This window comes from Felis catus, chromosome C1, assembly GCF_018350175.1.
Source record: "Felis catus isolate Fca126 chromosome C1, F.catus_Fca126_mat1.0, whole genome shotgun sequence".
In the NCBI taxonomy this organism is placed as follows: domain Eukaryota; kingdom Metazoa; phylum Chordata; class Mammalia; order Carnivora; family Felidae; genus Felis; species Felis catus.
Window position 1 is genome coordinate 88764070 of NC_058375.1, and position 72089 is coordinate 88836158.

The window sequence follows — 72089 nt, forward strand, 5'->3', positions numbered from 1 at the left end:
AGGAAAATTTTTTTCTCCTAATATTTGTTTTCTGGAAAAATATAGACTATAATTAAAAGAATTGGTATAGGGCACCTGGGTAGCTCAGTTGGTTGAGTGTCTGACTTTGGTTCAGGGTGTGATCTCACAGTTCATGAGTTCTGGCCCCATGTAAGACTCTGCGTTGACCCCTTGGAACCTGGAGCCTGCTTCAGATTCTGTGTATCCCTTTCTCCCCAGGCCCCTCCCTGCTGACATTCTGTATCTCTCTCTCTCTCTCTCTTAAAAATAAATAAACATTAAAAAAAAAGAATTTGGACACTTATAGACCTGGAAACAACAAACTCTATCTTATTCTACATATCTGAGACAGAATAGAGACAGAATATTACTTGGATATAGTATATCTTTGTTTCTCAAGGAGTGATCTTAGTGCTACCTGTATTAATGAAGTTGCTTAATAAAGAAATAAATGAATGAATGAATGAATGAATGAATGAATAAATAAATAACATTCCTGACCTCTTCTCTAGACTTACTGAATCAGAAATTCTGAAGTTGGGACCCAGAAAAGTATCTTCTTAAGAAGCAAACCAGGTGATTCTATGATACACCAAAGTTTGAAATATATTGGTATAAGAACTCTACACTATCTAAACATTTAAATTGCTGTCTTATAAACTGAATTTTCATATTTCATTATATGTGTAAAAGTTAAGCATGTAGTAATCTCAATCTGAGGAGGAAAAAATGAATAAAATCAATACTTGATTTTAAAAAAGGTTAAATATGTTGAAAATTGCAAATTTGTTGGCTTTGAGAAAATTCTGGGCCAAAGTCTGGGAGAAAACAAAGTCAGAGCCTGCTAGTCTCCATTAATATGGAGCTTATAAAAAATTAAATCTACTCACAGACTGTTGTTAGAACACATCACATTTTTAAGCAGTAAGTTTATTAATAAAAATTCTTGTGTGGATAGTTTTTGTATATGGAATCTCATTTCCTCTTCCAGTGACTTATAAACCATCTTCAAGGAAAATTCGAAAATAACAAAAAAAAATCTTTAAAAGTAGAAAGATCTTCAGAGATAACATAGCTTAAATGTAAAGAGGAAAAGGAAACATGTAAGACCAAACTCCAACTAGATCCACCTCTTGCTTTTTCTATGTTGGCTATTTATCCTTTATTCTTTCCCCTCCTATTCTACCTGCTTAGAACCAATCTCCAAATTCACTTGAATCTAATTTCTAAATAGCTTATTTCAGGGCATTCTGATCAAAGTCACAGTTTCTCATCTGGATGATTTAAGGTCTTCAATTTGCCATGGAAACTCCCTCCAATTCATTCTGTCCATGCTAGACCAATTATGTTTTCTAAAATATAAATACCATTGGGGCACTTGGGTTGGGTCCCTTGGTTGAGTGTCTGACTTCCGCTCAGGTCATGATCTAACAGTTGGTAAGTTCGAGCCCGGAGTCCGGCTCTATGCTGGCAGCTCGGAGCCTGGAGCCTGCTTTGGATTTTGTGTCTCCCTCTCTCTGCCCCCAACCTACTCACATTCTGTCTCTGTCTCTCTCAAAAATAAATACACATTAACAAAAATTTGTTTTAAATATAAATATCATTACATTACTCTTTGGCTTGAATTTTTTCAGTGGTTTCCCATCATCCTAAAGCTAAACCTCAAGTCTTTTTCTTTTTTTTTTCTTTTTTATTTATTTATTTTTTTTATTTTTTTTTTTAAATTTTTTTTTCAACGTTTATTTATTTTTGGGACAGAGAGAGACAGAGCGTGAACGGGGGAGGGGCAGAGAGAGAGGGAGACACAGAATCGGAAACAGGCTCCAGGCTCCGGGCCATCAGCCCAGAGCCCGACGCGGGGCTCGAACTCACGGACCGCGAGATCGTGACCTGGCTGAAGTCGGACACTTAACCGACTGCGCCACCCAGGCGCCCCTCAAGTCTTTTTCATATATTACAAGCTCTCCATGTTCTGGTTCTTGACTTCGTTTTCAGTCTTACACATTTGGAGACTTATAGAGAAATATATGAAATTTCCATGGGGTATTATCCTTCATTATAAAATCTGTGGAGGAAAGGCAGTATTACCATTTATTGGATAGGAGCAGGGGTGTTTGATATCTTTTACTGCGTAGGAAGTATCACTTAAAAAAAATTCCTTGCGAGTCTCACATTCCTGACTAGATATCATGTAGATGAAAAACTGGTTTTAATTATTTGAGCCAAAAATCTAAATCACTTTTATATATGAAAAAAAATTATTTTGGGTATGGTATTAAGATTTGCCAATTTTTTCAGGTAGGTAACTGCTATAGAAATCAAGAGAAAAGTGCACTTTTTTGGAACTTTACTAACAATTGTTTACCATTTTGAAAAATAATGCCACTTATGCAAAGCAATAGAGACTCAACAAAATAAATTATAGTTGGGGTTAGGGCTCTAGTTGCACCTGGAATCTGATGTTCTGGGTAAGAAAACTGACTTTTTTTGATTAGCTCCAACAGATGGACACAGTTTGGGGAAAAAGTTCAGGCTGAAATTCAGCAAGCATGCATGTACCAATGACTTAGTCCAAGCATAATAGGTACTAGATTATGACAATATCCAGGTACCAGCAGTATTGAATGATAGTTTACTTATTACCTGGGACAGAAAAATCCTTATGGGAAAAACGCAACTCTGAAATTCACAAGGATCAGATAAGATTAACATCGTATAGAATCATCAGGGACAGCTTCATGGAGGAATTGAGGCTTGAGTTGGCATTAGAAAATTGTATAGCATTTGGTCAGGCAGAGTAGTTGGCAAGAAGGAAATGACAAAGAAGAAGGAGGTGGGTATTAAAAATGGACAAAAATATATAACAGCTTAGGCCAATTTTTGTAATTTGGAATCATGAAAATATATTTCCACTCAGTAAAATGTCAAAACCTAAAAAAAATATATTTTAAATGTGAACTTTGTGCTCTACTAGAAGAATCTTTTCAGCAAAGTCATGAGCTGCCATGTTGTACAATTCCAGTGGCCAATATTTTTATTTTATTTTATGCTGCTTTCTGGAGTTGTACAGAATAGATGCCCTTTGTAGATTAATACCCTCTATATCAGGGCATGTCTTTTAAAGGGATAATTCTGTTTCAACTTTCAATGGAAAAATATGTGCCTGTCATCTCTTCATTCTCCATACATTTTGACACAGGCATATTTAATCATTTATTTTAAGCCTTAATCATTTAAAGCTTTTAAATTGATTGCAAATAGAGGTCAGGGTAGAGAGAAGATATTTCTTTATCTGTAGAATGCTAGTGTCTTTGACTGAATGTAGGAAGAACTGCAGACTTTGAGTTGCATTTGAAGAAGGGGACAATGCAGTGTTCCTTTGCTTAAATATGCTGCACATCCAGTACACTCACTTTAGAATGTTTTATGTCAATTCACTAAGAAAGAACATGTGCATCTTGTTTGGGTGTATTAGGGGAAGGGACAGGGGAAGGAGTTAAAAATTGCCAAGAAAAAATTCAGCAAAGACAGGAGTGGACCTGGGATTTGGATTTCTGAGCTACTCTTGAATGTTCAGAGTAAGGAAACTCCATACAAATGTATGTCTGTCTCTTCCATAGCCACATGCTTACTTCTTGCAGGCATTTGAGGCTCAGTATAACAAGCAAACTATCTTTTATATCCCCGCCTACCACCCGCCCAAGAATAGCTTCTACAGTATGGGTTTTCTCAGTGATCCCCTAAAATATGAAGTTGGATGAAAATATTTATTGATAAGTTGTACTTCCCTTGACTTCCATGCATGGAGTTGAGAGTGAGGTCTGAATCAAGTTTTCAGCATAAATTGTACTAAGATTCTGATTACATAAAAGCTCAGTAGACATGTTTTTACTTCCATTGTTGAGTTGTCTGTAAACTGTTGAAGGTAATCTTCTAAACAATTTCTATCAAGCTGACAAACCCAGGTAACATTATGAATTCAGCTTATAATAGTGTGTTCCTACATCTCTTGTTGTTAATCCTGATGAGACAAATTCTATCTGAAGTTTAAACTTTTGTTTGAGACTGGTATTCTTTCTTGAATTATAAATTTAAGAAGTTGATCTTTCCTTCCCAACTCATAATATCCACCACCCTTACACCTTGTATGCCTCCTCTCCTCCCTCCCACCTTCCACTACTTCCTATTTCTATTGTTTAATAAAACATGGCAAATAAAAAAAATGGATCCTAGAGACAGACTTTCCGAGTTCAAATACCAAATGTGTTGATTACTGGGTATATGGACTTTGTAAAATCCTTGTGCCTCAGTTTCCTCGTCTAAAAATGAAAGTGAAAACATGATTGATTTTATCTATTCTTTACGATAATTTAAGGAGGCAATGCATGAATGAAGTTTAGCATGGTGTCTCACACTAAAAGGGACTCAACAGATATTACTATTGTTGTTGTTTTTGATGATGCTATAAATTTTACACAATTTCAGTGAACTTATTCAGTCCTAAATTTTTCTATTTGAATTTTTTACAAATCACAATTACATAGATTTTAGTATTCAAATAAACAAAACTTTTAACCTAAGTCTTCTTTCTTTAGTATTTTTTCTAGCATCATGACTAAATGTCTTTTACTGAAAACATGTTTTGCCATGTTTATTTTTATGTGAAGTGCACAAGTGGCAAACCATACTTTCCAAAAGCTTAAAGGATTATACCAATGTAGATATCTACACATAAATACAGTCTAAAGATTTATGGCTATAAAATTGTTCCATATTAAAATACCAGGCTATGGGGGGGGGGGATGGTGCCTGGGTGGCTCGGTTGGTTGACTGTTCTACTCTTGGTTTTGGCTCAGATATTGATCTCAAGGTTCATGAGTTCGGGCTCTGTGACAGGCTCCCGGACAGCACACACCCTGCTTGGGATTCTCTCTCCCTCTCTCTATGCCCCTCCCTGCTGCTCCTTTCTCTCTCTCTCTCTCTCTCAAAATAAATAAATAAACAAAAATATATATATCAGGTTGTGGTAGGAGAACAAGAATATATGATTTATTCCAATAATTCTTACCTTTTTGATTTTAAGAAGTAATTTCAAAGGAACAATAAAAATCATGAATCCCTACCTGACAGTAACTTCACTTTCAGTGTTTGTTTTTTGATCAAGAAAATATGATTTTTGAAAGCTACTATAAATTAATTCTTTTAACAGAATTTATAAGTTGTTTCAAAAAAGCAGTATTTAAACACTTATAATAAGGATATGTGTGTGTCATACATGTATTCAGGCTAAAATAATGTTTGGTGGACCAAGCCTTGTAACTGTGATAGTTTCAGACTACTGATTTTACTGGACAAGAATACCATGTCCTAAGAAACAGATGACCCTCTTTACATACAATACCTTCTTAGTCCTTTTATCCAGATTTAACTATTCTATAACCATGGGTAACTCAAGCAGAAACAACAACAAAGAAGCCAAACAAGTAAAAAATCAAGTAATAAGTAACATAAAATTTGGTCTCACATTCAAATAGCTGCTTTAGGGGGAAGAATGCATTGTATTTCATTTCGTATTTTTTTGAAAATTTGAGCATTCCAATAGAATGCTCAAATTTTCATTCCTTAAATCACACAAAACAGGCAACCACTTTAAAGAATTAATGATTGACAGCATGATCACCAATAAATTTAAGTATAAATATGTAATATATTTTTGCAAAAGAGGGAGAGAGTCCTTTAGCATTCAGTAAAATAATATTTAGTACATATAATTAGACCTAATATTTGGCCCTCTCAAGTAAATAAAAAATATTTTAAAATATTTGTCATAACTATTTTACATAACACAGTTAGTTATTTATAGAAAGACTCCTCTTGACTGATGCTGTTCAGACAGAAGTTACACAGGTAATAGTTAAGTTACTATCTCCTTAGCAGGTATTTGGTAAGGCAATATTAACGTCAAAGGAGACTTTAAAAGCAAGGAGTATATTGAGAGATAGAGAAAAGTTCCATAAGGATAAAAAATATCAACTCAAGAAGAAGATAAAACAATATTTCTTATACCCTAAATAACAAAGCTTCAAAAAATATAATGCAAAAATAAGCAAATGTCATAATTGCTAATTATAACTCAGCTTGGTATAAGTAATATACAATTAACTACATAATAATTAACATATGGACAATATTGCACTGAACAATTTCAGAATACATGAACTTTTAACTATCCATAGGCTATATTTTATCAAGCTTTAGTTATAAATAGATCATATGCTGGGCAATAAAGCAAACTTCAAAATTTTCAAAATATAATCCTACAGATAATGTCTCTGAGCACAGAAATGATAAAAAAACACATAAGTTTAACAGAATATAATTTTAAAATTCCCAAATGTTCAGAATTTAAGCCTTCAAAATAACTCTGGTGTCAAAAAAGAATCCACAACAGACACAAAGATAGACTTCATGTAAGAAGTCTATCTGTCCCGTGGGGAAAACAAACAAACAAACAAACAAACAAACAAACAAACAAATATATGGAGATGGGCTCTGAGTCTACATGGAGAAGGAATCTTTTTCTCAGCTGAGGCCAGCTTTCCAGGTGTACTTGCCAAAGTACTGAGCATTTGAATGAAGCTTTGAATTCTCCACATCAGCACAGCCATAAGGTGAAAATAATGAGTGACTCTAGTCAGTCACTGGCATACTAAGTAGAAAAATTGCCAACCAACTTCTGTTTGAATCCCTGCCTCACAAAATCATAATAAATAATGAAATGTTGTTTTAAGCCAGAGACAGCCTACTGGGTCTGCTGAAGCTGCTAGAATTTTCATCCAGAAGAATATAATTTTATTTTGACACTGAAACCCAAGTTCAACCATTATATTTGCAAGGTGCTTCACCCAGGAGAAATTTGGAGAAGAGCTGTTCTACTTCTTGCTAGCACTAAAGCAATTTTATGGAGATTTTGGAAACTGTGGAGGGTCACAATGTACATACAGTTTCAGATGTCTAAGAATTGGAGAACAAAGAGAAGTAAGAACAGGAGTAGTCAGTCTCTGGGGCTAATGACCAGTTAGGCCTACAGTTTCCTGAAGGTCTCAGCCTACTGACAGTGATGCTATCTGCTAGGAATGCCTGCGTCACTTACCTGGGTCCCCACTATTTATGGTCGAGCCATTGTTTGTCACTGAAGAATCCTTGTGGTTCTCATCATGATTGAAAGACATACCTAAGCAACAACTATCAAGGAACTGGGAAAAATCAAAGTTACTACTCACATGTCCTAGACAGTACAGGCATGCCAGGGGACATACCATAAAGCTGCAGGTAGAAAGAGAGAGAAAGCATGCACCTTGGGTACCGCTTTTATTGGAATTGACGGTGGGGGCTTAGGGCTTCATGCGCTCACTCTTTAATGGCAAATTTAAAACATAAAAGTGTGTATTAGGATGCAGGGTCACTCATTTGGTCAGTTGTCTAGGTTACCCAGGACTTTCTAAAATGAAAACTTCATGCGTGGGGGGCAGCCTGGTTTTTCATCTAGTTGTTTAGCTAATAGCTGTGTCATGCACCTGGCCACTTGTTTATTTAAGATCTATGTCTTTGAAATGGATGCCTCAGCAATCAAAAGTTTAATGTCAGTTGCATTACAACCCAAAACGCTTTTTTTACACTACACCTGGGGTTTTAGCTGAGTAAATAAGAAGTCACTGGGCATGAGGAATTTTCTAGGAGACTTGACATTCTCATGAGACACCTGAAAAACTCCTATTCATTTGTCAATTGCTGAAGCTAAATGCTCTGGGAAGGAGGAAGGTATATGAATTTTTCTTGTCCAACCTGCAGGGCTTAAGATATGCCTGAAGAAAAGTTGACCTATCTGAACAGTGTCATGGTGAAAAAGTCATACATACAAAGACTTGATCAACCCAAGATGCTGAACATGAGTGTCTTAGTGGTCTGCAAGAAGGTAGTTGCTGACATCTGGAGCCAGTGAGGATGGCATGTATTTAAATGATAATCAGTGATAATGATTAAGGATTATGAACCACACAACCACCAACCCTACCATCACCATCAGAGTTCCAGAGATACTATTTAACCTCCAGAGTTCAGAACAAACTCAAAAAGAATCCTGAAACTCAATGGGGGAAAAAAAAAGAAGGGAAAAAAAGTCCTGTATATAGCTAAAAAAAAAAAAAAAATTAGATTGGTGACTTACCCTTGACCTGAATTGTGTTACAGTTTGACCTCTAGGTTAAATAAGGACCAGTATTAGAATTTAAGTTCAGTTATAGAGAAATAAATGTGTACTGAAATTTTTTGGAACCTTTTTTAAAATTTTTTTTTATTATTGTACTTTTAGTAGATTTACCACTCATGGGTATGCTTTAAAGTGAGATTTAGTAAATATGCTATTTTTTCAAGTTAAGTAAGACTGCAGTTGACTGTTACCTATTTTCAGAGTCTAATACTAAAGGTCAAATTCAAAATTTACCAAGTATTGAAGGATTTAGTGGATTTAGTTAATTTTCATAATTTTAAGTGTGATAATCTAAACATATTTTTGTTAACTGTTTCCTGAATATAAATTGTTCTTGTATATTCATTTATGAATATTCATTCATTATTTTCATACGTAAAGACTGTTCTTAATCATCTTTCCCCAGTCCTGCTGTCACAGAGATAGAAAACAGCATAGAACATTTTCAGTCTCCACAGGTCACTTAAAATTATCAAATGACCTAGAGGTAAAACAGACTATGTCCTATTACTAAACCCCAGGAGTTGCTAATGTTTCTTTTAGCATAATGAAATAATAGAATTTACTTTTCTTGCCTAGAGTATGATAAAATTCATTTATCTGACTTAAGAGCTTTGTCTCATTTATATTTTTGTTTTCTTTGTTCCATGAGTATAAAGTGAATTCCAAAGAACAATGACTTGCGTGGAAGTAAGCTCTTTCAAACTATATGTCATATTCCTTTACTAAAAAGCCAGAGCAATGTAGTAGGCAAGGACTGGGCCCAGACTAAATAGTGCAGCAGGACAATGTCTTTATATTTCCCTAACTTTCTCTGTCCTCCTCTCCCTAATCTTATGGATCATAAAAGTGCCTTCAGACTTCCCAGTAGAGTAGCTTCTGACTCAGGAATGAAGAACCACATGGTTCTGATCTTTCCCTTTTCTCAATTTATTTTAGGGAACACGTCTTTAAGATCTGTTGAGAAACAGATCATTGTTCCTAAGATATCAATGGATTAATAAAATGCCTTTCTTTGCTGAAATAATGTTTGCAGTTCAGGCTTTATTTTAAAAAGGTAGCCCATGGAAAGTTTTACAAAATGGACTTGTGCTGAAATACTTCAAGACACTCTATAAATACATGCTTGCTCTTTGATTTTGGTTTGATTTTCAATTAAAGTATTATATAAAAAAAGGTACTAATGTGGAATACTAGTTAATAGCAGTCATCATTGTAAGTTATACTTTTACTATGAAGCTGTGTGTTACAGCTTTTTTATTTCCCAATGAGTTAGTATATCAAATGTGCTCAAACTGAGATTTACTGTTTCTTTTAAGTTTATTTATTTATTTTGAGAGAGAGAGGAAGCATGCAAGTGGGGCCGGGGCAGAGAGAGGGAGAGAGAGAGAGATTGAGAGAGAGAGAGAGAATATCTCAAGCAGACTCTGCAATGTCAGCACAGAGCCTGATGTTGGGCTTGAACTCATGAGCCATAAGATCATGACCTGAGCCAAAACCAAGAATCAGAAACTTAACCAACTGAGCCACCCAGGAATCCTGAGATTTATTGCTTTTTTACACATTCAGAGCACAATCTTGGATTTTTATCATGTCAAACTGCATACTTTTAAGAAGAGACCCCACAAGTTGTACACACATCCAAAGTGTTAGAATTAAGCAAAATTTTAAAGTTTGAAAAGTTATAGTTTAACATTAAACATCTGTGTTTCAAATCAGTATTTGTCAGTATTTACCAGTTGTCTGAGAAAGGTAGACCTCTAAAATTTAATTTACTCATGCCTTGCTTTTTTCACAGGCTTTATTTTTCAAGCTACTCAGGCTTAGATAGATAATGCTGCATTTAAAGAAAATAAAATCACTAACTGTGATAAACACCTATTAAAACTCCTATATTTTCTGTGGCACAGCTAGAAGATAAATAAATAAATTGGGGATAAGCAGGAAACCTGATGTATCAAGAAAAATATACGAAACTAGTAACTAAAAGATAAGTGAAAGGAAAAAAATCTGATTTGCCTTTTAGATAAAATGGTACTTGTTTAATATTTAGAGGTCAGGTCAAACTTAACGTGAAAAGACATTTGATCTCCTTCTTACACTCCTACCCCACACCTGTTCCTTCTGCAGTTTCTCCATCTTAGAAAATGACACTAATTTTCACATTGTCATTCAAGACCACCTCCTTTAACTTGTTCTTGAGTACTTTCAATCACAGTAAATATTCAGTCTTGCAGCAAGCCCTGTTAGTTCCTTCTTCAAAATATCTCCTGAGTCTGCTTATTTCTCATCACCTCCAGTGATTCTGTCCTTAGCCAAACCACCGTCATTTCCCCAAGGCTATGCAATGCAGTGTCTTCCTTATAATTCTCACTGTTCAATTCTTTTCACTTTATGGACACTTTTTTACAGAGCAGCCAGACAATTTATAAATGTAAATAAGATCCATTGAGAGTCTTACCCATTGAGAGTAATGACCAAATTTCGCCTCACTTCAATGGCTCTGTGTGACTGGACTCTTGCCTACTTCTCCAACCTCGGTTCCTGTAACATTCCTATTTACTCACTTCATTTGGTCACACTCATTTCCTTGCCAATCTTTCAATAGGCTAACCTGATTCTGACTTCAAATTTTGCACTTTATTTCTTCTCTTCTTGGAATATTCTTCTCTTCTCCCAGGTCTCCATGAAGCTTGCTCTCCTATTTTATTCAGGATTCTCTTTATTGTATCCCCCACGAGGAGAGATTTCCTTGATCATTCCATGTAAAGTTCTCTAGTCCTTGTCCTGCTTTGCTTCCTACGTATCAACGTAGAATTATATTTTTCTGCATTTGTCCATTTGCTTATTATGTGCTGTCTCAACTAGGACATAAACTCCATGAAGAATTTTGGCTAGTGGATACTTTTTTGTTTCCTTAGAAATAATATGTTACACAGAGTAGATGCTCATTAAATATTTATTGTCTAACTGCCCCAGTGAATAAACTGCAGGAATCATTCCCTCTCCAATGCATCACCAGGTCTCCAAGTCTACAGCCTTTCATTTCAGTGCCACAGAGCAAAATTTATTTCAATGACAGGACATAATTTTATTAGATATTAATTTGCATGTCTCATCTTTAATATCAGGTATAAGACCAACATATTAATATTCACTTTAAGAAAATACATTTTGTATCTTATCGTTTCAATGAAAAATGTTGATCAGTAAGAGAACGATTCATTTTAAGTTAGCTGAGAGGATGGATAATGCAGTTCTAAAGATGACAATGCTGGGTATAATATTAATATACCAGTTTCATTATTTGATAAACACAAAGTCTTAGGCTATAAATATGACAAGGTCTGCAGCACACATCCAGCAACATTGGTATCAGCAGGCAAAGAAAACTCAACTTCTCACCAGTGGTACTTGAGAGATAAATTTAAGTGTTCTTTAATAGCTGGTGTATTAGATGTAGTCGCAAAGAATTTAAATTTTAGAAATGCCAACCAACGTATTAGACCAGCGGTTATAAATGGGGAAGGGATGACATCTGCAATGTCTGCACACACTTCTGGTTGTCACGACTTGGGGGATGGTGCCACTGGCATCTAGTGGGTAGGAGCCAGCAGGGCAGCTAAACATCCCACAGCATATGGGGTAGCCCTCCACAGCAAATTTTCCAACCCCAAATGTTAATAATGCCAAAGTTGAGAAACTGTGTCAGATAGGCAGAACTATAATTTTGAGTTTTTCTTTAGGTTAGAACACAGAATTTTGAAATTTCTTTCAAACTTTGGGTTTACTACTCCATGTTTCTGATTTCTAAGCTGCAAACCAATACCCTCTGATACCAACTCAGAGTAACTTGTCCACCTTACTTTCTGCTATGCTCCCAGAAATTCTGATAACGGATAGATCAATTATTCGTTCTGGAGACTCTGGGAGCAAAAGCTGACCATTTTTCTTTCTAGGGTGTTATTTTATTTCACTACCGACAGAGACATCTTTTCACAGAAGTGCTCATTGTCATTTTTCCAAAACAGAATATGCTCTAAAATGACTATTGTAAACTGATTTAGTAAATACTGACACAAATTTTTCCAATATATTGAGTAAACTAAGCTACGGTTATTGTGGAATTATCTGATTTCAACTTTTCATGAAATGAAGAAATATTTTCTGTTCCAATATGTTTAATACCTCTGTGTAATTGGGGGAAAAAAGCTCCTCTATTGAAAACTTCTGTCATGGCTCAGATTCAGCATTATCAGAAAACTTGTTGACTTAATCTGGCATTAATACGAAACTCCATCTTTACAGGTAGAATTAAATCTAGCTAATTCCTTAACTTTTATTTTATCTTAGATGTACATTTGAATTAAGAATAAGTGTCTTGATACACAGTGTTACATTAGTTTCAGGTGTACAACATAGTGATTCAACAACTGTATACATTATGCTAAGGTCACCACAAGTGTGTAGTGGCTGCATCTGATTACCATGTAATGCTATTAGACTACTACTAACTAGGGGCGCCTGGGTGGCTCGGTCGGTTAAGCGGCCAACTTCGGCTCAGGTCATGATCTTGCGGTCTGTGAGTTCGAGTCCCGCGTCGGGCTCTGTGCTGACAGCTCAGAGCCTGGAGCCTGTTTCAGATTCTGTGTCTCCCTCTCTCTGACCCTCCCCCGTTCATGCTCTGTCTCTCTCTGTCTCAAAAATAAATAAACGTTAAAAAGAAAATTAAAAAAAAAAGAATACTACTGACTATATTTTCTGTGCTGTATCTTAATCATTCCACAACTATGCTTCAATAGAAAAATTAAAATTTGTTTCAGAATAACAGAAAGAAAAGGTCTTAAAGTGCAAAAAGAGGAACTAAAATTAATTTTAAAAAGAATTAGATGCCTTGTGATTTCATATCAGTATGTTACATAGTATATTTAAGTACATTATACATATTAGGTTTCACTTAGTAAACACAAACTAGATTTGTTTCAGACAGACCTAGATTAAATCATGCTCAAATATCTACTTCTGTGATTGTAAGCAAGTTATTTAGCTACCAGAAGCCCTAATTTCTCAATTTGATACTATTTTATGGAATATTATATAGAAAAATAAGATGTTCAATGTAAAGTATCTCACATGGTCCCTGACACTCAGGTGGTACATAATAAATAGGAGTGGATGCTATCATTCTAATATGAGATTTTGATTTTCTGATGAAATTGAAAGGATAAAAATTCTTTAGAGAATTTGATCAAGACCTTTGTACCCTATTGTGGACCATGTTACCTCTTCATACAAAGGCAAACTATTCTAAGGCATTCATTCATTCATTCAATAAATATTGTTGAGCAACTTATACATGGTACATTTACAAAAGAACAAAAATAGACAAAATCTTATTTCCCTATAGCTTCTATTCTAGATGGAGGAAGCAGGCAACAAAACAAAACAAAACAAAAATACAATTCAATACAAAGTAAAATATTTAGTGTGTTAGATGGGAAAAATTTAAGGAAGGTTGGGATTACTCTAGGGTTTATGTTTATACTAATCTCAATTTATTTTCTATGTATAATGTGAGGTAGGAGTCAAGGTTTGTTTGTTGTTTTTTTCCTCATAGGGATATTGGGATACTCAGGTCCTGCATATATACATACATAGATACATGTCTACATCAATTATTTCATTTAATAAATTTAATATGTGAGCTATTTCTGACTTCTCTATTCTGTTTTATTTGTCTTTCTTGATGTATCACAAAAGATACATCAATATGAAAGAACTTAAATTTCAAGTATGTGTGTGAGTTGTGTTACATTCATCACATGGCATATCTAATTTTATTTAATTAAAAAATCTGATATCTAATATATCAAAAAAGCAGTCATTATTTTGATAACTGAGTATATTACAGAGGATATGAATAAAAGGAATGTCTTAGGCCTCTTTAAGATAAACACAGATTACACAAAGTTATTCTTGAATAAACATTAAGCAAATGAAAGGCTGATTGATGATACCTGAGGCAGACAATGTTTTATTTGTCATCATTTGTCACGGGCCATTTGTAGCCATCAACTAAAAATGTACAAAAAAAGAAAAGATATTCTAGAATATTAGCTCTAAGAAAAGATTTTAAGAGAGGAGAAATTTCTGTCATATCTATTTGTACAAAATAGGAACACAGTAAATAACATGCAGGATGAATTGATACATGCATAAATAAATGAATGTTCTTGAAATATATATTGCTCTGACCATAACCTCCAATATCATGATTGACATAACAGGCTATTTTTATACAGTGACAAAAGTTGAGTATCCTGAGATTATAGGGCAATTTTAAGACATTTCGAAGTTTGAAATGAGGTCTGGATACGTATGATTTCTCTGTGTTTATCTTTATCTTACCTGCCACAGCTATATAAGGCAGTTGTACACTCAAATTCTTTTATTTTCAAATTTTTTCCCTCTCTTTCAAGGTGCCTTAAAAAAATCTGTCTCATATGGACTTATTTTTTCCCACTCACACTTTCCCAATTCGCAAAAGCAACATGTGCTTTTATGTGTTCACAGTATGAAAAAATGATAATGTATTTCTCTTTTTTGAAATATGGATTCAGTTTAGACCTTGGAATGTGGAATTACAACAAAACAAATCTCATCACTGGAGGTTTGCAAGTCATAATATTTTTTACCTTTATTGTCACTGCATCTGTTTACAAATTCATAAGTACGTGAGAGTAAACATATACTACTCCCTGCAGAGTATGTCAGTACAATAGACATTTATGACAAGTAAATTGCCAAGAAAACACTTGCAATGAACATGATTTTGATGATAAGTTGTACCTTTAAAATAGAAGTAAAAATTTTCAGGGCATCTAATGTTTATATTACAGACTTCAAGACTTTTTTCATTTGAAGAATTAAGTGTGTTGATGATTGCAGATCAACAAAAGCCTACCAGCAACAATTGACTGCACTGTTGTAGAGATCAACCCTTTGGAAAATCTAGCTTTTCTTCTCTGGTTGCTAAAAGGCTTTCTAGTAGTTTAAAAAGCTCACTTACAGTGCAGATGACATCTCATAAAGACAAGTCTATATAACATCCTTAGGCAATCATCTTCAGGTACTGCAGACTTGCAGGCTAATGAGAAAGTTAAATGTAAGATCTGTGAAGGTTGAAACCGGTGAAATTTTGAAACATAAATATCAACAATTATTTTAAGGATCTGTAAACCAGAGATAAAACTTACCATTTGAAATTTTCTAATTGGCTCAAAGTCATTTTCCTCACAACATTTTTTTGCTTAAAAACTGAGGGGAGATGAAGTTGGCATGGTGGAGTCTATTTTGGGGAGAACAATCCTTCTGAATATTAGCTAAAGTCCTGGTGAAAGAGTTTAAATCCTATGGAAGACAACATAGTTCCTTATTCCCTTATTTCCCCCGGTAGTAATCAGGAGTCATGAGGAGTTTTTCAATTGGCCATTAATTAAATTTTGTTCAAATGTGTATTCTGAAAAGATGCTAAAGGAAATTTAGGGCTTTCCAAGTCAAGACAACAAAACAGAAGGACATAATATGGCACATATGTACTCCCATAGTATTAAGACTTTGCATTTCTGAACACTGACCATACCTACACTCTGGAAATAAAGAAGTAGAGAGCATGTTAAATATTTATGTGATAATTTCTGACAAAATCTATTCATATATTTATTCACTTAAAAAAATGGTTGAGCACTGTTAAATAAGATCTTGACACTGTATAAGTTGCTGGTAAAACAGAATAAGAAAGGACACCCACCTTCAAGGAGATCACCAACTTATATAGACTCCAAATTAGTAAATGATATTTACAACATGATGTTGTAGGTACTGTAACAAAGATGATGTAAGAAGAATAAATACAATGAAGAAAATCGGATCAATCCTACTTCAATGTGAGTTGGTGGGAGCACGGCAAGTTTCACAAAGCAGAAGTTTGAATGGAATTACGAAGAAACAAAAAGATACTGCAAGATGTAATATAAAGAGAAGGAAATTTGAGAATGAGGAAATGTACACAGGTACCTTCTTGACCAACAATAAAAATTTAGGTTAGAAAGCTAGCATGTCTTTTTGATGTAATGTTTCTATACAGAGTGTTGATATGCAGTCTAACTTGAAATATAGTATCCTCTAAATTTAGGTGTGAGGATTATTGAAACATTTTCACATCCTTTACATGGAGCCTATTAAATATTAAGCAAACAAAAATGTAATTACATAATGTGGAACACTTTACTGATGATTTCTGTATGATTCCTTAGAGAAGAATTTTCTTTACCCACAGGCATTAATAGTCCAATCACGTACCACAAGAAAAAAGAATCACATTTCTAACTTGTCATTGAAAGCAATTGTGGGGTAGTTTCAGACTATAATCTTCTGAAATATTGTAGGATTTCTTTGCATTAACCTGTGCACATTTGAGCTAATACATTTTGGTACTGGAATTTCACAGATCAAATTCACATAGTCATTTATTCTCTCTTCCTCCGATTTACTAATCTAACAAATGACTGGTTTGTTTTCAATCATGACACATATACATATCTGAGTTGTTTCCAATTGGGAAGAAAAATAATGTAGTTTTTCAAAATATAATATTAAGGCCCTCAACTTCTAGGATTAACAGGTAAATCTTTCTTCTTCTCCAACTCCCAGACTCTGCCCTTATAGGGACATGTTTCTGAGGGTGGGGGTGGGGGTCAGTATTCAAGTATCACCTTGAGGGTGGTGGACAACCAATCTGGAAGTGTGGTCCTCCACACCAGGTTCTCTGTTGCTGTTGCATGTTCAAAGTTTGGGGGTCTGGCATCACGGTTGGGGCATAAATCTCTAAAAAGATTCCCCTGTAGGGGCACCTGGGGTAGCTGATTTGAACATCTGACTCTTGATTTCAGCTCAGGTCATGATCCCAGGGTTGTGGGGTTGAAGCCCCTGGTGGGCTCTGTGCTGAGCATGGAACCTGTTCAAGATTCTCTCTCCCTCCCCCCCACTCATGTTCTCTGTATCTGTCTCTGTCTCTGTCTCTCTAAGATTAAAAAAAATAATACTAAAATTAAAAACAAAATTCCCTTTAAATTGCTCACTTTAAACAACTGTCTTCTGAGAGTCTGAAAATATTGAGCAATGTGCTCTCTTCCACTGCTTGTGCTACTTCCACTATTGATGTGATGGACCTTTGCTCCTTCAGATGCTATTCCTATTGTGCTCTTGGTTTTTCTGAAAATATGAATGAATTTACACTTATGCATGAAGGTTTTAGTTAGTGTTGATAATTCGGCAAGGGAGTCTTCTGTTATTTATTTATTTATTTATTTATTTATTTATTTATTTATTTATTTTAAGTAGGTTCCATGCCCAGCATGGAGCCCAACATGGGGCTTGAACTCAAGACTCTGAGATCAAGACTTGAGTTTAGATCAAGAATCAGAAGCTTAACCGACTAAGTCACTAAGATGCCCTCATTTTTAAAAAAAAATTTATGTCCTCAAAAAGCCTACTCAAGAATAAAAGTATTGACTGAGAATTCTTTTTAAATTTTTTCAATGTTTGTTTATTTATTTATTTATTTATTTATTTATTTATTTATTTATTTATTTTAAGTAGGTTCCATGCCCAGCATGGAGCCCAACATGGGGCTTGAACTCAAGACTCTGAGATCAAGACTTGAGTTTAGATCAAGAGTCAGAAGCTTAACCGACTAAGTCACTAAGATGCCCCCATTTTTAAAAAATTTTTATGTCCTCAAAAAGCCTACTCAAGAATAAAAGTATTGACTGAGAATTCTTTTTAAATTTTTTCAATGTTTATTTATTTATTTATTTATTTATTTATTTATTTATTTATTTAATTTATATATTTACAGACAGAGCGAGAGCAGGGAAAGGAGAGAGGAGAGGGAGACATGGAATCTGAAGCAGGCTCCAGGCTCTGAGCTGTCAGCACAGAGCCCGACGTCGGGTCTTGACCCACCTACCATGAGATCATGACGTGAGCCAAAGTCAAATGCTTAACCGACTGAGCCACCCTGCTGCCTCGAGAGAATTCTTTATATGTGACCAGAGAATAACACATGAGAGCCTTCATGTTTGGTGGTATAAGCTGGAAGGAGAAATGTTGCCCTCTGCCATGCTTCTGACAATCAAATAGAGAATTTTGGGAGTGTCAACATCCACATTTGAAGCTGTAGATTATCCCAGGCAGGTAGCTTAATTTCTTAAGTATAAAAGTAAATTAGACATAATCTATTGCACTACAGGAACTTAATAATTTAGTTAAATGTGTGGAAAAACAGCATAAAATGTGGTAAAAATACATATGTTGGGGGAGAGTAATGTGATAAGTAGAGCAAAATAAGTAACAAGTGAAAAAAAAACTGATACATGGGTATTATGTTTTGGAAGCACTGCTTTGAATTATGTTTCAGAAACATGGCACGGTGGCTGCTGTTAATGTGCTCCCAAGATCCTCTATATAGGGCAAGAACACCTACACTCAGCTATTGACTATTGGCTCATAATCTCCCCTTTGCAGGAGCATTGCCCTCACCTGGAATGAAACTGCCTCCCAGAGGACTTTACACCACAGCCAGACCCCATTGCCACACAGACTCGGGGATACAAAGACCACTCCCTCACTCCTACTGCCTCCTGCTGGAACCCTAGGTCTCCTCATGAGAGTATTTCTTTATCACTTCCAAAAGGGTGACCCATCTAAGGCTCTGATTTGTGAAATCCTGACCTACAATGGTGCCAAAATGATTCTTGAAAGCCGACTGTAAGAATGGAGTGGTGAAGGTGACTCACTTGTTAGCAAGATGGCAATAAATATCCCAGTAAGGTAAATAAAATATCAGGAGGGCCTGGAATGCTGTAACACTGATGCCTCAGACTGTCCCCAATTAACGAGAACAGGCCGTTGATGAAAGGGAATTCTCTAGCTGGTGTAACATTTCTAACGTTTCAGGTATAATGTATATGGTAATTATAAGGACTGTGGAATGTGATGTTTGTTGCTAAGTGTCACTGATGTATTGAAAGGAGAAAATGAGAGACCCACATCTTTGATCAACCTTGTAGGAGGGTTGGAAAGCCTCCTGGGCAGCCCTTTTAGAGACTTACTGCCCACAGCCAGACAACAGACAAAGCTGAAGATGAGACACAGAACCTAACTGTAAACCTGGGAAATCTGTAAGGAAGATGGAATTTTAGTCTAGGCAAGTATCCTAGGCCAAAAACAGAGCCTTAATGAGAAAGGAGTGGGGTCCTGAAACTTAAGATTGGGATATCTTCTAGATTGATGCACTTGAGATTCACCTCTTAGCTTTAATACTAGCCAACTCTACCTGCACCCCCACACCCCCACTAATGGAGAGGGCTCAAATGAGGCAGATGCCTTACAAAACAATGCTTGTCCTCCTTGGAATCTGCCTCCACTCCTACCCTCAGAGTCATGCATACTGAGAGACAGAAGGTTAAAATGTTTGCAGTGAAATCATTTTCCTAGTTAGAGAAATGTTTGCATAAAAATAAGCATTTGAGTTAACAGTATTTATGTTTAAAATGCAAAAATCACTATGGGAAAGCAGACCCTTATTTATTATATTTGGTATGAACCATGTTAATCAGGCCAGCATTAAGCAAAACCTGACTGCGAAAGAGCTTGGCCTACTAAGGGAGGAGATGGGTTATATGCCAAAGGAGCCACAAGATCTGGCTAACATGTATCAGCAGGAAAAAAGAAAATGTGCCCAGCAGTGTATTCTGAGAGAGCTGGATCAAAGACTAAAAGCTGAAAAATGCTGTCTTTTGGTATGAGAACATTCTCTCACAACACAGGATTAACACCCTGGCAAGGGGCTTGGAAAGTATTCCTAATATACTATTTGGTTGACTCTTATAATCTTGGAAAATTAAATGGCCCATGCTAAATAAAGTACAGAAGCTAGAAATCTGTGACAGACTGGAGTCAAGGATTTAAAAAAAAAAAGGCAAAAAGAATTGGGCATATTAGACTGGGTCCACCATAAAATATTGGAAACCCACAAAATGACTGTTTCCCAAGATGGAAAAGGTATGTGTTTATAAGGAGGACACCAGTATCACTGAGAAACTCAACTGAGGTTGTCTTCTCTCTACAGGGCTGATGGGAGGACATGCTATTACAGACACATGCTCTCTTGTATCAGTGAGATGATAGGATCCCAGCATAACAAAAGCCAGGTGGCAGCACTTCTGTGCCAGAAATAATGTGAATGTAATTACCAAAATGGGCAGGAAGGTCAGGATACCAGCCAGGGGCAGTCACCTGGCTCACCATGATCTATGGAAATGCTCATAGAACATGATGTTCCCAGGTCAGAACAAATAGGTAGCCAGCAGAAGTACTGAATATACATTTACATGTATCTATCTATCTATCTATCTATCTATCTATCTATCTATGAATCTATCATCTATCTAGATGTATATGTATATATAGATATCTATATATAGATATAAATACATATTTAAAGTAAATAAGCAGAATGCTGAAATCAGCTATCCAGTAGGAGTCAACATCCTATGTCTAATGTCTAGAATTGAGCCTGTGATCATGTGATCAGATATAGAACTCATTGACTAAAGGAGAGGTTGGGTCTCCTTAAAGAAAGACTTTATAACAAAAGGTGGATGGAAGTATATGCTATTGGTGCCCATTCCCTGGGCCAGTGTGCCCTCTCCCCAGATACTGGGAGCAGTGGGGTTTCTAAGGGCTCATAGCTGCTCCTTGTTCACAGCATTGGCTTTGGAGAAGTGGCAGCTGTCTTGCTCAGGAGACCATTTGCCCTCTGCTCCCCAACTCCTGGGGCTGTCAAAGGCTACTGACTGACAAACAGGGTACAAAGGGCTGGCCCCTTAAGTGTGTGGTACAACTGATACTCCAAAACACAGCTAGTCTCCAACAGAGACCACATCTTGATAGGTGCCCTATTTTACTTCCCTCTCATTCTTCTCCTAAAAGTGTTCCCTTGCTGAATCACTTTCACAAGTGATTTCAAAAGTCACTATATCAGTCTCTTCTTTTAGAGAAGATAATTTTAGAACCAGGTTCAAAATGAAAACCTATCTGGTGTCAGGAGAAGAGACCTGATGGAAGGTTTGTTTGTATCTTAAGAATCCCTCTGAGTGTTTGGTACACAGTTGAGGGACAGCAAAAACAAACTTGGTTCTCCCAGTTGCTAGAGTGTGCAATGATAACTCCTCTATACACTCGTTAGTTCCATCATCTGTGAAATTGGGATGGTAATCCTGTATATAGCATAGTGTACACATTATAGGGCCTGGCTCAGAATACGTGTTCAGTGCATGGTAACTATTTGTATTATTTTTAAATAGCTATTTGACACTATTTCTTCATAAGACACACCATAAGTTTGAATATTAATAATAGTTTCAATTTTAAATGATGCTTATCTATGTGCTGGGCACTGTCTTAAAGCATTTTACATGCATTCATGTAATTTTCTCAGATACTCTATGAGATTAGTATTATTTATATTTATATTTTGCATATGAGGAAACTGAGGAATGAATGGATGTATGGCTTGCCCAAGTCCTCACAAGCTGTGAGTGGTGAAGAAGGGATGATAACCCAAAACCCTGATTAGAGAGTCCACACTCTCAGCCACTACACTTTACTGCCTCACTGTCATTAATCCTAATGATGATGAAAACAAAATTTAAGAAGTACCTAATTTGAAAGTAGGTAACATTTTAAAAAAGAAAATGTATTTTGTCTCCCTTGATACCATCATCATTTTCCTTAACACCTTTTTGTGAGTATTCAATCATTTGGGTAGACTGAATTTTCAAGAAAAAAAAATCCCAGTAAATACCTTTTATTTTTACCATTTGGTTCCTATTATGATGCAAAAGCGATTTGGATGGGAAATATGGGGCGATTATGTTTTATCAGAGGAAATGTGGAAACAGCTTGGTGCTAAATCTGCTTATAGAAGTCATTTATTTTCTATATAGAATTTGAACCTTTACAGAATCTTTCTTATTGTGAAGATTAGCTTTTCAGAACTATTTTGTGTTTTGATTTGTAGGAAATTCTTTAAATAACATAGGAAAGAAAATGTCATCTTTGATTTCTGTGTCTTTTTTTTTTTAAGTTCCTTTTCATGATAGAAACTAGAAAGTTGATGGTTTAAATTTTATAACTCACAATACATTTGTGGTCAATTTCATATAATCCACACATTTTCCTAGTTCTACGTAAAGTATACTTATTGAAGGCATAATTGTAATAATAGCTTAGTGTGTGCCTGCCATTATGCTAAGCAGCTAGCCTAACCCTCAGTTTACAATGAGGAAACTGGGCTCTGAGGATGCAGGAGACAGTCAAGACATTCTGAGGGGCAGCACAGAAACTCCACACAGGGACTAGAAGACATCAAAGCCCATTCTCATTGTAATCAATATGCATGCCATTTCCCTGAAGGGACAAGTCAGAATCATTTGATTTGGGGGAAATGTAAGACATGCAGGAGACATATGGAGAATTTATGAGTAGGAGAGGAAATATGTTCTGTGGTAATTATCTTATGCTGATTGACAGGACTAAAAGAATTCAGATAAATGCTTGTGATATGTGAGCAAATTCCTTTCCAGTGATTCATTATTATAGGAGGCAACTTTATTTATGTATGTATGTATGTATGTATTTATTTATTTATTTATTTTCATGTTTATTTATATTTGAGGGAGAGAGAGAGACAGTGCTCAAGTGGGAGAGGGGCAGAGAGAAATGGAGACAGAATCCGAAGCAGGCTCTAGGCTCTGAGCTGTCAGCACAGAGCCTGACACAGGCTCAAACCCATTAGCCATGAGATCATGACCTGAGCCAAAGTCTGGTGTTCAACTACCTGAGCCACCCAGGTGCCCCTATAGGAGGCTTTAAAAGCCCACACATATAGTCAATTCAATTAAGAAAAATCAATCGGACTGTTATTGTGTAGATTTAGAAGAAGGACTAAAGGCAGTGTGCAGAAGAATATTGCATGGAATCAGAAAGACTTGGATTTAAATTGTGACCTTTTACCTCGTGATACTTCCTAACCTACTTGTGCCTGTTCTTCCTCTTCTGTAAAATGAGGATAATATTGCCTACTACCTGTGGTTGTGGAGAGTAAGATCATGCATCAGGCACATGATAATCTTTGCCACCATCATTAGCCAGATTTTTATATCGATTTTATGACTGTACTACAAGAGTTCAGTATTTTCTTTTTCTGTGCTAATGATAATGACATTATCCAGTCATTATGATCACCAAAGTAAGTAGGTTAAAACGACTACTTAAAATAGACTTTGTTACTTTAGTGCCTAGGAAGGTATTTGCATTAGTTTCCTAGTGTTGCTGTACAAATTACCACAAACTAGGTCGTTTAATACAGCTGAAATTTTATTCTCTTATAGATCTGGAGGCCAGAAGTCTGAAACTGAGGTCTTGGCAAAATTATGCTCTCTCCAAGGACTCTCGAGGAGGATCCTTCCTTGCCCCTTCCAGGTACTGGTGTCTCCAGGCATTCCTTGGCTTGTAAATGCATCCCTCCAATCTCACATGCCTGTCTTCTTCTATACCTATGTCCAAATTTCCCTCTTCTTATAAGACATTAGTCACATTGGATTAACCACCTTCAGTATGACATCATATTAACTAATTACATCTGCAATGATCCTATTTCCATATAAGTTTACATGCACAGGTACGGGGGTTAAGAATTCATCATTTCTTTTAGGTGAACACCATTCAACCTTTACTAATACTCAAGAAAAAGAGTGATTTTAAAAATCGTCAAGTTAAGAATTCTATTTCAATGAATCTAGCATTCTCCCTAGTCATACCAATCCTTGAATCCACCTAACATGAAATCAGTCTCACTTCTCCTTCACTTCAGACTCCCTTGGTCTTACCATTATGGCTATGGGCTTCTCTCAGACCACATGTTCTTCTGATAGCTACCTTGCATCACACATTCTCTGGATGATCCCTTTGTTTGGCATGTTCTAGGATATTTTTGTCCAAATTATTCATTCGGTGGTATGAATTACTAATGCAGTCATAGTGTTGTGTCATTTGCCAATGTCTCAGGATAGGTTATTTATGGATAGATTTTTATTCATCATCAAAATAGTCATTTACAGAACCTCAGATGATACAAAAATTGACTAATTTTCTGAAAATCACATGCAGACTATAGGGGATGTTATTGGTAAAAATAAAGCTCAGTAAATCATAATATTGCCACAAAGCAGTGTCTGTGCCTATAAAATTTCCTGCTGTCCTTCATTCTTTGATATTATTTTCTTATTCGCTGTTTGTATATGTTGTGGAATAGATGTACATATATTTATGGCTTCTATAAATTTTCTGTATTTATGTAACTTTAGTACAGACTGCTGAACAGTAGCACAGATAATATTTTTTTTATACTAAAACAAATTTTAAAACTAATTCTGGGGTAATTGAGATTATTGTCTCAAGTAAATAAACTATTTAGGGAAAACAATTTTTATTTTCTTATGTTCAAAGTATTTTTTTTGTTTGTTTTTCAAGTATTTTTAGTGCCATGTAAGCATTTAAAAAAAAATAAGTTCATCCAACAGATATTTGCACATGCACCATGGCAAGCATTTGAGTTAAATACATAAATACAAATACATAAATAAGTGTCTCGACCCCAAGGAGATTAGATTCTAAGAGGGCAAAATATGATGATGTAAACTACAAGCAACAATATATTAGAAGACATAATGAAACTGATGCTATATAGAGATATAGGTACTGTAAATTAACCAGGCAGTTTCAAGAAGAAGGAAACTTTGAGACTATTTGCAGGATGAATGGAATTTCCTCCTTCCTACTTCAGGGGGAAGTGCCAGCATGAAGTCAAATATTCATTAAATTTATCAAATATCTATGAAATGGATTTTATGGGCAATAATCTTTCCTTAGTGTTAAGTTAGCTAATGAAATGAATTAGAAAAAGAACTTGCTCTTAATGAGCATTTAATCTTTACAAATATGAAACTATTCAGCTGAAATAATTATAACTAAGGAAATAATCTTTTAGGGACTGTATATCCAGTTTGGACCAAAAAAAATTGAATTCAACAAATGGTAGTGCAATTTTCTACTTCATTTGCCTATTGTATTGCAACTTAGGTAGGACATTTTATTATTATTATTATTATTATTATTATTATTATTATTATTTTAGAGAGAGAGAATATATGCAATAAGGGAGAGGGGCAAAGGGAGAGGGAGAGAGAGAACCCCTAGCAGGCTCAATGCTCAGCATGGAGCCGAACATGGCGCTTGATCCCACAACCTTGAGATCACAACCTGAGCTGAAATCAAGAATTGGGTTCTCAACCACTGAGCTACCCAGGCACCCCTAGATAGGATATTTTATAATGGAAATTATTTGTTTTGACTTGTAGTGATGCTAAACAATGATGTTGTATTACTGCCAAATAGATTGCTTTATCTCTGTTTGTGGTTGAATTTATGTTCTTAAACATGGGAGGGACCCTGTGGTATGTTTAACTTTTGTGGTTTTTCTCTTTCTCCATTTTTTTAAGACTCAGCTAAGCCGTTGTTCCCCAATCCTACTGTCCAGTTAATTTTTATCTGTAAATCACTTTGTTCACAAATCTGTATTATTTGATACTTTTTGCTCTATTTATTTATATATCTGTCCTTATCAGATGGTGATTTGTTATAGCATATACATTTCGTTTCATTTGATAAGAATACTTTCCAAACAGTAAAATTATGACTCTCATACAAGTAAAAAACAAATATGCATCTGGGTGCCTGGGTAGCTGTCAATTAAGCGTCTGACTTCAGCTCAGGTCACCATCTCACAGTTTGTGAGTTTGAGCCTTGCATCTGGGCTCTGCGCTGGCAGCACGGGAGCTTGCTTGGGATGCTCTCTCTCTCTCCCTCTCTCTCTCTGCCCCTCCCCCACTTGTGCTCGTGCTCTCTCTCTCTCTTTCTCTCTCTCAAAATAAATAAGCTTAAAAAATAGATAAACATGTATCAAATGTTTTTTTTTTAACTCATTAGTTTAATGAGGGGACAAGTAAAAGCTAAAACTGGTTCAAAGGAGACTCGAAAAACAATATTCATATAGACCATTGGGAATATGACAATGAATTTGCTAATAGATAAAAAACTAGTCACTATCTTTGGGTTGGAAATTAATCTCCATGGGCCAAATCTTATCTTTATGGACAAGAGTTATATCTATTACTATCAGTTTTTTACAATTTACAGAATTGTAAGACCTCCATGCAAGAGAAGCCTCAAGACTTCTATGGAATCAGATAACCCGAGAAGGGTCTGCCAGAAAATGCTCTGCTTTCTATTTAATCTCTTTGCACCTTTCAAAGGTTTCAAAGGTTTTTGCAATGATGCACATACCCCCTTGTGCAGTAGCCAACTGATAATTTCATTGTTGAATAAATGTATTATGCTTGTTTAGCCTCTTTCCTAATCAGGTAATGAGAATTCTACCTAAGGCAGCTATAATGTAGTAAAAAAAAGCCTTTGAACTGGTGCAAAAAGAGGTGGAAATCTGGCTGGAAGTCCCGGCTCTGTCATTATGTATTTATGTGATACCAGGAAAATCTTACCTTCTTTGAGCTATATTCATTTTGTCTATAAAGTAAGGATGAGAAAAATGAATTCTGAAAACTTACTTTAAGAATGTAAGATTAAAAATGTGAAAATGTCTAAATTGTAAAGTACTATCTGCAAGTGAATTGCTGTTTTTATGTTATTTACTACCAGGGTTTCTCTGTGGATGTACATTGCTTCTATTTTTTTTTTCTTTTTTTTTTATCCACTAGTGTGCTATTAACTAGATTGCTGTGAGAATGATCCCTCTCTGGGTGAAAAATCTTAACAAATGCGTCTGCATTTAACTGTATTTTTAACTTCATAATAATCCGAGAGTAACTATTTGCTCTTTTGGAAGTTTATCCAACCTAAACACGTGAATTAAAGCTTTAGAGATGTATCTTCCTCTTTACAGAAGATTTCATGCTATGAACAATACTTTTAAAGATATCTAGGCTTCCAGCTCAGTTTGCACTCTAATTAGGGAGTGCTGGGATATGATTTTCATTGTGATCTACTTTGGAAACTATTTTAGTGAAAAGAATAATTTTCATACATTTATTCTTTATGCCAAGTTTAATGGAGGTCTTCACACAGCAATCATTTTGTTTTAAGAAGGAACTCGATTTTTGATCTGTTGTATACCTGCTGGTATCTGTGAAATGCTGTTTTCTCTGGTGTCCTAGTTTTATTTTTTGGCTAGTTACTAATGTGAAAGGTGTGGAGCTGATAATGTTTTAGAGATTTTAAATAAAAATTTAAAGGCTCTTGATGCAGAATATCCATGCTGGATCTGGACAAGATAGTTTTGAAGGCTTTTATCTACAAGAATCCTTTTATGGTGAGGTGATGAGTTGGAAAAAGGAAGATGATATGAAAAGAATTCAAAAGAAGATAAAACAGAAAAAATGCTGGTGAATAGCAAACACTAAATGCCTGCTTGATTAGTTCATGCATTTATTTTTAGGTCATTATATTTTAATGCCATGGATCTCTGGCTTTTCTCTTCTTGTCTTTTCCCTCATTTGTGTACTGATATCTATGCTGTTTCTCATCGTTGACAAAAAAAAGGGGGGAACAGGGGTCTTAAGAAGTGGAAATTTAATTTGATTGATGAGAGAGAATATCATCATAAATATTATTCCATGAGGGGCACCTGGGTGGCTCAGTCGGTTAAGCATCTGACTCTTGGTTTCTGTTCATAGGCTGGTTTGATCTCACCGTTTCATGACATCAAACCCCACACTGGCTCTGTGCTGGTGGTATGGAGCCTGCTTGGGATTCTCTCTCTCCTCCTGTCTCTGCCTCTTCCCCACTCATGCTGTCTCTGTCTCTCTCAAAATAAATGAATAAAATTATATATATATATATATATATATATATATATATATATATATATATTCTATGAAAGTGTTACAACAGAGAGAAGTGATAAAAAGTCAGTGAGAAATTTAGTCACTCTCTATTCTTTCCTCTGTGGATCCGCAGTGATGTGCAATGAAAAGAAGGCTTAACTTTACCTCATGTTAGCTTAGCCCTGAGACCAATGCCTAAACTGAGTTATACTAGTAAAGTAAAGGCTCAAAAAACTGACTCTAGTAGCATGTAGCACACAATTTTCCCTTTTGGCTTCTATTTTTAGCAGATTCTCCAAAAGCCAATTCAGTAGGTGTGAAGTACCCTCACATACTGAAGTGAAAATTTAAGGTTATCTATGAAGGATGTTTAAATAAATTTTGAAACCAAGTTCTGCCACTTGAGGTTTATCACTCACCATCTGTCATAAAGGAGATGGTGTGGAATGCATTTGTGTGGTAAAGCTGTTGCGAAGATCTATTAAGAGAGTATAGGAAGTGTTCTGGGTGGTCCCCCTTTCCTTGAAGAAGGACAAGCTGGTGGAGCAAGGAAGTCAAGAGAAGCTTTGACATCAGCTAACACTCAGAAAATGTCATCAACATGTACTGGTATGCACGTGCAAAATGGCATGTGAGCTAAGGCACTACATTTGGAGCAATCATTAATTCATTATATTTTTGCGATGATTAGTTTTTTTTGCCAAAAAGTAATTAAATAAATTCTCCTTTTTGGATTGTGTTTCTAATGGCCATGCAGGACAATACTTTTCAGCAAATAAAAATTAGTGATAAAGTTTTGTAAGTAGTTAAAAACTTATTTGAAATGTCTAGTCTATGATAAAGATTCAGTAAATATTTGTCGATTTATAAACAACATTTATCAATGTTGCAATTTAGATAGAATTGGCAAACTGATTGGATGGCCCAAGAAAGCCTATTTTCAAGGGATTAAGGAGCATCTCATGGAGGAATTTGTCCTAAGGGATGAAGGAGCCAGGGATGAAGATCGTAACTTTATAACACAATCGAAGTCCTCAGACAAAGTCCTCAGAAGCATGTTGGCTGCTATTAGAGTTCATGTAAGTTATTTTGGACCTATATCTGAATCCCGAGGAGGAAAGGGAATGTAAATAAAAACTTAAAAATAGGTTTTACTTGGTTCTGAAATGCATCAGGGGCCCTCTAAAGACTATAAACCAAAGGGAATCATATTCTTCTCAACACCACTTATCTCTCTCCTGTCCTTGCTCTGAGATGAGATGGACCAACAGGAAGCTTTAGCACTCTAAAGGAGAGATACGCTGCTGAATAGCTAGACTGATGATAGCACTCATGGATGAGCATCCACGCCCCTGGAAACTCCATTAGGGAGAAAACAGGAATGTGCTTGGTGCCTTGCACGATGTTTGGAGACACTGGAACATTCCATCTAAGAGGTGCAAATTTGGGTATCAGCATGGCTTGAAGGATTTCTGGGGACTTGGAAGAGAACCAGAGACAGCAGGTGAAAGAACTTGCTTAATGTGGACACCTAGTTTAAAGTGGACTTATACATACGGCATAGACAGGTGAGGAATGAAAAAACGCTATTTACCGAGAATAAGCTAATTTATTTAGAATTACGATATTTTCCCCCCAAATCTCTCAAAGATATGTAGAGGTCACTGCATTTGAGTTGACCATAGGAGAATTTATTTTAACAGCCTGAAAGTGAATAAATTAGTCATTTTGTAAGTGCCATTTTTCTACAATATTTGCATGCTCAAAATTTCATTCTATTACAATTTCTTGTTCCACAAAAGAGGATTTATAAGGCAATAAAGGCCTGAAAATGCAATCTACCCCAGCCTAATATGCCACTAGTTTTTTTTTAAAAAGAAAAAAGGAAAAGGCTAAAGCAAGCACCTGTGGCTCTATGCCCAAACGTTTTATGTCCTTGAATAAAGCTGTTGGAGATCAACACCTGCATGTTTTCCAACATGATCTCATTTTATAATGGGCATGCGGTGAGTATGCTGTGGTTCCAGGTGTCATTGTCTTTCCACTGTCTGGCATTCAGAAATGTATCATTTGCGTGACAAATGATTGTACCGGTTTTGGCCGGGAAGGGCCATTCTGCTGTGGGAAGATATGCAGAAAGGGACCTGCAGGTGAGGCCAGTTTAACATAACTCTTATCTGCTTGACTGGCTGCTTTTGGACTTCTGCGTGTCTGTGGGGTGGAGGCCCTGAACATGTTGGTTCATACTGCAGCTGCGGCAATAAACGGTAAGCTAAGAAGTTCCTGTTACTCTCGGAGTTAAATCCACTTTTATGTTACTCATCTAGCAGCCATTTCTGCTACATAAACGGAACAGACTATTTGTGGAAAATCTCAAAGTGGGTCAGTGATGACACATCTTAATATTCCTCTAGTTCTTTTGAAGTATTCATGAAAATTGAAATACAGCCCCCCACGGAACTGCTCAAGCTTTGCACATCTATAATCCATCTGTAATACTTTCCTTTCTGCACTGCACGCTGGAAGGATAAAACAGTAAAACCAAAACCAAAACCAAAACCCCCTGTATCGAAATTCATCAGATAGACTCTCCTCCCTCTCCCACTTCCCTACTATTATTTGGCTTCAATGTAAACACAGAAAACAAAAATTGTGTAGAAAATATGCAGATACACTCTTGATCTTTATGTGTAAACAGAAGTGAGGGAGGAGCTGTTTGTAAGTGGTCTTTTGTATGTGAGTAGATGGGCGAGAAAAAGGCCCAGCAAAATGGATGGGCACGTATATGGGTGAAAGATGGAACAAAGCCACATTTGAAATCATAAGAAAAGAAAAGAAACATCAAGTTAAAATGCTAGAGAGATGAGGGGGGCTTGGGTGGCTTATTCAGTCAAGCATCTGACTTAAGCTTACATCATGATCTCACAGCTCCTAAGTTCGAGCCCCATGTCAGGTTCTATGCTGACAGCTCAGAACCTGGAGCCTGCTTCAGATTCTCTGTCTCCCTTTCTCACTGCTGGTCCCCCACTCACGCTCTGTCTCTGTCTCTCAAAAGTAAATAAACATTAACAATAATTTTTAAAAATGCTAGAGAGATGATAGCATTTGTAATCCTCATATACTAAGTAAATTTTATTAAACTCTGACCCAGCACAGGCTGCTCTACTGGGTGCTAGAGGTAAATTTCCTGTGCCTCAAGAGTTTATAAATGTCTTGGGGAAAGAAAAGGTCTCTCTCTATATGAAACAGATGACAACTATGATATTATTGTTATCAAAACAAAAGAGATTCTAGAATGCTCACAAAACAGGTTATATGCCTTCAAGAATTTATCTATGTTCAAATTTAACTTAATGGCCCCAAATCTGTCTTTTCAGTTTCAAATATCCAACTGCGTACTGAACATCTCCATCTGGATGTTTTAAGGGCATGTAATATTCAACATGTTGAAGAAATAATTATAATAATTATCTTCTAATGAAACCAGCTCTGTTTCAATGTCTCTTATCACACTGATCCTGCCATGCATTTGGTTGCAAAAAAAAATCCTGATTTTATTTTTTATTTTATTTTAATCTTTATTTATTTTTGAGAGGCAGAGAGAGCACAAGAAGGGGAGGGGCAGAGAGAGAGGGAGACACAGAATCTGAAGCAGGCTTCAGACTCTGAGGCGTCAGCACAGAGCCAGACATGGGGCTTGAACTCACAAACCATGAGATCATGACCTGAGCCAAAGTCAGACACTAAACCTACTGAGCCATCCAAGTGCTCCCAATATCCTGCTTCTTTGAATGGGCTATAACATTTCTTTTTTCCTCAGTCACATATAGAATTCACTACAGTTCATGAATCTTCTGTTAAATATTTTAAATTGGAGCATGTCTCCTTCAGTACCGCCACTCTATTCCAAGCTACCACCTGTCATTTAGATTCCTCCATTGGCCTAGAAACTGATCTCTCCCCATCCTTTTTGGACTCTTCCCCATTCATTCTCCCTATTGCAGATGGGGCAATTTTTTTCAAAGTGTAATTCATGTTATCTCTCTATTTTTTGAGAGAGAGAGAAAGAGAGTGGGGGAGAAAGAGAGGGAGGAGCATAAGTGGGAAAGGGGCAGAGAGAGAGAGAGAGAGAGTGAGAGAAAGAATCCCAAGCAGGCTCCATGCTGTCAATGCAGAGCCTGACCCAGGGCTCTACATGCCCTGAGCCTAAACCAAGAGTCAGATGCTCAACTGACTGAGCCATCCTGGCACCCTTGAAGGAAGTCCTTTAATGTCCGCCATGCTCATAGGATACAGATCCAACTCCTTACTAAAGCAGATCCATTGATTTCTCTTAGGAGCAAGTGGCAGAAAATGTAGCTCAAACTGGCTTCAGCAAACAGGATTTTTCAATGACATGTATTAAAAGCCTAGGAAAGTAGCTTACTTCAGGCACAACCTGAAGCCCTTGTTCTACTTCCTCCCTCCAGGAGAGTCCAGAGGAGTCTTGGGCTCTCAGCAACCCTCATTTGATGCTAATAACAAATAATCATTTGTCATTTTAAGCCTTTAATATTTTGAGGGTTCCCCTCCCCCCAGATTAACCGAGAGAAAACTGAATATAGAATTTGATATCACTGAGGTGCTGGCAAAACAAAATACCAAAGTATATGGCACTGGCTATAGGGGTAGAGGGAAGGCAGAGGGAAGGAACTATTATAAGGGGCTGAAAAGGGGAGACCACAACATTCTGTTGTGAAATATTTGATAAAATCACCACTTAGAAGGCAGAACATGTACCTCTAAGCTTTAGGTAAAAAGGTTTTGAGCAAAATAATGGCAGCCTGGGTTGGATCATTATTCGCTCCATTTAGAAAGAAATGAGCTCAGAAAGGGAAAAAAAAAATGTTTCCAAGGGAGAATACAGAAACTTAGAGACTTGCAGAGTTGAAAATGCATTTATTCTTCATCTCCAGTTGGTACATAATTCTCAAATTAAGATCAAACCTAAAGATAGAAACGAAATCAAGGGTGTGGTCATAGAAACATAACCTTGGGACAAAGACTACGTCAAAGGCATAAATGTCAAAACCTTCCTTAAGTCTGATTTTATTAAGTGGCCCTCAAAATCCTTTCGTTTGGACAAAATATCTTAATGATAACAATGCACTGTTTTGGTCTTGTGGAAGCCTGATGAACTCAAAGAACCTAAATTAAGTGTAGAGAGAGAGTGAGAGAGATGTATCTCAGAAAGAGTTAAGAGTTTGGCTCAAAAAGAGCTGACTAGAATCAGAGAGACAGGAACTAGCAAACTTTTAGAGAGAGCTGTGCTGCCAATGTGCCATGTATCTTGAATAAAAAGACTGTAAACTTTCCAGATGTAAAATTTCCCTTTGTCCCTTAAATCTCTATAGGTAGGAAAATTTGTTCAATGACAAGGAGGGCCTACCCCAATGTCTTCTTTAGCTATGGCCAAAGAGAATATCCCCAAAGACAGCCAAATGCCTTAAAGCGCAATGGACAGAGTGGTCAACTCTATAGGACAGAACTGGGACCTAATCAAGAAGCATTTCTTAGGTTAGGGAGGACCTCACATTTGCCTAGTGGGATTTGAGAATTTCTAAGAACCAGTGATGACTGCAAATATTTTTCCTGTTTTTATGTAAATATTCACTGTTATTACCCTGTCCTTGTTTCCTCACTGTATTTTGGGTATGTAGGGGAACAGATAACTTGTCTTTTTCTTTGAGAGTTCTTCACTTCTTGAGAAGTTTCCAAAGCATCTAATTTAGATCACAAGGTCTTGGGATTTGAGCATTTTTTTTTAATGTTTATTTATTATTGAGAGACAGAGAGACACAGAATGTGAGCAGGGGAGGGGCAGAGAGAGGGGGAGACACAGAATCTGAAGTAGGCTCCAGGCTCTGATCTGTCAGCACAGAGCCCAATGCGGGACTCGAACTCACCAACCATGAGATCATGACCTGAGCCAAAGTCGGTTGCTTAACCAAATGAGCCACCTAGGTGCCCCATATTTTTACTTCTAGAAAATACATTTGAGTGCTTTGGGGAAGGAATGAATATACTTTGCCTGCTATATGGAAATAAATACTATGGTAGATTGTATTATTGGTTCATTATTGGTTCATTATCATTCATTTCCTCCACACATTGGCCATGCTTTCTGGTGCCACTCACTTTGGGTTTGGCTATGTGGCATGCTTTTGCCAATTTGATATGAATATTTGTGACTTTTGACACATCTGGACACACGATTAGCTACAACTGAAGGACTTGACTGGGGTGCTCCCCATGAGCACTTTTCCCAGATAGAAGCTCTTCCCTCAGTTTGCACTATGGATTGAGAAGGCATATGAGGCCGAGTTTAGATCATCCAAAAACAAAGCCCAGCAGAATCACAACGGAGCAGCAAACTTCAGGTAATGTATGAGAAATGAACAGTTGTTAAAAACTGATATTAAAGAAAAAAAAAAGTTCTAATGCTGTATAACCCAGAAAATAAAGATTTCAAATATTTTAAGCTTTAATAAAATGAGAAAATTGTTATAAATATAATGCTAAATAATAACAGCAGGGTGCAAATTTGTGTGTATAGAATGATCCCAATTATATAAAAAAGTATTTGTAGAGTTATATGTATTAATTACATGAGGGAAAAAAACCTAAAATGAACACCAGAATGTAAAATATTGGTTATTTTTAAATAATAGATTTAAGAGATTTGGGGCTCTGTACTCAGAAGATCTAGATTCAATTCTCTGCTCAGCCATTTGCTAGCCACGTGATTTTGAAGTTGGCAATTTAACTTGTCTTCCTTTAATTTTATCTGTATCTACCTCACTAGGGTACTGAGATTAGGTAAGATATGAATGTGTAGGTATTATTATGTGTCAATAAATTAGCACAGTCCTTCAGAGTAAGCTGTATATAAAAGTTAGCTATTATTATGATTGATATTTTGATATTGTTATTATAATTTCCCATATTTTCCATTTTTTTATATTTGGCATGTGTTACTTTAGTTAGAAAAAAAGTCAATATTATAAAGATAGAAAAATTAAACTGTCACTTTCTAATATCAAAACATCATAAAATTCTAACTAGCTTCTTGATGATAAGAAATGACACCTGGTCAAAAGGAAAAGTGAGCAGCTACCAGACAGCTACAGAGCAGAAGGAGCATGCTGGAGCTATTTTGATTAACAGTATATGGTCATTAGAGGAGCTGACTGATTAATCTCCATGTATTGTAAAGAATAAGTTGAAAGTGACCTAGAAATGAGAAAAAGGAGAGAGGAGTCACTGTAAAAGATACGTCTATCTGGAAACTTAAGAATATTCTTTGTACCCAGTGGGATGCAGTTTGGTGAAGTCCTGACTGATGTGCTAGGAAAAATAGCTCATAAAGCCTCGATGCCTGCAGAGAGGGAACAAGCTGAAATGTAAGCTTTTACACCCCTTTAATGGGAAACAACCCAGAGAATGACTTTTTGGCAGAGTTAGAGAATCTCTCAAGTATAGATACTTACAAGGTCTCGAAGATCAAAAGGGTCTTCTGAAGTCAAAGCGACCAGAAACTTGCGGGATCAGTGGTGAATAAAAGAGACCCAGGCTGTTTTTATAAGAACTAGAAGCATAAATATAAGTTATAAGAATGCTTTGAACCTAAAGATTGTGGAAGAGAAATAGACATTAATCTTCATAGATTATTTTCATAATGCAGTATATTCAAGAACAGGAAACATGTTTTTATTGATGGCCATATATACCAGGCATGGTGAAAAGAATGCTAAGTGAAGAGTCATCAAACCACTTAATGCAGCTTCTAAATAGCACCATGACTTTGTCTGTGATGTTTACCATCTTGAGGTTTCAGATGCTTCATTTATATAAAATTATGACTACAGTACATGATCTTTTAAGTCCCTTGTCTTTCTAACCTTCTCATATTCTTCAATTTCTTCACATCTTGATACAGAGGCATATTTCATTTAACATTAATATATATCTAGAGATAACTGATGTCTAAAAATAGGTACTTTTGAAATGGAAGTATAATGTTAATCAGAGCTTACACATTATGTGACTGTAACTCAGTGAATTTTCACAAGTGCTCATCATACAACCATCAGTCAGATCAAGAAACAGATTACCAGCCACCCAGATGGTTCCTCTTGTCTCCTTTCAGTCACTACCCTTTCCCAAGGGCAGCCACCATCTTGTGTCACAGCAGCAGAAAATATTTTTGCCTGTTGTAGAACTTTATAAACATGAAATCATACACCATGTCTTCTTTTCTGTTTGGCTTCCTTCACTCAATATTACAGCCATCACATTTTAACAAGGATATTTAAAACAACACATAGGTAATATTTTAGTTGTGATGACACAGATGGATAGAGGATGCTTAGGTCCATTGTTAAATATATAATCTAAAAGGTATCATCTTGTGGTAATTACTTTCCCACATTTATAGGAATTAACCTCAAGTGAAATAAAAATTAAGCTAAACTTCAGCTTAATGAAAATTAAGCTGAAATTTAGTTGGACCAAACAACTTAGTCCATTCTCCCAGTTTTCTTTTTTCTTTTCTTTTCTTTTCTTTTCTTTTCTTTTCTTTTCTTTTCTTTTCTTTTCTCTTCTCTTCTCTTCTCTTCTTTTCTTTTTTTCTTTTCTCTTCTCTTTTCTCTTCTTACTTTTTTTTAGAAAAACAAAAATGATTTTTAAAAAATTTTTTAGCATTTATTTATTTTTGAGAGACAGAGACAGAGCATGAGCAGGGGAGGGGCATAGAGAGAGGGAGACACAGAATCCAAAGCAGGTTCCAGGCTCTGAGCTGTCAGCACAGAGCCCAATGCAGGGCTCAAACCCATGAACCGTGAGATCATGACCTGAGCTGAATTTGGACACTTAACCGAGCCAGCCACACAAGCACCCCCCAAAAAGGATTATTTTTTAATTACAAGGGAAACATTTAGAGATATATGCTTAGTATTCATTCTATATGTGATTTTTAAGAAACATGACATTTACAATAATTCAAGTACATATTAGTCTTGCAACCCTATATACATCTTCATATTTATTTTTATGAAAAAGAAAACACTTGCATGCGAGTTATTAGTTGCGATAAAGGCTGACATTAATGGATCATATTTAAACTTTGAAAATTCATGTAGGATAATGGAAAGGTTTTTTTTTTTTTCCATCATAGTAAGTGTAGTCTTTTATCCTCATCACCTGTTTCACTCATCCCTCCACCCACCTTTCCTATGGCTATCATCAATTTGTTCTCAATAATTAAGAGTCTGTTTCTTGGTTTGTTTCTCTCCCTTTCTCTCTTTTCCTTTGCTCATTTGTTTTGTTTCCTAAATTTTACATATGAATGAATGAGATCATATGGTATTTGTCTCTCTCTGACTTATTTCACTTAGCATTATACTCCCTAGCTTTTTGCTGCAAATGGCAAGATTTCATTCTTTTTCAACTTAAAAAAATTATTCTTATTTATTTTGAGAAAGAGATAGAGAGCAAGCAGGGGAGGAGCAGAGAGAGAGGGAGACAGAATCTCAAGCAGGCTCTGCACTGTCAGTGCAGAGTCTAATACGGCGCTCAAACTCGCGGACCATGAGATCATGACCTGAGCTGAAGTCAAGAGATGAATGTTTAACCAATTGAGACACTCAGGTGCCCCAAGATTTCATTCTTTTTATGGTTGAATAATATTCAATATATATAATATCTTCTGTATCCATTTATCTATCAGTGGACATTGGCACTGCTTTCATAGTTTAGCTATTATAAACAATGTTTCAATAAACATAGGGATGCATGTGTCTCTTTGAATTTGTGTTTTTGTATTTTGGGAGTAAATACCCGGTAGTACAAATACTGGGTCATATAGTAGTTCTATTTTTAATTTTTGGAGGAACCTCCATATTAATTCCATTCTCCCAATTTCTATAACCAAATGTCACTGGTTTATTAATTTAAAATGTCTTCTAAGACTGTTTAAGATTAAATGTTATTCAACTCACCAAATACTTTTAGAGGTTTTGCTGTGTGGAATGTATAATATTAGGAGGCTACAAAGAAAATCAAGGTAAAGAACATATGGTTTCTACTTTTAATGTAAGCTTACAAACTATTTTAAATCAAATTCTTTTTGCCTCAGTAGGATACATGAAATGCTAATAGAGTTGCATGTTTTGGTAAAAGGTGAGGAATTAATATAAATATAAAGAAGAGATTTGATAGTCTACTGGGGAGTACAGAGAAATAGTTTCAAATTAACAGGAAGATTCAGAGAACTCCAGATAGAGAGGCACCCTGGTGCTAGAAATTGTAGATTATAATAGATTGAAAAAGGCGGGGAATGGGGGTGGGCAACAACAAGGGGTTAAGCATCCAGTCAGAGGGGGCAACCTAAGCAAATAGATTTTATCAGTTATCTGTTACTTCATTACGAAACACTTTAGGGGGAAAAATTCCACCTGTGAACTGCAGCATCAGCTTCTGACCTAAGAGTTTCCAGCCTGCTGGCTTGCCATACAGATTTCAGACTTGCCAGTCCCTGTAATCACAACAGCCAACTCCTTGAAAAAAACCTCTTTATATGTATATATGTGTGAATGCACCTCCTCATGATTATATACAATTAATTATAATTGTTTACATATAAAATTAAAAAAAATATATATGATATACCTGACCCTCCCCTGACATTATTCCATGGGGGGAAAATGGGACATTGGGAAGCTTGAACTTATTTTTTGTCTAGCTAGACGGAGACACAGAATCCAAAGCAGGCTCTGGGCTCGGTGCTGTCAGCACAGAGCCTGATGCGGGGCTCGAACTCACAAACCATGAGATCATGACCTGAGCTGAAGTTGGACGCTTAACTAACTGAGCCATCAAGGTACCCCTACTTTTTGTCTCTTGCTTACATTATCTTAGTAAGTGAATAAAGACTTGTTACTTCCAAAGAAGAAAAACAAAACAAAAGCAAAAATAAAAACAAAACAAAACAAAAAAACACTCCAAAATTAACACTCCAAGTTTAATTGTGGCTTAAAACCACAACAATAACTTATTTTGCTTATATATTTTGCAGTCTGGATAGGGCTTATCTGGGAGTTGCTTGCTTTTGTTTGGCTCCATAAGGTTTTAAAAAAAATTTTTTTTCCCCAACGTTTATTTATTTTTGGGACAGAGAGAGACAGAGCATGAACGGGGGAGGGGCAGAGAGAGAGGGAGACACAGAATCGGAAACAGGCTCCAGGCTCTGAGCCATCAGCCCAGAGCCTGACGCGGGGCTCGAACTCCCGGACTGCGAGATCATGACCTGGCTGAAGTCGGACGCCTAACCGACTGCGCCACCCAGGCGCCCCTCCATAAGGTTTTAATGGCGGTAAACCCACTTTTTGTATGACTCACTCCCATGGTTAAAATGTAAGTTCTTATGGTCTTCTGGAAGCTCACTTGGAGCTGTTGACCGCAGGTTTTTTTGGTGGTTGTTATCCAAGAGTGAAGACTTCAAGAGAACAAGGCAAATATGTAAGGCATTTTTATGGTCTAGCCTTGGAAGTCATATAGCATCACATGCACCATGTTGTAATGGTTGAGGCAGTCACAAAAGCCCACACAACTTCAAAGAGAGATTTCCTAGACTCTACTTAATGATGAGTGAGTTTCAAATTTGTAAAAAACGCATGGTGGTTGCCAAGGGGCTGAAGGGTGGGGGAATATAGGTTGGTAAAAAATTGTAAACTTTCAGTTACAAGATGAATGAGGTCTAACAATCTAATGGATTTTATGGAAGCTATAATTAATAATACTGCCTTACATAATTGAAATTGCTTAAGAAAGTAGATCTTGAGCACTCTCACAAATAAACCCCCCCCCAAAACAAAACAAAACAAAGTATGTTATGTGTAGATATGTTAATTAACTTGATTGTGAGAATTCTTTCACAATAGATGCATATATCAAATCATCACGTTGTGCGCATTAAATACATTACAATTTTATTTATCAGTTAATCCTCAGTAAAGCAAAAAAAGAAAGAAAAACATGTAGGATAGGAAATACTTGTGTGTTCATCTTTAAAAAATGCGGTATGCCTCTGATGCCACTATTTGTCCTCTGGCCACAGAAAATATTATTTATTTGCAAAAATATACTCACCTTTTAATCTCCCACGTTTTCATCATATTATGGGATAAGGCTCACACTTAGAGGTATATTAGTTTGATGTGTGGATGAGGTTTTTCAGGTATAGTTCCTTGACTATAGTACTATGAATGCCATTTTTTTTTATTTAGAAAAATTAAAAAAAAAACAGTGAACTAAAGAGATGAATTATGGCCTCTCCACACACCCAACATACAATGGTAGGGCAGGCACAAGATTAGCAATATGACACTCCTACTTAAAACAAAGAGAAATGGGATGTTCCCAGTGGTCACTGGTCCATATCAATCCTAATACCCAGTTGGGCACATATCACCACTTTCTTGATTAAGGATGATTACCACTCTTTACAGCTATTCTCTGAGCTCTTGGATCCACTATCTGAGATTTTTTTTTAAGATTTATTTTTATTTTTGAGAGAGAGAGAGAGCACAAGTAGGGGAGGGACAGAGAGAGAGGGGACAAAAGATCAGAAGTGGGTTCTGCATTGACAAGAGCAAGCCTGATACAGGGCTCAAATTCACGAATCCTGAGATCATGACCTGAGCTGAAGTTGGATGCTCACCTGACTAGCCAACCAGTAGTGTCCCCCACTGTCTGAGATCTTATTTCAGCCTTTCTTTTCCATAAAAATAATCAAATGAAAGTCAGTAAAAAAGGAGATTAAAACTGAGTTACTTTTTCATCCTATTTCATGTCCATAACATGATGGGGGTTCAAAAACCTGTATTCACTTTGTATTCTGTCTGTCCTTGATAGTACAAGCTGGCAGTACTTCTACTAACATAGTTCTCTTAAGGTGCTGTGTTTTTTTCTGTGAATATTATTGTGGTTCTCTCCACTAGACAAAAGCCACCACCTTGTGAATCTGTTGTGAGACAAAGTCATCAAAATTCTTAGAAGTTCTGTTGTTTAATACAGAGAATCTGTCTCATTCCTTTGTAATCTTTAGAGGCCATTTTTCTGAAAAGCTCTTCAAATAACAACCTTATATCTTTCTGGGACCTTAAAGAAGGATCTTAAATTTCCACCAAGGATTTGATCTTTAGCCTAAGGCCATTTCTTAGTATGAGAATCATTAATCCAGATTGTCTAAGGATGAGAAATGATTCTATTTTTTAATCCAGTATATTTTGGTTCCTTTATATTTAACAGTTTCCTTTTTTTTTTTAAAGTTTGTGTATTTATTTTGAGACAGAGATAGCATAAGTGGGGGAAGGGCAGAGAGAGAGAGGGAGACAGAGAGAATCTCAAGCAGACTCTGCACTATGAGCTCAGAGCTTGACGTGGGGCTTGAACTCATGAAACTGTGAGGTCAGGACCTGAGCTGAAACCAAGAGTTGGACGCTTAACTGACTGAGCCACCCAGGTGTCCCAACAGTTTCCCTTTAGCCCAACTCAACTGTCTGACATTTTGTCAGAAGCAGTAAGAAAAATATAGGGGTACATTTCAATATTTTTCCTGGAAATGTGCTTAGGTATATCATTACAATAATTAACTATATTTCCTATCCTCCACTTTCTTGCAGGTTGTGGAGTTGCCAAACTTTCTATCGTACTATGGCACAGATTTCCTTTCCTTTAATTTTCAGTATCATCTTTCTTACAGTGAGTCCTTGCCAAGAGCTTCCTTGAAGCCCTTTATTTTACTAACAGTCTAGTCAAGGTCCTTCCTGCTCCTGCCTGCCATTCAGCTTCAGAGCCAATGCCACATGTTTGAGGATTTTTAGGGTCACACCCTAGTTCCCAGTGTCGACATCTATTACAACTAGTGTTTCTGTACAACAAATGACATAAATTATATTACCGCATAAATTCTGTGGATTAGAAATTTTGGGAAAGCCTGGATGAAAGATTCTTGTTTGAGTCTCTCACATGGTTGTAGGCAGGCTGTGGCTGTAGCTTAACTGGAGTGGTTGAGAGCTGGTCACGCATTTCTCTCTGTTCCTGTAGTCACAAGGATTCTCCACTGGTGGGGAATTTGGGCTTTCTCTCAAAGTGGCAGCCTCAGGACTCTGCAGCAAGAGTGTTGCAGTGAGTAAGGTAAGTAATGCATAGTTTTTTTCTTACTTAGCCTTGGGGATCATGCAGCATCCCATCCACCTCCTTCTATTGGTTACACGGAAGCCATAAATCTACCCAGATTGAGGAAAGAAATTAAATTCATCCTCGAAGAAGTCAAGTTTCTAGAACAAAGTTTGCCAAACTTTCTGCAAAAGGCCAAATAGTAAATATTTTAGACTTTGCAGGCCACATACAATAGTCTTCATTATTTTATAATTAAAAATGTAAAAAACAATCCTAGCTCATGGACAGTGAAAAAAAACCAACAACCCAAAACCCCAACATGGCAGTATAAATCTAGGCTGATTTGGTTCATCTTCTGCAGTTTGTCAACTTTGGTCTAAAAGAATATATAGGATGAAGGATATTGTTGCTGTAGTCATCTTTGGAAAATACAATATGCCCCCAAAATAAAGATGAAAGGGACCCTCGGGATGTAAGATGAGCACTGAGGCTAGATATCAGAAAACATGAAATAGAGTAGAAACTTAGACTTGGTGCAAGGTATTATAAACTGTGAAGACTTAATAATGGTTTTAATTTGTATTCTACACCCTCATTGTCAGTTCTTATGCTCATGTTTATTAAATAGGTGCTAAATTCTGGGAGCTGTATTGGGAACATAAGTAAGACTAAGACATGGATCCTATATTAGAAGAATTTGCAGTCTGTTAGAGGGACATGCACATACATACATACATGATTGTACAGTGTGATCAGTAGTGTAGGAAGCATTTATGCAAAGTGCTTTTAAGAATTAGTGCATACAAGGAAAATTAATTTTGTCTTAAGGGATGGAATCAAAGAGAAGGAGATTATTTTATGCATTGGTCTTTGAAGGATGAATTTAAGTTATTAAGCATAGAAAGGGAAAAAAGAAGTGGGAAATGCATAATAAAATTGTTGTGAAAATTCATAGTATATACAGTGAACTGTGAGTAGGTTAGGGTTGCAACAGTTTAGGATAAATGGTATGAGAGTAGGAAAGAAGTATATAGTTAAACCAGTTTATGGATGGACTTCAACAATATGCTAAAAAGTTGGAGGTTTTTGACCAGCATTTTTCAAACCCTTTATCTTGAATTCTTATGATTCATCAGGGGTATCCTAGGATGTAGGGACTAAGAAGATTTAGTGGGCAAAAATCTGGGCCCTCCACCCTCTCACACTCTCTTCCCTGCTTTTGTCAGAGAAACTCTCTTCTCATCTATGGATTTCATTACAGAGAAAATAATAAAGAGCCATTGCTAAAATAATGACAAAATCAGTTGATAATCACCAGTCTATGCAATAAGGAGCTATCAAGTGTTTTAAAGGAGAATTGCATGCTGTTCTGGAGATCTGGTGGAGAATGTGCTGTTTGGAGGATGTAGACAAGTAAAGCAGGGACAGTAGTTAGGAGGCTGATAATTTGAAAAAAAGCCTTGATTAAAGGCAGCAGTAGTATAGATTTTTTTTTTCTTTTGAGAGAGAAGGAGAGACATTACCCTCATGGAGGGGCAGAGGGAGAAGGAGAGGGAATCTCAAGCCCGCCTAACTCAGGGCTTGATCTCACAACTGTGAAATTATGACCTGAGCTGAAATCAAGAGCCGGACACTTAACTGACTGAGCCACACAGGCACCCCATTAGTATAGATTTTAATAAATCAATTTTTAAAGGAAATACAGAAAGCAACTGATGTGAATAAAAGTGGGAAAGTGGAGCCAAATGATAATTCATAAAATAATTGCATAATTTAATACAAATAGAATAAAGAAAACAGGTCCAGAATTTGAGGAAGATAATGAGATTCATTCTGAACACATTTGGTTTGAGGTATTATCGGAACAACAGTACTCAGTAAGCAGTTAAAAATGCATATTGGAGCATGAAATAGAAGTTAGAAAATCTTCAACAGAGAGAATCCAGTTAAAGACTTAGGAGCAGATGACATCCCTGTGAGATATATGTAACGAAAGAAAAAATGAGTCAAGACTGAACTCTAGAGAGTCAATATTTAAGAGCTTGAGAAAGACAGTAAAAAGGATAACAGAGAAATGTAGAAAAATAATCAAGGAAGAGCAATCAAAGTTTCCAAATTAAAACTGTTGCCTGAGAAAAAGGTAGTCAATAGAAACAAATTTATCAGAGATGAAACAATGTGAGATGATAATTCAAAAGAAGCCACTAGAAATTGGAGAGAGAAAGTCATTAGAGAGTTTTGCAAAAGTTTCAGTAGAGGGGCGCCTGAGTGGCTCAGTCAGTTAAGCAGCCAACTTCGGCTCAGGTCATGATCTCACGGTCCATGAGTTCGAGCCCCGCATCGGGCTCTGTGCTGACATCTCGGAGCCTGGAGCCTGTTTCAGATTCTGGTCTCCCTCTCTCTGACCCTCCCCCATTCATGCTCTGTCTCTCTCTGTCTCAAAAATAAATAAACGTTAAAAAAATTAAAAAAAAAGTTTCAGTAGAAATCTGACTTCAGGAAAATAAGTCAGATTTGTAGCAATTAATTATCCAACATTACTTGTTGGATCAATTTACATTGTACAAAAATTAGCTCCTTTAAGCATCCTCAAAGAAGTAAATAAAGTCATTAGCAGAGAAAAATTACGAAAATTTAAAATTTACATTCACATTGAAAACAAATTCCTGAAATTTTCAAATTTTAAAATTTTCTCATAAAAATAATTCCAAAATGAAATATTGAGATAGCATACTATATATTTGGGAAAATATACATGGAACAGTAAATACAGACATTCTTCTTTTTTCTTTACTTTTATTTTTTATTTTTTAAAATTTACATCCAAATTAGTTAGCATATAGTGCAACAATGATTTCAGGAGTATATTCCTTAATGCCCCTTACCCATTTAGCCCATCCCCCCTTCCCAAATCCCCCCAATAACCCTCAGTTTGTTCTCCATATTTATGAGTCTCTTCTGTTTTGTCCCCCTCTCTGTTTTTATATTATTTTTGTTTCCCTTCCCTTATGTTCATCTGTTTTGTCTCTTAAAGTCCTCATATGAGTGAAGTCATAGGATTTTTGTCTTTGACTGACTAATTTCACTTAGCATAATACCTCCCAGTTCCATCCACGTAATTGCAAATGGCAAGATTTCATTCTTTTTGATTGCCACATTTTCTTTATCCATTGTATATATATTGTATATATATACACCACATTTTCTTTATCCATTCATCCCTTGATGGACATTTGGGCTCTTTCCATATGGGCTATTTCCATTTGAGCTATTGTTGATAGTGCTGCTATTAACATGGGGGTACATGTGTCCCTTTGAAACAGCACACCTGTATCCCAAGGATAAATGCCTAGTAGTGCAGTAGCTGGGTCGTAGGGTAGTTCTATTTTTAGTTTTTTGAGGAACCTCCATACTGTTTTCCAGAGTGACTGCACCAGCTTGCATTCCCACCAACAATACAAAAGAGATCCTCTTTCTCCACATCCTTACCAACATCTGTTGTTGCCTGAGTTGTTCATGTTAGCCATTCTGACAGGTGTAAGGTGGTATCTCATGGTGGTTTTGATTTATATTTCCCTGATGATGAGTGATGTTGAGCATTTTTTCATGTGTGGGTTGACCATCTGGATGTCTTCTTTGGACAAGTGTCTATTCATGACTTTTACTGATTTCATCACTGGTTCTTTGTTTTTTGGGTGTTGAGTTTGATAAATTCTTTGTAGATTTTGGATACTAACCCTTTATCTGATATGTCGTATGCAAATATCTTCTCCCATTCTGTCGGTTGTCTTTTAGTTTTGCTGATTGTTTCCTTCTTTGTGCAGAAGCTTTTTATTTTGATGAAGTCCCAGTAGTTCATTTTTACTTTTGTTTCCCTTGCCTCCAGAGATGTATTGGGTAAGAAGTTGCTGCAGCCAAGATCAAAGAGGTTTTTGCCTGCTTTCTCCTTGAGGATTTTGATGACTTCCTATCTTATATTTAGGTCTTTCATCCAGTGTGAGTTTATTTTTGTGTATGGAGTAAGAAAGTGGTCCAGCTTCATTCTTCTGCATGTCACTGTCCAGTTTTCCCAGCACCACTTGCTGAAGAGGCTGTCTTTATTCCATTGGATATTCTTTCCTACTTTGTCAAAAATTAGTTGGCCATACATTTGTGGGTCCATTTCTGGGTTTTGAATTCTGTTCCATTGATCTGAGTGTCTGTTCTTGTGCCAGGACCATACTGTCTTGATGATTACAGCTTTGTAGTATAGCTTGAAGTCTGGGATTGTGATGCCACCTGCTTTGGTTTTCTTATTCAAGATTTCTTTGTCTATTCAGGGTCTTTTCTGGTTCCATACAAATTTTAGGATTATTTGTTCTAGCTCTGTGAAGAATGCTGGTGTTATTTTGTTAGGGATTGCATTGAATATGTAGATTGCTTTGAGCAGTACTGAAATTTTAACAATATTTGTTCTTCCTATCCAGGAGCATGGAATCTTTTTCCATTTTTGTGTCTTCTTCAATTTCTTTCATAAGCTTTCTATAGTTTTCAGTATATAGATTTTTCACCTCTTTGGTTAGATTTATTCCTAGGTTGTTAATGGTTTTTTGTGCAACTGTAAATGGGATAGATTCCTTGATTTCTCTTTCTGTCGCTTCATTGTTGGTGTATAGGAATGCAACCGATTTCTGTGTATTGATTTTATATCCTGCAACTTTGCTGAATTCATGAATCAATTCTTGCAGTTTTTTGGTGGAATCTTTTGGGTTTTCCATATAGTATCATGTCATCTGTGAAGAGTGAAAGTTTGACCTCCTCCTGGCCGATTTGGATGCCTTTTATTTCTTTTTTTTGTTGTCTGATTGCAGAGGCTAAGACTTCAAATACTATGTTGAATAACAGTGGCAAGAGTGGACATCCCTATCTTGTTCCTGACCTTAGGGAGAACGCTCACAGTTTTCCCTATTGAGGATGATATTTGTGTTGGGTCATTCATATGTGGCTTTTATGATCTCGAGGTATGCTCCTTCTATCCCTATTTTGTTGAGGGTTTTTATCAAGAAAAGATGCTCTATTTTGTCAAATGCTTTCTCTGCATCTATTGAGTGGATCATAAAAGTCCTTTCTTTTATTGATGTGATGAATCATGTTAATTGTTTTGCAGATATTGAACCAGCCCTGCGTCCCAGGTATAAATCCCACTTGTTCGTGGTGAATAATTTTTTTAATGTATTGTTGGAGCCAGTTGGCTAATATTTTGTTTAGGAATTTTGTATCCATGTTCATCAGGGAAATTGGTCTATAGTTCTCCTCTTTAGTAGGGTCTCTGTCTGGTTTTGGAATCAAGGTAATGTTGGCTTCATAGAAAGAGTTTGAAAGTTTTTCTTTCATTTCTATTTTTTGGAATAGTTTCAAGAGAATAGGTGTTAACTCTTCCTTAAATGTTTGGTAGAATTCCCCTGGAAAGCCATCTGACCCTGGACTCTTGTTTTTTGGCAGATTTTTGATTACTAATTCGATTTCCTTACTGGTTATGGGTCTGTTCAAATATTCCATTTCTTCCTGTTTCAGTTTTGGTAGTATATATGTATCTAGGAATTTGTCCATTTCTTCCAGATTGCCTATTTCATTGGCATATAATTGCTCATAATATACTCTCATTGTTTTGTTTTTTTTTTTTTTTTGTATTTCTGTTGTGTTGGTTGTGATCTCTCCTCATTCATTATTAATTTTATTTATTTGGGTCCTTTCTTTTTTCTTTTTGATCAAACTGGTTAGTGGTTTATCAATTTTGTTAATTCTTTCCAAGAACCAGCTTCTGGTTTCATTGATCTGTTCTACTGTTTTTTGGTTTCAATAGCATTAATTTCTGCTCTAATCTTTATTATTTCCTGTCTTCTGCTGGTTTTTGGTTTTATTTGCTGTTTTATTTTCAGCCCCTTAAGGCATAAGGTTAGGTTGTGTATCTGAGATCTTTCTTCCCTCTATAGGTGGGCCTGGATTGCTATACAATTTCCTCTTATGACTACCTTTGCAGAATCCCAAAGGTTTTGGGTTGTGGTGTTATAATTTTCATTGGCTTCCATATACTTTTTAATTTCCTTTTTAACTTCCTGGTTGTCCTATTAATTCTTCAGTAGAATGTTCTTCAGTCTCCAAGTATTTGTTACCTTTCCAAATTTTTTATTGTGGTTGATTTTGAGTTTCACAGTATTCTTATGTGAAGATATGCATGGTATGATCTCAATCTTTTTGTACTTTCTTAGGGCTGATTTGTGTCCCAGTATATGGTCTATTCTGGAGAACATTCCATGTGCACTGGAGAAGAACATATTCTGCTGCTTTAGGATGAAATGTTTTGAATGTATCTGTTAAGTCCATCTGGTCCAGTGTGTCATTCAAAACCATTGTTTCCTTGTTGATTTTTTGATTAGATGATCTGTCCATTGCTGTGAGTGGGGTGTTGAAGTCTCCTACTATTATGGTATTACTAGCAATGATTTTCTTTATGTTTGTGATTAGTTGATTTATATATTTGGATGCTGCCACATTTGGCACATAAATGTTTACAATTATTAGGTCTTCTTGGTGGATAGACCCCTTGATTATGATATAATGCCCTTCTGCATCTCTTGATACAGTCTTTATTTTAAAGTCTAGATTGTCTGATATAAGTATGGGTATTCCGGCTTTCTTTTGTTGAACATTAGCATGATAGATGGCTCTCCATCCCCTTATTTTCAATCTGAAGGTGTCTTTAGGCCTAAAGTGGGTCTCTTGTAAACAGCATATAGATGGATCTTGTTTTTTTATCCATTCTATTACCTTATGTCTTTTGATTGGAGCATTGAGTCCACTGACATTTAGAGTGAGTACTGAAATTTATGAATTTCTTGCCATTATGATGCTTGTAGAGTTGGAGTTTCTGATGGTGTTATCTGGTCCTTTTTAATCTTTTGTTGCTTTTGGTATTTATTTATTTATGTATATGTATATATTTTTCATCTTTTCTTCCCACAGAGAGTCCCCCTCAGAATTTCTTGCAGGGCTGGGTTAGTGGTCACAAACTCTTTTAATTTTTGCTTGTCTGGGAAACTTTTAATCTCTCCTTTTATTTTGAATGACAGCCTTGCTGGATAAAGAATTCTTGGCTGCATATTTTTCTGATTCAGCACACTGAATATATCCTGCCACTCCTTTCTGGCCTGCCAAGTTTCTGTGGATAGGTCTGCTGCAAACCTGATCTGTCTTCCCTTGTAGGGTAGGGACTTTTTTTTCCCCTTGCTGCTTTCATGATTCTCTCCTTGCCTGAGTGTTTTGTGAATTTGACTATGATGTGCCTTGTTGATGGTCGGTTTTTTTTTAATCTAATGGGGATCCTCTGTGCTTCCTGGATTTTGATGTCTGTGTTTTTTTCCCCAGGTTAGGAAAGTTTTCCTCTATGATTTTCTCACATAACCCTTTTACCCCTATTTCTCTCTCTTCCTCTCCTGGGACCCCTATGATTCTGATGTCTTTCCTTTTTAATGAGCCACTGATTTCTCTAATTCTTAAATCATGCTCTTTTGCCTCAATCTGTCTCTTTTTTGCTTCATTATTCTCTATAAGTTTGTCTTCTATATCGCTGATTCTCTGTTCTGCCTCATCTATCTTTGCTGCCGCTGCATCCATCCGTGATTGCAACTCAGTTATAGCATTTTTAATTTCATTGTGGCTATTTTTTACTTCTTTTATCTCTGCAGAAAGGGATTCTAATCTATTTTCAACTCCAGCTGGTACTCTTATTATCGTGATTCTAAATTCTGGTTCAGACATCTTGCTTGTATCTGTGTTGGTTAAATCTCTGTCTGTCGTTTCTTCATGCTCTTTCTTTTGGGGTGAATTCCTTCATTTTGTCATTTTGAAGGGAGAAAAGGAATTAGGTAGAAAAATTAAAATAAAAAAACAAAATAAAAAAATTAAACACACAGACACACACAAATTGAATCAATGATGCTAGATCCTAGGTGTGTTTTGGTCTTGGTGTTGAAAGTGGTTTGACATATTAGAGGGGGGAAAAAGGGGTAGGGGGAGAAGAAAAGGGAAATCTTTTGAGAATTTGAAAAACTGAATACCCTGAAGTAGACTAAAATGAGATGATGGGAGTAAAATAGAATTTGAAAAAATATACACAAAAGTAAAGAATAAAGTAGAAAAAAATTAAAGAAAATTAATGAAAATTAAAAATAAAAATGATTCTTTTCTTTTTCTGTATTCAAGAAAAAGAAACGAAACGAAAAAGAGAAAAAAGAATTAAAAAAGAAAAAAAGGAAATCATTACAAAATTTGAAAAAGTGAATACACTATAGTAGACAAAAATAAAATGATGGAAGTAAATAGAATTTGAAAAAATTTACATAAAAGCAAAAAGTATAGTAAAAAAATTAAAGAAAATATTTTTAATAGAAACTGAAATTAAAAATGAAGTTTTTATCTTTCTGCATTCAAGAAAAAGAAAATAAATGAAAGAGAAAAAAAGAAAAAGAAAAAAAGGAACTCGTTTGAAAATTTGAAAAGGTGAATACACTCAAGTAGACTCAAATAAAATGATGGAAGTAAAATAGAATTTGAAAACAAATTACACAAAAGTAAAAAATATTGTAGTAAAAATTAAAGAAAAATATTTTAATATAAATTGAAAATAACAATGAGTTTTTTCTCTTTTTGTATTCAAGAAAAAGACGTGTGAAAGAGAACAAAAAAAAAGAAAGAAAGGAAATTGAATAGATGGACCTGCTAACAGATTGAAGTAGGACTGAAATTACTTTGTTTTCCCCTAGAAGTCAGTCTATGTAGCACTTTATAGTCCATAAACTAAGCTACCGGTGAGACTTGTGGTTTTGAGAGCAAAGTTGGCCTAGTTTGGCGGGGCTCAGTGTAACGGCTCCGTTCTCCACCAGATGGCTCTGTTAGCCTACTGGGGTGGATCGTTGCAGAGCTGGTAGATGCGTATGTGCATGCGCGGGAGCGGTGCTTCGGCTTTCGTCCACTCTCCGCTTTTTCACTCTCCGTGACCAGGCCCCAGGCAGTACCTCTTTCCCGACTTTTGTCTCAGATGCAGCTGTTTTCCCCAGCCCTTTACTTCTGAAGGACTGTGGCTTTGACCTGTTTTGCACCTCTGTGGGAGGGTCTTACTGAGCAATGGCCGAATGTCAGCTGCACCCAGGAACGCTTGCTGGACCCTGCTGCTGCCGGTGCCCCGGGACTGTGACCAGGTGCCAGCCCGCCCCAGAAAAAGTTCACAAGATAGTGTAGCAGCAGCATTTCAGGGACTATGGAAAATCACAACACGCATCGGGCACCAGGCTTCACCCTTAAGGACCTTGTTTCAGCACCAGTGAATATGGTGGTTTTCTGGGGTCTGCTGGGACCAGGTGGCTTCAACAGTCTCTACCAAATGTTCTTCCAGCTGTGGAACCGCTTTTCTCCAGGTGGCCTGAGATCCTTCCAGACCCCACTCTGTTCCTGGGGATTCGCTCTTCCCACCAGAGCATTGCCAGGTATGGAGCTGTGGAGTTGCAGCCTTTGTGCTCCCCTTGTTTACAGTCTTAATGGAATTTAAACCCTCTCCTTTCTCCTTTCTCCGTTTTTAGTTAGTTCCTGTAGCTGTTTCCAATTTTTCACTTCCTCTCCACCTGCTTTTGGGGAGGGGTGCTTTTCCCATATCCCCCCTACCCCGCCCTCCACCCAGTCTCCGTCCTCTCTCCACTTGCAAGAGCCCCTCCTTTCCTGCGCCTTCTCGCTCCCAAGTGTACTTCTCTGAGCTGTGTACCTGCTGAATTCTGTGGTTCAGGTTGTGCAGGTTGTTGTGTTAATCCTCCAGTCAGTTTTCTAGGTGTGTAGAATGGTTTAGTGTTGGTCTGGCTGTATTTCATGGGTGTGAGACACCATCTTGGCTCCTCCCTCTAAACACAGACATTCTGATAAAACTGGTAGATTATATATAAGGAAAATAAACTTTGGGCCTGAGGAAAAGTCACTTATAAGTTTGGAAAGTCAAATTATTATTGAATAGTTCAATAATAATAATAATCTTATGCCAGAGGACAATGAAATGATACTTTTAATACTCCAGGAAAGAAAAATGTGAGTCCCTGATTTTATATCCAACCAACTGACTTTCAAATAAAAAGACTGTGCACTATTATACAAATATTTAATATTATTTACATGATCACTTTCTCAGAAATATTATTTCCATACATACTTCCTGAGCAATCTATTAAAGAATTTGATTAAATTACCAAATGATAGAATAGATATCAACATAAGTACTGGTGAAGAACTAAAAAATATATCTTCTATCTGAACCAAACTAAATAGTGGTTATAAAAACAGGATAAGTGGTTATAATTGTAGTTATAAAGGAGAGTAAATTATGCCATAGCTCTGTGTTCTGGTAATATAGAAAGAATATAATCATAAAAATATAAGAATAAGTGAGGAGATCACATGACTGGTGCTATAAACTTTTTGGTTGCTTAAGGTTATTGAGAGTAAATTTTATTATACATTAGATGCTGTGGGAAAAAGAGGGGAGGGGGAAAAAATGATCAGTTGCTAATTTCCTTCTTGTTCACAGTAGGGTACCAGTCAATGCATAATGAGAGAAAAATGGGAAAGATCATTGACTTGGATAGAGTTATTTATGCAAAAGTAAATTTTAAAACAAAAAGTTTCCTAAATATAAAAATAAAGATTGAGTACATAAACAACATAACGAAATACTATATAAAATGATTAGCGCAGAGTGAACATTTCAATCATATTAATAAGTGCAAATGAGCTTAACTCACCAATTAAGTTAAGATTTTCATATTGCTTAACAAATTAGATAAATTAGTGAAGGAACTCAGAAAGGACTAGTGGAGTAAAATATGGAACATCTAAAAATGAGACAGAGCAATATGATGGTGTGAATGCCATATAATTAGCAGCATATTATTTCTAATTCATCTGGAATAACCACCATTCTGAATCTTACATTCACTATTTTTTTCTTTATAGTGTAATTTTATTGCAGCTATATATGTTAATATAGAGTATAATTTTGAATTTAATTTTTAAAATTTGTATAATTATCATGATTTATGTATTTTTAAGACTTATTTGTCACTTGTATTAATGCTAACATCTATTCATATCACAATATGTGGTTCTAATTCATTTGTTTTGACTATTTTATAATAATCGTGTGTGTGTCAATTTATTCATCGTCTTTCCATCTTTACCTCATTTAGGTTGATTCTAGGTTTTTACTATTGTTTTCCTATCTTTTTCTTTTCTTTCTTTGCTTCTTTCTTTCTTTCTTTCTTTCTTTCTTTCTTTCTTTCTTTCTTTCTTTCTTTCTTTCTTTCAAGAGACAGAGAGCATGAGTGGGTTATAGCGTCAGAGAAAGAGAGAATCTTAGGTGGTCTCTGGGCATGGAGCCAGATGTGGAGCTCAATCCCACGATCCTGGGATCATGATCTGAGTGAAAATCAAGAGCCTGATGCCCAACCAACTGAGCCACCCAGGCACCCCAAGGTTTTTGCCATTGTGAATAGTGTTACCATGGATAGATATTCGTATCCAAAGTATGGACACATTCTCATCTTTTTTTCACATGGATAATAATTTTTTTCCAACTTATTATCATTTATTTGACCCACCCATTCTGGCTTATTTTGAGTTCCATACACGCATTGGTTATTATTGTGTGGGCACTCTGTTCTGTCCCTTTAGTCTATTTCTGTCAATATATCACTAGCTTAATTACCACGGTTTCATAAGTATACTTCTCTGTTCTAGGATCCCCTCCTCTCATCCAAGATCCGGTGTTGAATTTAAGTGTTATTTCTCAGTTTCCAACAATCTTTCAACATTTTTTCAGCCTTTCCTTGTCTTTCAGGATCTTGACAGTTTTGAAGTATGGGTAATTATTTTTCAAATTCTCTCAGTTTGTTTTTTCTGATATTTTCTCATGTTGGACTGTGGTTATACATTTTGGCCATTGTACTGCAGGAATGATGTGTTTTTATGAGTGCATGATATCATGGGGTTCATGATGAAGCTATGTCTTTTACTGATGATATTGTTTGATCACTTGGTTAAGATGTCTTCTGTGGGCTCCTTCTACTATAACATTACTATCTATCACTTTTTACTTAATGAATATTTTGGGGGAGATACTTTGATATGATGCAAATCCCATTCTCCTCAAATATTAACCAGTTATCTTTAGCATTCACCAATAGATCCCATTGGCAGAAATTATAACTGTGATATTTGCTTAATGTTGATTTTCTACTTGCCTCTTTCCTTACACATTTATTAATTGGAATTCTGTTCTAAAGAAAAGCTGTCCCCTGTCTCTTAATTGAGTATGGACTTTGGATATTTCTTTAAATCTACACGCTAATCCCATTATTATCATTCATTTTGATGCTCGGAGTGTTCCAGTTTGGACCATTAGGTTGGTTCTTGTGTTCTTTTTACAAGCCTTCATCTTTCTTTCAGCACTTCCTTATTTTCTGGAACTGTATTCATGTGTTTTCCCTGCCTAGTGCTAGAATTAACCACTTTTCCAGGAAGCCCCAGTTCTATTTGTTGGTGAATAATATTTAAAAGCCAAGATAAAAGTAGCCATTTGGAGGCTATTTTTAATTTTAAAATTATATCGTATATGAAAAAGTGAGGCTCACACTTAGCAAAAAAAAAAAGATACTTCCACTCTTGGGAACATCATGGGAACTGAAAGTGAGAGAATAGGATTTAACTCACACATTAAGACCTGTGTTCATTGAGTGGAATTGTCCACATTATTTTAAATTTTAATTCTTTTTAATATCTTGATTAGCATAATGGATGATTTTGTCTAAGTAAAGTTTGTATGATACAACTCCACCATAGTATGAATCATTGATAAGAAAAAGCTTTTCTCATCTTGGCATTGCATCTTGACTCTTGCTTGCAATTGAGAAAAATCCAATATTAATAAAGGAAAAAATAGACCTTAAAGTGTATTTTATTTAAATTTTCATATTTCCTTGTGAAGCATGGACCTCAGGGACAAATAGAACTGGGAATTCCTTTGAACACTTGCAGGGTTCCTGTTCTATCTAACATCACAGTCTCTTTCTGTGTTGGATGAAGTTTCCAAATTGCTTTATTTTGTGAACTTGGCTTCTGGCACTCCCATGCCTCATGTAGCATAGCTTACTCATCAAAAAAGGACTGAATCTCTTTCCTCAGCCAAATCAACAAAATCATGAAGATGGACTATTTGGCATGGCTTGGACTACAGGCCTATCCCTGAACAAATCAACAATGATCAGACGATGTAAATCTATAATTAAGATCTGTCACTAGAATCATATGGTAGAAATGTGGCAGAAGTCTTTCCCCAAAGGGTGGAATTTGGTCTCAGAGAAGGAGTACTCAGAATAAAAACTAGAGTCTCTAGTCTTAGGCAATAATTTAAAAGAGAAACAAGAATTCATTATGTGCGTGCGTGCGTGTGTGTGTGTGTGTGTGTGTGTGTATTAGGGACTATCCTGTGTAAATGAAATTAGAACCTTGAAATCAAGAAGGCACAAGAAAGCATTATGTATCAAGAGGAGACTGTGACCAAGAATATGGAGTGCTCCAGAGGAAATGAGTTCACAAGAATTTTGCACAAAATGCTTACAAGTTTGAACTTTATCCTGGAGTTGACAAAACCTTTTTATATATTTATTTTTGTCTTACTAGGACAGCAGCATTATCAGATTGCACCTTGCACTTTGTAAAGCAATCAATTTGGCAGAGGTTATTGTATGGGTCACAGGTAGAAATTCCCATTTGGGTAAGGAATGATAAGAGAACTTCACCTAGGGATAATAAAAAGGGGAAGAGAAAGTAAAATCAAGTCCTTTAAGCTTGTTTTAGTAGAAGGAAAATGGTAAGTCAAATTGGACAACTGTTTTTGTTTGGCCAAATGACTAAATAAGGATTGCGTTATTTACAAATAGTGTGATCATCCTTCCCAGTTTGCCTGAGACATCTGAGTTTACATGCATTGTCCCAAGTCTACGTGTATTATTTAGTGACCCCTTTCGTTCTCAAGTGTGTCTTATTTTGGCGATTAGCTTATTTCTACACAGTAAGATTGCAGAAGTAGAAATGGATTTGAGGGAAAAAATAATAAATTCTTTTAGGGTATATCAAATTTGGCACGTTTGTGCTATACCCAATTGTAAATGATCATGTTAATCTGATTAAATATTCCAGTATGTAGTAATTAACTTAACTATGTGGATTAGATCAGTTGTTAAGCATCCTGAATAAGAGATTTGGATCCAAAGTGGAAATGTTTGCTTTACTTTGTCTCATTTCTTCTGACTGTATTGATAACCCTCACCAACAATTTTGCAAATGTACAGAATTAGACATGAGGGATTGGGGTTTGAATATATACATCAATTAGCACCAACCAATTACATTTCTTGGGAAAGAAACCTCACAAACTAAAGTCCTGTGGTGGTGATCAGTAGCTGCTTTTACATATGAAATAAAGCATGTGCAGTAAACATATTTTCTAAATCAAAACCTTAGATATTTATCCTACTAAAACTGTTTTGTGATGCTTCTCAATACAAAATGCAGAAAATGAAGTAGACTTCAGATAGTAAAATATTATAATTTCTAGGGGTTTAATGATTTATATAGACAAATCTGGGGGGAAAAGCACATTTTTCTGAGAGTACAGTCACTGTAAGATTTTAGGATAATTTAGGAAATATTCCTTCCTTTTTTTTTAAGTTTTTAATGTTTATTTTTGAGAGACAGAGAGAGAGAGACAGAGTGAGTGGCAGAGGGGCAGAGAGAGAGGAAAACATAGAATCCGAAGCAGGCTTCAGGCTTTGAGCTGTCAGCACAGAGCCCAATGTGGGGCTCAAACCCACTAGCCATGAGACCATGACCTGAACTGAAGTTGGATGCTTATTTGACTGAGCCACCCAGGCTCCCCAGAAATATTCCTTTCTTTATTATCTCATTTAATTAACATCTTTCATGGAAATGCTACTGATGTTCTTAATTTTATTTATGCTTTCACATTCCATCCTGGACATCTTTCACAGAATATAAAATGTAGTGCATTAATTTTAAAAATTATATATTCCTGCCCCTGGATTGAATTAAAAAATATTTGCTTTGTCAGATTTCTTCCTATATCATGTATATACGTTTCTTGGGGGCAAAATAACAAATTAAGCCAGAATAATATCTTGAAGAGAAATTCATTTCTCCTTCAAATGCATTACTCAGCTTCAGGATATATTCTTAAATTTCAAAAGCTATTTACCTCACTGTACCTAACCATTTATAGTTTTATAAATGCTTCTGCTGTTTTCCAACACAGCATTTGCCAAAAACAAACAAACAAACAAAAAAGAAATTGTTTTGTTTTGCAAATCACCTAAGAATTTTTAAAATGCATGTATTTAAACATTCCCTCTAATTTTTGCCATGCTACAAATGACACTCTGAAAAATCACTTTGATTGTTTCAATGAAAAAATGATAGACACCCTGAAAAATCACATTAAATATTTACCTCAGCCTCCAAATTATTGTGACTTAAATAGTGAAGAGACATGCGATATATTTAGTTTTAGTTATATAAAATAAAAATAGCAGCTTTTAAGTAGTTTTAATTTTATAAAGAATGACAACAATGTTCCCCATATGATTGATGGTGAATATCTTTGATATGGCACTGTAAGTTTAAGCTTCAAGAACCCATGGAGATGGGGAAATGTTAGTCAAAGGTACTAACTTCCAGTTATAAGATGAATAATTTAATGTATAGCATAGTGTTTACAGTTAATAATATTGTATACTTGAAAATTAAGAGAGTAGATCTTAAATGTTCTCACCACAAAATAAAAAACAAAATGGTAATGGTGTGAGGTAATAGATGTGTTAACTAACTTTATTTTGGTAATCATTTTGCAATATATATGTATATAAAATCATCACATTGTAAACCATAAACTTACACAATGCTGTTTGTCAATTATATCTCAACATAGCTAGGAGAAAAAAAGAGGTGATTGAACACTCAAATTATAAATAATGTACATTTGCTCATTTTGTAAAGAAAGAAACCATGGAGAGAGGTTGAATTGATTTATTCTTTAAAAGGAATGAAATTTATAAGCTGAATGCATTGTGGTTCTGATAATTCTGATGAGTGGTAGTGAGCTGTTACACTGAGATAAAAAGGCATTTCAGAAAAGGAAGAATCAGAAGAGAAAGAAAAGGAATAAGAAAGTGGAGTGAGTTGGTTCACAGAAGGGAGTTAGTGAAAGCATCATATGAAAACACAGGACAGGAGGAAGGAAAAAAAAAACCAACAGGACAGATTTGTGTCTGGGGAAGCGTAGAAAAAACAGAAAATATTACTGAAGTGTGGCTCCTCATGATAAAGTAGTGAAAGAATCTGCTTCTCTGAAATGAAGAGAGATACTGGTTACCTTTTTAACATGGACATTCTTGCTAAGATGGTTAGGTAAGAATTTCTAAATAGCTAAAATTCCTCCAGGTAGATGATGAAATAATTGAAAACTACATTTTCCATAGAAACTAAGACACTTGCTATTATAAGAAAGGCCCATATATAGAGTACTTCCCTTTTCCATGGCAAGCCTAAGTAATACATTGTGACCCTTTTCATTATGGGGTCTGGACATGGTCTTACAACACTTGCAGTGTAGTGCTTCAGACAGCCACTGGTAACCAATGTTGGCACTTGACCAAAAATCTATTTCTCCTATCTAGTTGAATCAGTTTTTAAGCTTGTGCTAATCAAAGTAACATAATATAATCAAATCAAATAATATGGCTAGCAAGGCATCAAACAATACTGGGTTTGACTCCTGCCTACAATGATTGAATATTTGGATTAGAGCCTTCCCAAATTTTGATCTCCAACATTGTGGAACACAGAACCACTGGAAGAGATTTTGAAAAGCTGGAAAATTCTTAGGTTCAACATTTGGGTCTTTGAACGCTCTTTTCCTACTCTGAATCCACTTCCTAAGATGAGTATTATAGGCTGAATTGTGTTCCTTCCAAATTCATATATTGAAGCCCATATCCCTATTATCTCAGAATATGACTGTATTTAGGTATAGAGACTTCAAAGTACAAAATTTAAATGGGATCATTAGAGTGGATCCTAATCCAGTGTGACTGGTGTCCTTACAAGAAGAGAATAAAGACAGACAATACAATGCTGAGGAAGTAGAAAGAGGACAGAAATCTTAGGCCTCAGAAAATCTGACACCTTGGTTTTAGACTTCTAGCCTCCAGAATTGTGTTATTTTTTATGGCAACTCTAGTAAACTAACACTAAACTAACACTTTACACATTTCCTAATTCAACACACCACCAGAAAGGAGATGTTAACTGGTAGATCACCCCATTTTTAAATAGGTTTGTAGATTCTGCCTTTTTCCCCCCTACAACTACAGTTTTAGAGGTACAATTGTCATGAAATCAAGCCAAACGTTTACCAAAAATTTTGTTTCTAACTGAATGAGATGTCTAGCAGATGTTGTTATTGTTGGAATCTCCTGTCAATACTATATTTTGTCATTTTGATGGTGGTATATTGTGAATTAGCAAAGCATGATATCTTTTATCTCATTGTGTAGCATTTTTTTTTACAAAAATAGAATTCCTACTTCTTTCCCTTTCATTTTATCCAAATTTTCCCAATGTACTTTAATTATCTTGCTCAAGATTTTCATTGAGTATACTTTCTTTTTATACAATACTAGAACTACTTCTTGCTAATGAATATCTTTATTTTGATTTAAGTATTACTCTTTGCTGCTTTTGGTTAGTTTTGAAATCTGCCAAAGCACCTATGATGTTATTTCTATAGTTTGTGTGATTTCATATTTAACATCCATAATCTGTGCATTAGTATATAGACATCTGGTGGTATAATTGCTGTTTCTGTTCCTTTAATTATACTTTTAAATGAATTACTAAGAATGTTGTTTATCATTAGGTTTTACGATTTTTTTATAGCGTCTCCCTCCCACTGCCATGTCATTAGTGAAGTTCTATACAGTACAATTTTCATGCATGTATCTGGATATATTTCTCCCTTTAAAATAAGATCTACATATATTCTGATAAAAAATGTATTCTTTTGGGGAACCTGGGTGGCTCAGTCAGTGAAGCGTCAGACTCTTGGTTTTGGCTCAGGTCATGATCTCACAGTTCCTAAGTTCGTCTGCCTGAGATTCTCTCTCTCTTTCATTCTCTTCCTGTCTCTCTCCCTATCCTGTGCACTCTCTCAAAATAAATAAATAAATAAACTCAAAAAAATGTATTCTTTCTAATAACTTTCTCAATAACTTTGGGAAGGGGCAACCTTATCCTTATTTTACAGATAGAAAATGTGAAGATAATGAGCTTATGTCAAATAACGAAATTACCCTCTCAAAAACTAGCACTAATATCACTTAAGAATGCTAAAGAAAAACAATAAGTCAGCAAGGTACATGTGATTCAACTGGTCATATTCGTGAATCTGTAAAGGCTTTTTAAAATTATTAAACTCAATATGTTTAATGACATTCACAAACAAGAACACCAGCATCTTCTTGTTTCTTTTCAAATGGGAAAAGTAACTTAACACCCAATGAGACACAGACCTGTGTGCATATTTATACATTCAGATACACGTGAACAACAAGTCTTAAATTCCATTATAATCACACACCACTCTGATGGTAACATGTTTTGGTTTTGGAACCATGCACCATGCTTGTTTAGCTTTCAAAACTCAGATGCAGTATCATCTTTTTCTTTTTTTTTCTTTCTTTTTTTTTTTTTTTTTTTGAGTTGGGGAGGGGCTGAGGGGGAGACAGAGAGAGAGAGAGAGAGAGAGAGAGAGAAAGAGAGAATCTTAAGTAGGCTTCTCACCCTGCACAGGCCCTGAATCAGGGCTCCATTTCATGGCCATCAGATCATGACCTGAGTCAAAATTAAGAGTTAGCTGCTCAACTGACTGAGCCACCCAGGCGCCCCTGGTATCATCTTTTTATAAAGCGTCTTCTGACTCTCCCTGAGCAGTGGTGACCACTTCTTTCTGTGTAAAGCTTTGTATTTTTGCACATCTGATAGCCTATTGCCTGCACTTATTTTCATGACTGCATTTTTTCTCTAGATTTCTAAATTTTTTGAGTATAAGAATATATTCATATTTATGTCTTCAGTATTTTGCACTATGTTTAGCAAATAAGCACTCAGTAAATGTGTGTTAAATTAAAAAAAATAAATGTATGTGTTGCAAAGTCTTTAGATATAAGAGCCATGTGAATATAGTTTTTTCAGGGTTCAGACGACTTCAAACAAAATGTGTTTGCATTTTTGCTCAAAGACTGAAGTGTGTTAATGCTTCTTAACTGTTAAGAGATGGAGCTGGACTATTATACATAAGACTAATGAGTATAAAACATATGGACCATATCTCATTTTTGTGCCCCAGTGCCTACTACAGTAGCAGTGAGTGCAAATGAGTAATGGATAGAAAGATGATTAATGTGTTTGTTTATTGTTGAGAAAACAAGAATACTTGCAGCTTTGACTGAGATAATATGGGATCTTAATATATTTTGAAATTGCTAAAAGAGTATTAAATAGTAAATATAGAGTATGTATTCCATTTTTTTTGTTTTTTTTTTTTTAATCAAATCTCTGATTAGGTTGTAAGCTTGACTCTCTTCCCTCTTTCTTGGTACAATCAGTTACATATGGTGAACGAAAAAGAATGCACTTATTCAGATACTAATTATATTTTCCTGAAATAGCTATAGTTTTTTGCCAGGATTCAGAGGGATGGTAGTGTCATAAATAAGTTCATGTAAGGGCAGTTTAACTGAGACATCTTCTGTACTTCTGATCGATGATGGTAATCTGGTTGGCTAATCAGTGTCTGTATCCTAGCTCAGTGTTCATGAGTGTTTCTTTTGCTTTGCCACAAGGTACCAGAGGATGACTTTTCCAGATAGAAGATAAATAGTTTTAAGTCAAGTATTTATAAAATGAAATTAAAAAGGACAGAGAAAACTTTGTCACTGTTTTAGCAAATTTGCATTTCATCATCATTTATGTGTTTCACTTTCTATATATTTCTAACTAGCAATCTCTGTTTCTGCCGTCAGGAATCCATGGCATTACAAGCTCAGATTTGTGTGAAATGATGAAATTTTGCTTCCTGAATTTTAAATGCAAAATCTGGCATGTTCATTTGCATATGGGGAAATTTATGGTTGGGGCCAACAGACATGTTTCTCTTCAATGATGTTAAAAAACATATTTAATTATGAACAAAGAAAGTAATATTTAAACAAGTCAAATTGCATTTTTTTACACAAATCAGTTGCATTTTTGGTTGTTTTCTTCTACTATTTTCTGACATTTATACTCTATTTTAGTGAATTTTGTTTCCTTGCTAACTTTCATTGGCCATGATCATTCTTCAATGTGTGGTTCTCTCAAAATTTGGAGCACCCCCACCTCTCTTCTCTCTACTGTTCAAGTTTTCTGTTTTTTAATATTAAAAACTCATTTTCTTCTTCCTATAGCCTTCCAGTTCCACTTTTAACATTTCAGTTCCACTTAAATTTCTGAGCTCCCTTTCTCATACCTACTGTCTCTTTCATACTGCCTCTTAATTATTTTAAATAAATATATATCTCATGTCTCTATAATAGCAATAAGATTCTTAATGACAGAGCTATGTCTAATAGTTTTTATTTTTTCCTAGTTCACTAAACCAAGTGGTAAGCACAAAATTCAAATTCAATTCAAAATATTTTTTAAACTGAAATAAATGAACTTAAAAGTGCATTTTATAGTAGAAAAACTATTATCAAAAGCTTTATGAAAACTGCTTTGACTGAGGTGAAATAAAACTGACATTGTAGTATAATAGGGGCTACTAAATTAGAAGGTGCCATAGTGATCACAGAAATTGTTTACCCTGATGAAGAGGTTAATATAGAGCACACTCTCTATTTTGGTTCTCTATTGCTAGTAATAATTCTCAAAACTTAAAATAACAAGAGCCATTTATTGTTTGTCATCGTTTTGTGGTTGGTCTGAGTGAGGAGATAGTAAAACCTTGGTTTGCGAGCATAATTCACGCTGGAAACTGCTTGTAACCCAAAGCACTTGTATATCAAAGTGAATTTTCCCATAAAAAATAATGGAAACTCAGATGATTCATTCCATATCCCCAAAAATATTCATGTAAAAATGATTACAATACTGTAATATTATACAAAACAATAAAGAAAATACAAGATATAAAGAAAAATAAAGAAATTAACCTGCACTTACCTTTGAAAACCTTCATGGCTGGTGTGAGGGAGACAAGAAAGAGGAGGGTTATTGCATGGGATGACTTTCACTATCACTAATGGAATCACTGCTATCTATTGGTTCAATGGAATCTTTATCTGCACAGGGGTAATTTTATACTCTCTCACGGATGTTGACTACAGTACAGTATTAATAAACTCTTGTCATATACTATATTTAATGTAACTGGCAATAAAGCAGCAGAGGAAAGGGTCTATATCTGTAGGCAGCCTGACCCAGAATGAAGTAAAGCATTCCTAAGCTTACTCTTGTATGGAAAAGCGAAGGGCTGTCCACAGATGCTTTGAAGTGACAAAAAATACACTAGTGCCAGTTGTGGGCACCTTTCAACATTCTGAAAAATCACTGATTTTTGCTGGACACCTCAGCCTAAGACCGAGCATCTGAGCATGGGAGATGATCACCCACAGTCCTTCAGTGAGAGAGAGAGACAAGAACCAATGGCTCAGTTGTGATCATGTGACATTTGACATCACATACTGCTCATATTGCAAGACATCGCTCATTTATCAAGTTAAAATTTATTAGAAACGTTTGCTCATCTTGTGAAACACTTGCGAAACAAGTTACTGGTAATCCAAGGTTTTACTGTATTTGGGGGGATCTTCTGCTCTATGTTGCAATGGCCAGGGCTGCAATCACCTAAAAGCTGCTTTCAGCTGAGACATCCAGGATGGCTGACTTGTATGTCTGACAATTTAGTAATGTTTAGTAATGTTAGCTGGGAACTCTGTTGCGGCTATTAATCAAGTGCTGTAGTTCTCATTTGAGTGGCCTCTTCCTATAGCTTCAGAGATAGTAGAGTCTCATACTCTATTGGTAGAAGGGACTTCTCCCTGTAGGTTGGGTTTTTCACAGAAAGACAGTTGGATTCCAAATTGGAGTGTTACAAGTATGGAAAATGGAAACCACAAATCTCTTTAGGAATAGCTTCAGAAATTACATAGCATCACTCCCACCAGATTCTGTTGGTTAAAGCATTTAAGTAATAAGGCCAGACAAGGAAAAATAAGGAAACAGGAGAAGTGGCAAAGAATTTGCTTTAATCTTTAATAAAAAAATCTTCTCTGATTTTCAACAAAATCCTAAACATTCAACAAATGGCTATCTACCACTATCTAGTTAGCTAATATTTTGAAGTTTGACGTTTCAACTATTAAAAGTTAATGTAAAGGATCAAGCAGGATTTTCTATCTTGCAATGTTAAATTGTACTCAGCTGGCTAAGACATTGTTTTTCATGAGAGATCTTTCAAAATGTAATATGCTTCATCAGATTTATTTAAAGCAAGTAAAATTACCTTTGTTCTAACACTTGTATTATCATTTATAAAACTTCTTTTTTGTTCATCTTCACCTGTCCACTGAAGAAGATGAACATCTGAGATTTACAGATTGTGCATCCCAAATCGTGGTCCTAGACAACATGTCAATCATCAGCACATATCAAAAAGCTAGAATGGTTTCAGGTCATTGTCTATGTTTTTGTATCTAGTTTAGTGGATTTAGCTGACATCTTTTTTGTTTGTTGGTTTCCTGAGATTCTTAAGGAATCCACTAAGGTGGTTTAATGTTAAAAATTCTATGAGTTCCTGAAATGTAAGGATATAATCTTAGTATAGAAATCATGGAAAATGGAAAACACCATTGGAAGGTCTCAGTGCTGGACTGAGAACCTAACATATTTAACTGGAGTTAACAGTACCAAGAAAATGGTAAGTTAATTGTGGTTCTTTGTAAAAAGACTGCCAGGGTGGCTGGGCTTAGAAGAATACTATTTTTCTATCAGAAACTACAGATCAAAAACTATGATTATCTTAAAACTTTCTTTCACATTGACCTTATGATCTAAATGTAGAATTTAGAGAGAAATATGTAAATAGGTAAATTATAATACTTGCATAATTATAAGATATATTATTAGTTAGGGAAACTGAAAGTACATGATTAAAGCAGTTTGTCATTTGTACTACATTTTTATCATTTAGTTTTTTTTCTATTCTTTATTTTGAAATAAGTCCAGACTTATAAAAAGATGCAAAAATAGTCATAGGGTTCTTGTATACCTGACAGTCTCCTCAAATGTTTAAGTTTTACGTAACCACCATATGATTATCTAAACCAGGAAGTTAATATTGATATAGTACTGTTAAATAGTTTACTGTTCTAATTTAAATATCATTAATTGCCCTAATATCCAATCCAAGATCACAAACTGCATTTAGTTATGTCTATTTAGTCTCCTTTAATCTGAGACAGTTTCTCAAATTGAAGTAATTTTTATCTGTAATGAGAGAGTGAAAAAAGTTCCTGAAAGACTGTGATATTACTTTTAGAGCATTAATATCCTGTCATGTATTAAGATCTGAAAAAAACTTGTGAAATTGTGCCCAACTGCCTTTTCCCCCTGAAGATAGTTTCTTACAGATAGATAATATCTAAGGTAACTCAACCATTTCAAGGACATGAGTTTGGCCACTAGATGACAATAGCATCCTTTTCTATCACGCAGAATTTCTTTTAGTCTTGCCCAGGTTTTCAGTTTAAGGTCTACCACCAATGGCATCTTAACCAAAGCCTTTATAATATTCTAATACTATTTGGGCATGACACACTTTGCTAGAAGATACAACGTTATAATATCACTTTGTCTTATTAATTATCTGTTTACATATCTATTTTCCCTACTACACTGTGAAGTACTTAAGGAATCTTGTCATTTCTTGTTTATTCTTATGTTCATCGTACCCAATACTACTGCCAATATATAGTTGATTGTCAATACATGTTTAATAAATACATATATTGTATAATATCTCCACTATACCGTTAAAACCAACTTTCAAACAAAATGAGCATTAATCCTTGCTAGTTACTTCGTGTATACTCCATATTATTTATTGCTTTGTTTTTTACCAGAATTGAGATTTGTCTTTAAGTTTGTTCTTTACAGTTTTGTTCTTTACAGGAGTTCTCTGTTGGTCAATTGAACTGGAAAATAATACTTAGTAATTGCCTAGTCTTAATATTAAAGGGTCTTCTATATAACTAAAGCAATCTTCTTGGTCATCTTTCAGCCAATTTTGAGAATATGATCCAGGTAGACCAATTAAATATAAATAGAAGTATACTATGGGCTTCCTGTAGAGTTTTTCCTCTTTTCATATAAATGTTATCTTCTTCTCTTCCTTTATCTTTTCATTGAAATGAGAACATTATTAGTCCTTTATAATGAGCTGCTGCAGTAGGCATCTTATGATGATGGGAGGAACTCACAAGGGAGAGCGGTAGATGACAACAAGGCTATAGGCCCACTTTTATTGAGCTACTGAAATGACAATTGCCTATATCTGGAATGTTTGCATATAACTTAAATAAGGCGATGTCTGTGCCACTGTATCTGGGCTTTGTTACTTAAAGCTTGATTCATTCCAAATGTACAAAAAGTCCATAGGTAATGTGGAAGGAGAGCCTGTTACTTTTTATTAGCTGGACTTTAAATTCCATGAAGTAAGCACCATGTTTATCTTTATATTAACTCTCTAGAGACTAGTAGAGGGCCTCATACCTACTAGGGGCTTGAAAAATTTTGCTTAATAAATTTAGGAAGGAATGACTTCTGTAATTCCTAGATACAGCTTGTTTTAAATTGAAGTAGTCTCGTTTTGACATAACAATTCTTACTAAAAAAATTTTTTTAAGTAGAGTTTTCAGGAATTAATGAGAAACTCCAAAATTAATCAGAAATAATATTTGTTTTTTCTGCACATGACCCTTAGGTTTGACACTTATTTTTTGATTTTTATGTATTCTTATTGAACTTTCCTCAGTAGATGTAATGAATCCTTCCATCAACTCTAAGGTAATAATGAGCTATACTTGATTTTGTGTCTGAATCCATGACTGTTGTAAAAGCCCAACTATCCCGGGTTTCTAAGTATTCCACTTTTTTAAGGGTGACTGAAGAAGTTTCTCCTGTTATCTTCTTTATAGAAAAGCTTGGTACCTGAGAGATTAATAAAAGAAGCAGAGATGGGAAGATTTCTGATAGACATTTACTTTGAGATGTGTTAGGAAAATAGAAGAAGCAGCAGAAAATAAATGCTAGGAGGAGTATTTATCAATTAGTTTTTTCTTATTCTTTCAATGTACATTTATTATATGAAATGCACTTGACTTTTTCCTGTGTCAATAAGTCAGATAAGTCACAGGGCCTTTTAAGAGATTGGGCAATACTAAGCTCCCACTGGGTCAAGATTCACCCCTTCATCCCCAAAACAGAGAGCTAAGGTGCACATAACAATGGGAACTTAGAACCATCTCAATAGCCTTCTAGTTGTTATTCAATGTTAGTAAAATCAAACTCCAGAAAGATGTGGGGAGGCTAAGAAAATGAGGCAAATATAAACTAGGGGACAAAGCTGTTGTAAAAAATAAGAACACATGAGATATGAGGTCATGGAATAGGAGGTCACAAAGATAGTTCATGAATTGGTAGTGGACAGAAATAACATTTGAACTGCTTGATGGGACTTTTTATCTGATCACCTCTGAGTTTTAAAGGGTATTTAAACCATCTAATTGCATTTAGAGTGAATGTAATATCTTTCCTTTCTCTTTTAAGATAAACAAATTGCATCAAAATAAAACATAATGAAGATTTTTCCCAGAACTTGTCATCCTGTTACTTAAACTTAATAATTTATTTTTTAATTAATAAACTTTAATTTTTAGAGCTGTTTTAGGTTTACAGAAAATAAAAACACAGAGTTCCCATATAACTTCTTATCCATACATGCACAGTTTCTCCTGTTATTAACATCTTACATTAGTGTGGTATATTTATTGCAATTGATGTACCAGTATGGTACTTTATTAACTTTATTAACTAAAGTTCACCATTTATACTATGGTTCACTTTTTGCATTGTACCTTCTATGAGTTTTGAAAAATGCATAATGACATGTATTCACTATTACTTTATCATATGGGATAGTTTCATGCCCTGAAAATCTCTTGTACTCCATCTGTTCATCCCTCTCCATCATTTCCTCCAAAACCCTGGCAACCACTGATTTTTTTGCTGTCCCTATAGTTTTGCCTTTCTTAGAATGTCATAGAGTTGGAACCATACAGTACATAGGCTTTTCAGATTGGCTTCTTTCACTTAGCAATGTGTATTTAAGTTTCCCTCATGTCTTTTTTATGACTTGAAAACTCTTTTTTTTTTTCTGATGCTGAATTCTATTATATTGTCTGAATGTACCACAGTTTATCCATTTACCTACTGAAGGACATCTTTGATTGCTTCCAAGTTTATTCAATTATGAATAAAGTTAATATAAACATAGTGTGAAAGTTTTTGTGTCGACATATGTTTTGAACTCTTTTGGATAAATACTAAAGACTCTAATTGCTGGATCATGCAGTAAAAGTATATTTAGTTTTCTAAGAAACTGCCAAACTGTCTTCCAAGTGGCTGTACCATCTTGCATTCCCACCGGCACTGAATGAGAGTTTCTGTTGTTCTAAAGTCTGGCCAGCATTTGGTGCTGTCAGTATTTTGGATTTTAGCCATTCTAATAGATGTGGAGTGTTATCTCATTGTTGTTTTAATTCACAATTCCCTGATGCCATATGATGTAGAATGTCTAAACATATGTTTATTTTCCATCTATTTGCCTTCTTTGATGGGAGATCTGTTCAGAACTTTTGACCACTTCTTCTTTGGGTTGTTTGCCTTCTTATTTTTGAGTTTTAAGAGATCTTTATGTATTTTGGGTACCAGTGCTTTATCAACTGAGTATCTGCAAATATTTTCTCCCAGGCTGTGTTTTGTCTTTTTGCTCTCTTAACAATATTTTTTTTTTTAAGAAAACACAGTGGAAAACTAGCAATACAACAATTTTAAGCTGTATTTATACTTTGTTGAGATTATCTGCAGCAATAACACATTATGTGATTATAATTATTTAGATAACTAAGGAAATTTAATAAATAATATAAATAATCCCCAACTATTTCTGGGAAAATTATCTTCCATTATTTGAAATGATTTCTGAAAAAAAATGTGTTTATTGGTAATGTTGGCTATTGGTGTTTTTGATTAATGGAGGTAGAGGAAATAAGATGCTTTTAGGTTTTATTAGAATATAATGTTGCCACAATTGACAAATACTTTATAACTATGAGCTTTTGTTTCTAAATATGTACACAGTAAGCAGAGGCTTGCAACTTTCCCATAGTCAGTATTACAGGTGAGAGTGGATTTCATGAACTATTTATTGATAAATGGCCTATAAATTGTTTAAAAAATAAGAAATCTAACAATGTAAAAAAAGTTAACTCAACTTAATTTATACTAACTGCCCAAATTGTAGGTTGATTTTTATCACATAACTGAGAATACAGCTACATTAGGCAGGATTCCCAGTTACAAGCAAACTACCTCTGGCTGTTTTAAGCAAAACAAACAAACTTATTGTAACATGCTCATAGCTCAGTGTGGCAGAGATGGATAGCTATTGACACATTTTGTACTTCCTATTCTATTGAGTAGAGTTGTTACTGAGAAATTGCTGCAAGCTACAGACTATTCCTTCCTTCACCCATGAATCCATACATGTCTGGTGTCTGCCTCTCATTAAAAATGTGAACATTTGGGGCGCCTGGGTGGCGCAGTTGGTTAAGCGTCCGACTTCAGCCAGGTCACGATCTCGTGGTCCGTGAGTTCGAGCCCCGCGTCGGGCTCTGGGCTGTATGGCTCGGAGCCTGGATCCTGTTTCCGATTCTGTGTCTCCCTCTCTCTCTGCCCCTCCCCCGTTCATGCTCTGTCTCTCTCTGTCCCAAAGATAAATAAACGTTGAAAAAAAAAAATGTGAACATAAGTGATTTGTATCACTTCCATGGAAAAGCTTAAAATTGGAGTAACTTCTTCCATCTCTCTCTCATTCTCTCTCTCTCTCTTTTTCTCTTTTTCTTTAACTGGAGATACTGACAAGGTCCTAGGGGTCATAGAGCACCAAGAAAGAAACAATCTGAACCATCTACTGACCAGAACACCTTCAAAGGCTATTGAGTTGATAAGAAATGAACTTCTATGTTTTGAGTGATTTATTAAAGCAGCCATAAGTTACCTTATCTGATATATACATAGATTTTCTGGAATTCTAGATGATCAGGGTTGGAAAATTGGCAGCAATAATGGAAAAATGAAATGCAAACCACAGTTAAACCTCACCACTGAATCCACTGGGTAAAGACGTTTATGTTTTCCCAGCTGAACACTGGAAACTGTAACTTTGATTGGCATTGGCATTGGACACTGGGTATTGCTGCTGGCTGTGCTGCTGCTGGCACAAGATACTTAAACTTGCTGCAGTCTCTGCAGCTACCACTAGAATTTGTTTTCCAATACTATAAAATTAATTCCTGACTCAAAGTCACAAGTGAAGTTGGATTAGCTTCTGTCACATATAGGCGTTCAGGCTGCAATGTTAGGTGCTGGAAGGTACTAGAAAAATGAGTGTCTGCCCTTTTTGGCCCTTATAGTGGGAGGCAATCAAGTAGAGTCCTCTGCTAGAGAGTCATCTGTTCATTAGAAGACTTTTTACATACACACAAAACTGGCATTTAACATACTAATTTTGAGAAGTGTATTAGTTATCTATTACTGTATAACAAATTAACCCCAAATATGAATAATGAAAAGAATAAATATTTGGTATCTCACAGTTTCTATGAGTTAGGGATCCATGAAAAATATAGCTGAGTGGTTATATCTCACCATCTCTCATGAGAGCCCTGTTGGGGCTGCGGAATCTGTTGGCTTGTCAGCTGCTGGAAGTTCTTCTTATAAGATGGCTCACTCACATGGCCATTGGCAGGAAACATCAATTCTGTGTAATGGAGCTCTCTTCTTAGGACTACTGTGTGTTCTTATGACATAGCAGCTGACTTCCCCCATACTGAGTGATCCAAGAGACAGTAAGAGAGGCAGGTGCCATAATTTTCATCATGATTAAGCCTCATAAGTCATACACCATCACTTCTGTCATATTTTATAGG

At 35.7% G+C, this 72089-nt stretch overlaps 1 long non-coding RNA gene across 1 annotated transcript; it reads left to right on the forward strand.

The window, feature by feature from the left end:
* Positions 1 to 18227: 18227 nt before the first annotated feature.
* On the forward strand, positions 18228 to 29501 carry LOC123379720. Its single transcript, XR_006584607.1, has 3 exons — positions 18228 to 19162; positions 23788 to 23878; positions 29251 to 29501. It is a non-coding gene; the product is annotated as an uncharacterized LOC123379720 (long non-coding RNA).
* The last annotated feature ends 42588 nt before the right edge of the window (positions 29502 to 72089 follow it).